Source organism: Vulpes vulpes, chromosome 9, assembly GCF_048418805.1.
Source record: "Vulpes vulpes isolate BD-2025 chromosome 9, VulVul3, whole genome shotgun sequence".
Lineage (NCBI taxonomy): Eukaryota > Metazoa > Chordata > Mammalia > Carnivora > Canidae > Vulpes > Vulpes vulpes.
Genome location: NC_132788.1, coordinates 36,388,940 through 36,461,028, shown reverse-complemented (window position 1 = coordinate 36,461,028; position 72,089 = coordinate 36,388,940). Strand labels below are relative to the sequence as shown.

At 39.9% G+C, this 72,089-nt stretch overlaps 1 long non-coding RNA gene across 1 annotated transcript; it reads right to left on the bottom strand.

Annotated features, from left to right (window-relative positions):
* Positions 1-37,261: 37,261 nt before the first annotated feature.
* LOC140594057 (uncharacterized) lies at positions 37,262-66,813 on the bottom strand. Its single transcript, XR_011994583.1, has 3 exons — positions 66,555-66,813; positions 57,072-57,123; positions 37,262-37,473 (listed from the first exon to the last, which is right to left on the bottom strand). It is a non-coding gene; the product is annotated as an uncharacterized lncRNA (long non-coding RNA).
* Positions 66,814-72,089: the final 5,276 nt, after the last annotated feature.

Genomic DNA, 72,089 nt, shown 5'->3' with positions numbered 1-72,089 from the left:
TCTACCCAACAAATAAGTATTGAGCCTTTACTAAAAGAAGTATCTTGTTAAGGAAAGAGATACCAATAGTGAACAAAGAGAGAGCCCTTCCTCTCCTTGAGCTAACAACCTAGCAAAGGCAGGCAGCCGTCAACTCACACAAGTAAATATAAAATCATAAATTGTTCTTGGTCCTAAGAGGGGAGTGACAGAGTGCCATGAAAATCCACGTGGCGGGTGCCCGGGTGGCTCACTTGGCTAAGTGTCTGCCTTCGGCTCAGGTCATGATCCCAGAGTTCCAGGATTGAGCCCCACATGGGGCTCCCAGCTCGGTGGGAGTCTGCTTCTCCCTCTGCTCCTCACCCCACTCATGTGTGCGAGCTCTCTCTCTCTCTCTCTCTCTCTCTCAAATAAATGAATAAACTCTTTTTAAAAAAGGAAAAAAGAAAATGCATATGACTAGGCACCTTTACATGGTTTGAACTGTCAGGTGAGCCCTCTGGGGAGGTGATTGGAAGCCCAGGCATCAAGGATGCGGAGACCACTAAGGGAGCACCACAGGTGAGGCAGCAGCTCTCCACCTGATTTGAATGCCTGGCCTGCCCACCTGTACCAGGTGAAATCCTGCTTCTCCTTCCAGCCCTGCTCAGACGTCACCCCTTAAGGAACCCTCCCTGGATGTTCTCTGCTGAACTTACCACTCTCCTTCTTTATCCCACCTTAGCCAGCCAATACAAAGCACCTACTATGTGCAGCATCTCATGGGCATTAAGTTGAAGTGGTGGATGAGACAAAGGCCTCTCCCAGTTTAAAAGGTAGGTTTTATTTTTTATTTTTATTTTTTACAGATTTTATTTATTTAATTCATAAGACACAGAGAAAGAAAGAGGCAGAGACACAGGCAGAGGGAGAAGCAGGCTCCACACAGGGAGCCCGATGCGGGACTCCATACCAGGACCCAGGATGAAGGCAGGTGCTTACTGCTGAGCCACCCAGGGATCCCTGAAAAGGTATGGGATTATTTTCATCCAGGTATGATGTGGCCAACAGACAGACAGACGACTGCCACTGCAAAGATAATTTCCTACTCACAAGCAGAGGGGGCATGCCATGACACGCGGAGCCTCACAGGGAAGCACCAGGGTCGGAGAGGGGGCAGGAGACATGGGGGGAAGGGTGGGTGAGAGACTTGCTGCCATCTCTGTGGAAGGAACAGGTAAGCAGGCTCAAGCTGACTAGCTTGAGTAATCTCCATGGATTCTGGGGCACAGGAGCTGTCCTGGGTCATCTGAGCTGTTGTCATTAGGGCAGGGGAACGGGGCCCAGAGGGTAACAGTTTGATAAAGGAGGTGGGGGGGTGCAGGCTCTCAGGGGGCTGGTTGGAGTATTAGATGGTCTTAGCCATCTCTGGGCATTGGCTAGTCCTGGGAGGCACAGCCCCTGTAGGAGCGGTGTCAAAGCATCAGCATAAAAAGATGAGTTTAAGACATTCCCCTCAAGGTTTAGCTGTTTAGCTGGGGAGGATAAGAAACAAAAAAATGCAGCACAGAGCTGGGCACTCAGTCAGGGCACCGCACTGGGCTTTGTTGGGCCAGGGGCTTCTCTGTGGGGGCAAGGTCAGGTCAACGGACATCACCCAACCTCCTGGAAACCCCACAGTGAGAAAATTGCCAGTGAGACTAAGGGCCCGGGACCTCCAGTTGTGGAGGGCTGGATTTGTCACAGAAGCTGCAGTGATCCAGAAGGCAAGAGGAACCCGAAAAGGTTGCTGAGGAGGCAAGTAGTGTGCCTGGGTTTGCATTCTAGATCATTCCAAAGGGAGTTGAGAACAGCGAGGAAGCGTGGAAAACACTCGGCTACTGTACCAGCGGGAGAGGGCGGGTGAATGGATCCCAGCAACGGGAGTGGAGGGCAATCCTGTTTGTGGGGCTTGCACACGGGAGTGTGAGGCACAGTGACAGGTGCAGGCTGGCCCCGGGTCCCTGCAAGATGGCCCAGCGGTTGCAGGGGTACAATAGGGCACGTCAAGGAGGCCTGGTCAGGCAGACGACACATGGAGCTGCACGTCAGAGCCTGGCATAGGAGCCTCAGCTTTGATGGGTTACATTGTTTCAGATAATTTACAAAATAATTATGAGGATCAGGTCCCTGGGATCATGTTCACTTCCGAACAGCATTACAAGGACTGAGGTAGCAGGTATGAAAATGCTTCACAAACTGGCAAAGCACTGCTCGCATGTTTTCTGGATTTATTATTTATTATTGCTCTTGTACAGTCCAGGCCTATCTGCAGGAGAATAGAGGCCACAGCCCCTGCAATTCAATGCCCCCCTGGGCACTGTGCACTTGGGGCATGGGCAAGCAGGCTAGCGGTCTCTGTGACCACTGGCGTCTGTTCTCCCCATCTTCCTTAGCAACAGAGCTCTGACATTATTCGAGACAAGCTGCAAGTTCTGACCAGTGTAATTTCACTGGAAGCAGGTGGAACTTCCAGAAGTGCTCTTTAAAGGAGAAGACCCATCCCTCATTCACATTTGATTGGAACTCAGATGAGATGGCTGGAGTTCTTGCAGCCACCTTAGACTATGAGAGGCTTTTTTTTTTTTTTTTTTTTTTTTAATCAAAGCAGAGACTTGGAAAAAGCCTAGGTTCCCTGTGGCTGCAGCAGCATCTCACAGTCCTGGACATCCTTTCTTTGGGCTGATTAACATGAGGAAATAAAATTTCCCTATCCGGTGTTACCTACGTTTTTTTCAGGCCTTTGGAACTCCCAGGCAAACCTAACCTGAAGTGATACATCAGATAACAAGCTATCAGTAGATAACAAGCTATCAGTAGTTTTATCTCTGAATATGAAGAGTAAAGTGAGTAATATTTGACACATATTCATAAAGTCATAATCATATCAAAATTTTTAAAGAGGGATGAATTGAGGAAAAAAAAATCCAAATCTAACCTTTAAAAAACTCATTGCATTTACTTTGTCAGAGTCTTTTATAAAGAAGTAAATATTTTGAAAAGTTCTTCAGATAAATACTTGTGAAACTATTCCACTTACAGTAAAAAAAAATATCAGTACTTCTTTTTTTAAAAAACCTATCTTTACTGGAAGACTAGTTGTAAAAAATTTTAATTCAGCTCCTTTTAAAAGCATTTCAGAGCAACTTGCTCAAGAGAACTCTTAGAAAAGCAGGAAAAACAATGTCTTTCCCTGAGTCTACTTGGAAAAAGAATTGGATGAATTTCACTTGCCTTGTCTCCCCACAAACTTCTTTTTGGACTAAAGATAAGGCATAGAAAATTTCCATGAAGTATTTGATATTACATTAGGTGGGAAAAAAAGTTGTAAATAAAGTACAAAGTGCCCATCAGACTTGAGGCACGAAAGCTATAATAGAACGTTAAAAAAAAGAAAAAAAGCAAGCGCTTGCCTGGAGCCTATAAAGAAAAGTTTAACAATAACAAGTAAAGCATTGCCACTTTTTAAAGAAAATCCATCTTTATCCACCTGTTATGGACTGAACTGTGTTCCCAAGATTCATATGTTGAAGTTCTAACCCCTAATATGACTTTATTCAGAGATCTTGTCTTTCAGGAGGTAATTCAGGCTAACTGAGGTCATACGGGTGGACCCTAATCCAAGGTGACAGGTGTCCTTCTAAGAAGAGGGAGCCACCAAGGACGGGCACCACAGTGGAAGGGCCATGTGAGGACACAGAAGAGGGCAGCTGCCTGTGAGCCAAGGAGAGGCTTCATGAAAACCAAACTTGCCCACATCTCGATCTTGTACCTCCAGCCTTCAGAGCTGTGAGAAATAAATTTGTCTTGTGTGATAAGCCACCCAGGCTGAGGAATTTTGTGATGGCAGCTCTAGCCAACTAATACAGTACCTTCTCCTGTTCCTGCCATAGCTATACTTGCAAAAGAATGCTTTTTTTTTTTTTAAATCAATGCAGATAAGACTCTAAAGCAGAGATAAGAAGAGTTTGCCATCTTAAGCAGATATTCTAGTCTGACATTTGTGTGGTCAGCAGCCCACTGTCCAGTCTGCACCAGGGTCTGTCCGTCCACCGCCGGCTCCTCTTCTCTGGCTATGCTTATTAGCAACAGCCACCTGACTCCTGTGTTCGAGAAAACTTGGAGCCATCGTATGGGAACTCCCACCTCTCCAGACGCCAAGCTGAGAGTTCCGTCTCCATCTACACCCTGTTCCGGTCTGCTTTTCCTCCTGTCACTCAAGGAAAGCCTTTCTCTTCCCAGCTCCGATAATCACGTGCCTGTGTCCTGGAGCCCGTCTCTGCCCACACCCTTCGGTGTCTGAACTTCCTCCCAATGATCTGCTCTTCCCCGTCTGGTTTGCTTCTTCCTCTTGATGCCTCTCTCTCTCTCTCTCTCTCTCTCTCTATCTCTCTCTCTCTCCCCCCCACCCCTGTTTCTCACTGCCCCCCTTCCTCAGCCAACCTCTTTTAAAGGTCTTTCTCTATTTGTGGCCTTCGTTTTCCAGCCTCCTCCTCCAGTGTGTGCTGTGCCCCTGCTGCTGTAATGAAACAATTCTCGCCCAGGTGCCCAGTAAGCTGGGTGTGGCTGAGCCCCCGTGAGCTGCCAGCTGGGGGGACCTGCAGTCCAGGCCTCTGCCCCGGGCAGCTCTCCATAGTCTCTGTGAGAGGAGCCCCCGCTTCCCTCCTTCCCCCTCCCCGGCCTCTCCCTTCCTGCGCCACTTCCAGGTCCATCACCTTCCACCTGGATGTTAGATGCTAAAGTTCCTAACACGTGAAGTGCTAGGCCCCCTCTACATCTTTCCCTACCCAGGGCTGGAAGTCTCCCCGCACCCAGCCCAGACGAGGGTGGGGTTACACCTGCAGCCCAGCCCTCCCTGCGGGGTCACCAGGTGACTGCAGCAGCTCCAGACTGAGCATGAACCAGGCTGACCTTGCGGTCCAGCCTCTCACCCCAGCGTCAACCGTGGGTGTCGTCTGGGGTCCCACAGGCTGCGGTGTTTAAGTCAGCCTAGCAGAAGCCCAGGGGTCAGCCTCGCAACTCCTTCTCCCTCACCCCTGCATCCAAATCATTCCTCTGCCAACTGTTCCTCCTAAAAATGCATTCATTCCATTAACTATCTTTCAATGCCACAACCTCCAGGCTTTCTCGGGCCACCACGACCTTTGTCCCAGACCCTCCCGATGTCGCTGGCACAGGCCATTATCCCAGTCTCTTCAGACCTGCTCTCTAGCCAGAAAAAAAAAAAAAACTTTGGAAATGCAACTACAAGCTTGTCACATTCCCAGCCACCCACTCGCTGAGCCTCACCGCTGCCCTAGACTGATGTCCAAACCCCAAACCCAGCCCATGAGATGCTGTACAAACAGGCCCCAGTCCATCCTTCCTATCCCACTGGGCTGGGCAATTTGGGCCCAAGACATGGGACTTGATTTCCCTCTCAGCTCTATTAATATTTTATTGATTTTAAGAGCTTATTATGGAGTCACGGCATTATCTTTCTCACACATATGTCTGCAAAGATTTCCTAGATTCAGGCTTTTAGGACTGAAATGGCCACATTTGCTGCACCCTCACAGAGGATCACAGGGGACACCCACAGATTATTCCTGATGCCTCCTCAGCAATCGTCTGCTCTACCCGGTGAGCCCTAGTGAGCCTCATGCCTCAGAGTGGAGGCTGCAGGCTGCAGGACAAATCTCAAAGCCCGTAACCTCTAAAATGGAGTTTTAGAAAGGATCAACTTTTAGGGAGAGGAAATAGCAGATATCCTTTTGATGAAGGCACCAAAATTTCAGGAAAGTGGCACTACAGGGTTTCTTTCTGAACGTCTGTGAATCTTATTCAAAGCAGACTATAGCAATATGGTTAGGATTGATTGCCTCCAATCCTAATTTTAGCTCAGATGCATTCAATGCAGCTGAATAGGCACATTTCACATTATTGTATTTCCCCATGAGCATTTTTGATCGTACAGTGACAGCCATATTATTTCCCTCTTTCATATAAAATGTGGGCTTGGCAGAACCAGCCATTGTTCTGCAGTATCACGCGCCCCCCCCCCTTATTATTCTCCTTTCTGTGTGCACAGAGTGGGCAGGTAAAGGGCCCAGAAGGGGAGCATCCACGAAGAAGAGAGAGAGTGATGTGCACACGGCTGCCCTCCTATCCCTGAGAGCGGAGTGCCACCAGGTACAGGTGCGTGGGCTGATGGGGGGTGAGCTCACTATTTTGTTATCTCAGGCTTTTCACTAAAGATGCTCAAAGAGCTGAGACCAGCTTCGCCCCTTCCTCTACAAACCCTCTACCAGCTGACAGGGGCACAGGAGGCATCCAAAAGCCTCAAACCCCAGAGGCCACTCTGGAGGATGCGGACGTCTTTTATAAAGTAAATATTCACATTCAAAGGTGCCATCTTTATGTTTGTGATCAAATATTGTAGCTCTTTCTAGCACTGTGTCTCCTCTGTTCAGCCAATACATTCATGCTCCGTTGGTCACGACAGCATTGGGGGAAACAGGTGGCTAAATTTTACTGCCCTGGGTCTCAAGTGCATGGACTGCTGTCAGGCCCAGTAATAGGTGTCTGCTCTTCTCTCTCTCAGGGAGTAAGGGCAGTTGTGTAGAGGTGGCATTTCGTTGGTTCTGCTCTTTAAGTAACATCACAACTGAGGAAGGGCAGTGGAGCCCTCAGGATGCTCCTGCAGTCAGCGGCCTTAATGCTTTCTCCTCCGGCTATAAGACACAGGTCTGCTTTAAGTTCCCATGAGACTTTCTTGTCTCATGGCCAAGCAGCAGCTTTGAAATCAGTGAGACCTGGGTTTCTTTTTTCCTTTTTTTTTTCCTTAATATTTTATTATTTATTCATGAGAGGCACACACAGAGAGAGAGAGAGAGGTAGAGACACAGGCAGAGGGAGAAGACGGGACTCGATCCCAGGACTCCGGGATTATGACCTGAGCCGAAGGCAAACACTCAACCACTGAGCCATCCTGGTGCCCCAGACCTGGGTTTCAGTGTGAACTCTGCCCCTTAGGAACCCCGCGACCTTCGTTTTGCTACTCTTCACCTCTGAATCTTCACGCCCTCTCTGTAAGATGAGGAAAATTCTCACTTTGCGAAAGAGACTTTGTATGGAGACTAAAAGAAGCATAGTGTGAAAAGCAACTTAAATATAGCCTACAAAACAATAAGTTAAGTTATATGGCAAAGAAAATTCAAGATAAAATTCTAAACTTAGATACCTTGAGGATATTATTTAGTTTACTAGAGCGAAGTCTTCTTCATTTATTCCTTCAACCAGTATCTATTGGGCACCAGCTATTGCCAAGCACTGCTCTGGCCACTTGGGGTGTGTTAAGAGGTCTGCTAGTAAACACCTAGGACCCTCGGGCAGGGTGGGGGGAAAGCCCTGATTTGTAGTGTTTGCCAGTTACCACGACATTAGTACCCCCACCATGGCCAGTTTCAAACTGCCAGCGAGCCAGAGAGGGGGGAAGAGATGCCCATAACCCGCCAGGGCTGCCCCACCAACACTGGTGTATCAACAAATAAGCCATCATCATCCCGTCCCCGCCCCCATGGCCCTTCCCTTCTGACACTGTCCTGTGCGGATAAAGTGTGGCCCAATGCCCTTCCCTCACCAAGTCTCCCTGAGGGAAATTTTCAGAGACAGCAATTTTTTAAAAAATGAAACAGACTTAATTATTTCGATTATCATTACATTGCTTCGTTTTGTTTTTCTCTGGGAAGAATCATCTAAAACACCGGCTGCTGCTCAAACTCTACTTACACATAAAGGACCAAAGCTCATTTAAAAAAAGAACAACCCAGCTCCCCTCAAAATTCACACTTCTCCAAAATTGTAAGTGCCGTGCTGTCTTTACTCTGGTTTTACTTCAAGCAAAGAGAATGCATGCTGAGTGAGGGAGAACCTGCTCTGATTTCTCTTTCCAGGGCACCACTGAAGTGTGGCTCAGGGCAGGCGGTGGCCACCAGGGCGGGGAGCTCCGCAATCCCTTTTCTTGTCCTTGAACCTCTGTACTTCACTTGCACATGCATGGCACAGTGCGTAGCTGACCTCCGCAGGGCTAATCCTCCTGGTTTCAAGGGGAGTGAGGATGACAGATTGCAGAAGGCCAAGGATGGGGAAGTTTTATAGCTCCTGGGACACAGCTCTATAGCTGTACTAAATGTTTCCTGGACTTTCTTTTTTTAATACGAAGCAGTAAAACAAGGGGAGAAAATGAACAGGACAGACTTTTTGCCAGTCTGGGAGTTCGCAGTGCTCTGTGTTTGCCACACTCCACTTTACAAAACTAGGCCTGTTCCCCCGAGGATAAAGAGTCAAGGTGCCATGTGAGGGTGCTGCCAAGCACACCCCTGGTGCCGCAGCAGGTGGGCAGGTGGCTTCTTAGGAGCCTTTCTAACTCAAGCCGACCCAAGCAAACAGAAGGGCATGTCCTGAAGCAAACCTATTTGACCTACATTTGATCCCAATTCACTTGCTACTTGAACTTGTAACAGGCAGAGATCTAGCTGTGATGACTCGATTCCACTCAACCTGCCACGAAGCTGTTTTACAGAATCTAGTGCCAAGGGCGTCTGAGTCTACAGACACATAAATCGTGCCGAGATAAAAGTGCTGTGCAATTGCAGATTTGATGAGTAAGCAAAGGGACAACAAGAAACACAATGCACTCATCTCTGCTCCAAAGGTAGCACCTCAAATGCCCTACAAACCCCCACCCATACTTCCTCATGTGACCTCAAGACCAGCGAGAACAGTGGCCTCTCTTCCAGGCTGGGACATCCATCCTCCTGACTACATTGATCATCAGGCAGGTCTGCAGGCTCAGGAGGAGCCTGGGGTCATGGAGTTGAGTGGCTGGATCTAAGTCCTGCCTCTACTTGCTCTATGACTTTCGGCCAGGTTCTTAGTTTCTCTCTGTAGAGATAGTGTTGTAGAAAGTACCTGCCGCCCAGAGCTGTTGAGGTCGGAATGAATTATCATGGAAAGCATCTAATCCAGAAGCGTGTCTGGCACATAAATACCACGTATATGTCAGCTGGTCTAGGAAAGGAATTTGAAATGGGTCTGAGAGATTGTTGGTAGCCTTCAGCTGAATGCTGGGACTCCAAGAATTGTTTGATTCTATAGGATGTGCGACTTTGTTTCCATTGACAAGGGTATTTTAGGGCTCTGAAGAGATACAAGTTAATTCATAGAAAGCAGGAGCTAGGAGAAGAATTTTGCCACAGAAGTGTGTACTGTGGGGGGGTCCCCGGGGGGGTTCAATGGTTGAGGGCCTGCCTTCAGCCCAGGGCGTGATCCTGGGGTCCCGGGATCGAGTCCCACATCGGGCTCCTGCGTGGAGCCTGTTCTCCCTCTGACTGTGTCTCCGCCTCTCTCTCTCTCTCTGTCTCTAGTGAATAGATAAATAAAATCTTATAAAAAAAAAAAAAAAAAGAAAAGAAGTGTGTACTGTGTCCCATGGAAGGACAATTGATCATCACCCCGTGGCTATGGGCCAGTTTCACCAGTTTCCATCATTGGTCCATCCACGTCAGCATTGCTGGTCTGCTTTAAATGTGTGATTCCTGAGTTCCCTTTTGAACCAGGTGTAATAATATCTTACTGCTTTCCTCATTAAATAGTACATTATGTACAATGTTGACACATGTTGATTTTGTATTTATTCTTTTATAAAGTGTCTTTTTTCACGCTGTCTTCCTACTCCTCATCTCTCACTTACCCACCCATTCATTCCATAAATACTGTGTGTACTGGGCTGTATAGAAGGTGGAATCTGGTATTTCAAAAGCACTAATTGTCTTAGAGTATTAAAGGCAGAATTGTTTTCCTAAGGGCTTGGTACTGAGCACATTGTTCAGATACAGGCATGGCCTCTTGGTGTTCTTCTAACACTCAAAGAAGACTCTTCTCTTTTTCATTTTCAAGAGGTACAAAGAGTTCAGAAATACACAATTTGTTTCATCATCATTTCACTTCTCCTACCCTAGCCATTATTTTTTTCTTTAAGCAGAGTGCCCATTTTACCAACCTACCCTCAGTATAGGTGTCTACTATGGGCGGGTCTTCTAAAAGTACCAGCTCCTTAGAAAGCATATTGAGAGCATTAAATGGCTCTTAGATAAAAGAGTCATAGCAAGGGGTCACCAGTCCACTTGATGTCTTAAAATTTCAAATATAAAAGTTGAAAGAAAATGCACACTACAGGAAATCCAGTGCCAGTGAACTCTTTTTCTTAGAGCTTCGATTCCATTCTCAATTCACATTTCACAGGTGAGCTGAAATAAGCCCAAACTTGCCTTTGCCACCCAAGTTCATCAAAATGTAAAACCAGGGGGCCTGGGGAGGGGCACCGGCTTGAGGTGAGTCCTTCCACCCCTCACGCTAATAGCTCTCCTCTAATCTTTATGCTCGAATATTCTAGTCTGTATGGTTGGCCATCATCTGGAAGAAATCAACTGGCCTATCAGCTCCCAGACTGAGGACCCTGGCAGGTAGAGGAGACCAGAGGGCCCCGGACGCAGCACCACCAACTTGAGAAAGGTCAGGTGTGACCCTGCTTTCAGACATCACCAGAAACACATCCTGACCTTCCGGGGACTGTAAACGCTCATCTTGGTGGGGTTATTTTAAATCAAAGGCTGGCATGGCACAGCTGCACCAGTGAGGCACGCCTAAGAAAATAAATACTAGTTACAGGGGGATTTCATGCTGTTAACTGCACTGGGTGGAGGCTGGAGGGCAGTAGCTTTTAACAAGTTTTATTTGAAAGACTAACTCGGTGTGGTTGTCACGACAGTTGTGTTTGTGGCTGGGCTTGTATTGCTAACAGATGGGCACCTGGCAGCCTTTTCTAATTCACACAGACGCTCCGGGAGGAGTGACCGGGCTCCGTAAGTCCAACGTCAACCTTACACAAACCGTTCCCTCCCGTGTTAATAAACAGAACATTTTAGGGCTGCTCTGGTCAAGACACTAGCAGAAATATCCAGCCGTTCCTCCCTTTTCATCTCTGTTCGCCCTCTGAGAATTCATTAAAAAAAGAAAAAAAAATTCTTCTGCAAAGAATCACTGCCTTGAAAAAAAAAATGGGACTATTTTGCAAAAAAACCATCTGCAAATACCCTCTGCAGCCACCAAGTCACCTGCATTAGGATCTTCATGAAAGGGAAATAAGGCCAGAAAACAATGGTGGTAGCAATCTGGCATTTAGGGACGCCAGTGTCAGACGAAAATTTAGCATCCTCCCATTGGTTTGGGAAGATCAGTTTTAGAGAGCTGCTTTGTACTCTAAACACAAAACAAAACAAAACCCTGTGGACAGCAGCTCAGGATTTCATCTCCAGGCACCAAGCTTGCTTTTAAGGAAGCAAAACTTCTTGAACTTTGCTGTGTTTTAAAACAGAACATTATGACACATGCAGACATACACCCAAACAGACTCAGCCAGCCAGCCATGGAAAGAGAGGAGGGGAACACCCAGGGGCGCAGTTCTGGGAACTCCTGGTACACCCGGGTGCAGATCATTTCACCGCGGCCAAGGCTGAGTCCCCCAGCAAGGGATTTCCATGACTGGGTGGCTCTCCCTTCACACCAAGGGTGCTGGGCCCACAGCCTCTCTGCCCAGACCATCGCACTTCGGGCCTCTTCCTTACTGTTCTGTTACCGCGAAAGGCAAGGCCTCAGGGCCCTGGGAGTACGTTCTCCACCACGCTCCCCGGCTGATAATCATCGTTCTTTTCTTCTTTTCCTCTTTAAAGAGTCTTGTGTAATATGTAGAATGACAATATGAACCTTTGGAACAAATAGCTTTTCAAATAGTTCCTAAGTACTCCACCTACATTTTCAAAGACCAAAGCGCTGCTCCCAAAGAATTTGGTGAATTTAACCGTTTCTCAAGATGAAACGTGTAAAGGATTTCTCCTTCAGCACAGACAGATGACGTCCTGAGCCAGCTAACCTACAAATAATGAGATTTCCTGAGAAATCTATCAGTGAGTGTTGTTTTTTACATCAATCACAAAAGAAAAATTATTCTAGCAAGGAGGGGGGTTGCAGAATCAATTACTCTAATGCCACATATGTTTTAAAGTATTTTTCAATATTCACCAGCAAAAATAAAGACTGGGTTATGGTAAGTGAATATTTTACCAATGTCATCGGAGCATGGTAATTTACCTGCTTCCATAAGCTACCTTTTGATGATGCTCCTGGTTAATGGAACACAAGACACAGGACAAAGGCCAAGTGGGAGATGAAGGACCTGGAGTCTCTGACTCTAGGACACACAGGACAATTGCTGAGGCCTAAATCAATTTACCTTTTTTTTCTTTTTTAAGTCAGCTAAATGTATAGCATCTCTGGGGGCTCAAGCTGAGGGTCAGGAGGAATGAAGTCAGGTACCTATGCTCTGGCTTCCTCGGTGGTGGCCCATTCCCATGGCTGAAGCACTCTTCTCAATATGTGCCTCACTACACACTGCCCACCCTCCTCCCTTTGTCTCTGCCATTAATATAGCCTTGCAATTTCTAGAACCATGTACTTCACAACCCTTCGTGGCCTCCCTACCCTACCCCTGCTTTGAAAATATCTCTTTATTAACTAGCCTTCAAATTAACTTAACCTGAGTGTGCCACATATCTCCTGCGGGGACCCTGACGGATTCTCAATCTGGCCCCGATGCCCCTAGCGATCCATGGGTAGAAGTCTATTTCAATATACTAGATGTCCAATGTCATCCTCTGTAACTTATTTTATGTGTTTAAAAGCATTGTTCTGTGAGAGGGTCCTTAGGCTTCACAGGATTGACAAAGAAGTCTACGATATTAAAAAAAAAAAAAGAAAGAAAGAAAAAAAAGAAAAGAAAAGAAAAAAAAGAAAAGAAAAGAAAGGAGAAAGAAAAGAAAAGAAAAGAAAAGAAAAGAAAAGAAAAGAAAAGAAAAGAAAAAAAAGAAAAGAAAAGAAAAGAAAAGAAAAGGGGGCAACGAAGTGAGGGACAAAACTTTGTCCTCTCAGTGGCTCTGTCCAGAAAGCAGTATGGACTGGAATCCATGGGAACCTATGCAGAGGGAACAGAAGATTTCTTTCCCTGCACCTGCCCTTCTTCGCAGTATGCCTCTCCATCACCCCCAATCTCTTCTCTCTCTCTCTTTCTTCTCTCTCTCTCTCTTTCTCTCGGGCATGCAGCATTTATATGAAAAAGAACAAAGTCTCAAAAAGAAGCAGAAAGCCTGGCCAGTCTTTCATATCCTTCATTTAGAGGAACCTGGGTGACTCAGTGGTTGAGCTTCTGCCTTTGGTTCAGGGTCCTGGGATCAAGTCCCGCATCAGGCTCTTCACAGGGAGCTTGCTTCTCCCTCTGCCTATGTCTCTGCCTCTCTATCTCTCTGTGTATCTCTCATGAATGGATAAATAAAATCTTTAGAAAAAAGATCTTTTTTATCCATTCACAAGATATATATATATATATCTTATATATATTATCTATATATATTTTATATCTTATATATATATATTATCTTATATATATTATCTATATATATTTTATATATATATATATATATATATATAAAAGAGAGAGAGGCAGAGACACAGGCAAGGGAGAAGCAGGCTCCATGCAGGGAGCCCGATGTGGGACTCGATCCCAGGACTCCAGGATCATGCCCTGGGCTAAAGGCAGGCGCCAAACCACTGAGCCACCCAGGGATCCCAAAATCTTTAAAAAATAATAAATATAAAAAATAAAAAAACCTTCATGTACTCATCTTTTACTTGACTCTGTTCCTCCAAGGAGCCTCGATACCTCAGGCAGTGTGGATCTCCTCCTTGGAGAGGCCCAGCCTCTCTTCCTGCTTTTTCAAAGTTCTCTTCACTAATGTGGCTGAGAAGGGTGAGGAAGACAGGCCTGGGAATTGATACCCTCCTTTCCCAAATCCCTCCCCAGCTAAGAAGGATCTTAACAAGTCTGAGCCATTTCATTTTCCCATCTGGGCCAAATGATCATGCTAGCTGATTTCCTCTGGCTTTTCTCACAGAGAAGTCTACACTGGCCTTTCTGTGCATTGGTCTGGAAGAAGGGGTGATAAGGCTGGGCCCTGGAGTGGTTGTGGACAGATAAGCACTCGTGTACTGTTCTCATTCATTCAGGGTAACTGCTTGAGATCATACTCCATGGAGTTGTACTCAACTTGGTAAGATGTACAGTGTTGTTTGGCAACAGAAGCCATTGTTAACATGAAAGATTCAAGTTCTTTGCCTTCTTCTGTGTACAGGGACCTGGTTGGTTGGGTGTCTCATCAAAGGGAGTGTTCAAAGTCTCAGGGCTTTCTTACCAGACATCACTAAAATATTAGACTCATGGTTTTCACGTTTATGAGCATCTGGTTCAGGATGGTTTCCTTCTATATGGTTAATAAATGATCATTAATTGATCAAGTAATTAATACCAAGTAAGAAGATGAGCTAAAATCTATAGCACATAAAGTAAATATAACTGGAAATTAGAGCAAGAGCTTTCACAGACAAGCTGATATTGATGTGGAAACAAAGTAATCCCTCAGGTGTCAGAACAAGATGGTGCCAAGCTGCAAAGAAGCTCAGGGATAGGGATCCCTGGGTGGCGCAGCGGTTTGGCGCCTGCCTTTGGCCCAGGGCGCGATCCTGGAGACCCGGGATCGAATCCCACATCGGGCTCCCGGTGCATGGAGCCTGCTTCTCCCTCTGCCTATGTCTCTGCCTCCCTCTCTCTCTCTCTCTGTGACTATCATAAATAAATAAAGATTAAAAAAAAAAAAAGTAAAACATTTAGAAGCTCAGGGATACTCTTTTTCTTCTAGAAACCAAAAAACAAGAGTAGGTCAGTATACAAGGTGATGAACTATCAATTATAAACCAACATACAACTGAAAATTGAATTTATGGCTACCTTAGGTTTTAAAAAATATCCAAAAGGTACAAGAGACTCAAGTGAATTATACACAAACCACAAGTAAACTGAAGACAATAGAAAGACAAAACATGGGGCACCTGGGTGGCTCAATAGGTTAGGCATCTGGCCTCAGTCCCGACTCAGGTCATGATCTCAGGGTCCTGGGATCAAGCTCCCTCCAATGGGGCTCTGAGCTCAGTTCCAAGTCTTCTGGGGGCTCTCTCTCTCTCTCTCTCTCTCTCTCCCTCTGCCTCTCTCCTTGTGTGTGTTCTTTTTCCTCAAATAAATAAATAAAATCTTTTAAAAAGAAAGAAAAAACTAAACATATCCAAGACAGGATAAGGAAAAATTTAACAGTTGAAGACCAACCAGAAGGAGGAAGAGAAGATATCTAACTGTGTCAAAATATGAAACACTCCAGAGAGCACAGCACAAATCCCACAACCTGGTATTTTCAGGCTCAGTCGGCACAAAGCAAGCAAACACATTTATTTTAATTTCTGGACACAAAATTACTCTTCTTCCTTATCTTTTGCTTACATAGTGCTGAAGTATTTGTTAAAGGTTGAGTATTTTCTAAGGGCTAACCTACTGTCAATTATGAAAACTTTTGTGGAGAAAAATTATAACTGAACAAATATTTTAATTCAGTTATTAAAAGAAACAGCTTTCTAGGCTGATAAACAAGCGCTCACATAGTTGTGCCTCAGAGAATTCTTTTTGAAATATGAATTTGTGGTTGGTTAGGAGAGAACCCTATGACAGTCTCTGTTGTCCCCTTTCTGTGATGGAAAGACCACGCAGACCTGCAGAGTTGACATTTGCTTTGCATTTCCATCACTGAATCACCCGCTAAACACCAACTAGGCCACATAATAACTATTTTAGCCTAGGTCACTAACTTAACCTCTCAATATAGTTCAAATCTATAAAAGCAAACAAAAACAAATCAAAACCAAAAACAAAAACAAACTGCCTATTACAAAGTATATAATCCTAGATAAATTTCGACTTGCCTGGTTTAGTTTGGTAGACACCTATGCTTTGGTAATGTTCTCACCTCAACTTGTTTGGGTTAGAAGCTAAAAAAAAAAAAGATATTCAAGCTTTTTGCCTGAGGTGTTCTTTGGCAATTGTTAGATCTAGGGTGATCCTCAATTCCTTTAAGACTTGATATGGGTTCCCAAGCCACCATCTCTTCCTTTGAGATACCCACCATTGCAGTGCACATGCTTCCCTGGTCCTCTCTAGGGACATGCAATATATATATTCCTTGGCAGTGCCCTCTCTCCAAAAAGCTGACTGCTGTATTGAAGAAACAGTAAAAAAAATAAATAAATAAAAAGTCAACAAATGCAGTAGTAGAGTAATGGCTCTTAACTCCTGCCTGCGTATCTGCATCTCTTGGGGCACTTTCAAAACCATGCAGTGAGCAAGCCCAACCTCAGATCTGTGAATTCAGAATCTGTAGTCATGAGATCTCCCTCAATGCTGCCAATATGCAGCCACATGGAGAATGGCCGCAAAGGCATGTATGTAATATGTGCAGAAGGCAGATAATCAGGTCAACAAAAATTTTGTGTACCTGCTGGATGCCATTCAAAATACAGAAACGAATTTTGGGAAAATGTCTGAACTATTAAGAATCCTTTGTAAATTCCATTATTTAATATCTCAAGTATTTTCTTTTGTTAATATTTGTTTGAACAAGCATCAAAGTGATCAATGCAATTCAGTAGTTAAATTTCTGTAGTTGATTTTTGTCCTTTGCAATCTGGCACTTATTGAAAATCTGATTCATTAAGAGGTCTTCTACACAGAACCATGATTTGATGTCTACAATGCCAGCTCCTCACTGGACTGCAGGAATCAGTAAATCCAACATCATTTACTGAAAAGAAGCTAAAGTCAATGTTACACAATAGTACTTAAACAGAATTCCTCATAGACCTGGTAGGTGTTGCAAATGTCTAAAACTTTTCTCTATTTGTATGGGTATATGACATACTTTCCCCAAGCAAGGATTTATTTCATGCCAATTTTATAAGGCCGTGTAATCTAACATATTTAATGAAAACAATTACATCTGCATAGAAGGCATTCAAAAAACAACAGAGTGAAGTATCCTAGCAATAAAAAGCCTGCACCGATATCTAAAATCAATCTGAAATTTAAAAAATATATATGTATTAGCATCCTAGATTTTAAGACTTGTTATACTGGCAGAAAATTTTCAAATCTAATTTAACACGGATGCATGGCCACATTGTAAATATCCCAGAGAAAGGTGAATGTGATCATACTCATGGCCTCAGGAACGCTCAGTGAAATTCATATTTGTGGAAATAGTCCTGTTTCTCTGCATATGGAAACCCTGTGTATCCACATAAAGTGACTAAACATACAAGCCACAAAGCAATACTGATCTCATGGTCTGGGTAAGAAATGTTTTTTTATGCACCTTGGTATATGTCTCCATGAGATGGAATTGAGACCTTTTATTTGATTTCTATTGTGTAAAAAGCTAAAGTCACTGAAGGTTTGAACCTACAAAAGGCTTTACATCAAGGCAATGCAAACAACTTATGTATTTGCATATTAGACCTACTTATTTCTAAAAATGCACTTAGGTTCTTTCAACTCTTATTTCATCTTTCTACAAGGCTTTCATGTCCCCTCTTTCTGTAGACTGCTCAAGAGCCTGACTAGTCTCTCCAAATGACTAAATTAGATATTTTTCTTAAAAGGCCACCTCTTTCAGACACATGGATATATGAATATATAAATGTTTTAGCATTATACATATGATTTCAGCTATGTATATGTAAAATGTTTAGATTTATATAATTCTTAAATATGTGTATAGCATACAGTTTTTAAATAAGCCATTAACAGCCTAATTCTCCTCACTAAATATAGTCAGAAAAATGCTTGTGCTCCCAGGAACTTATCCAAAACATAATTCAGACCTGGGAATTATTGGGTTTTCTTCCCAAAGATATGAATTTTTATGAGAGTTCTCAGCAAAGAAAAATTAGAAATAGAGACTCAGCCAACCCTACCATATTGTGGCTCCTGTAATGTACAGGATCTAACTTAAACCAACAAAGATTTTACTCTGATAATGGAAGTGCCTGTGGAACCTTGATCCACGGGTTCATTAATGCTCCCTGGTGGACATCAGCTTCAATTAGGTATTTAACTGAAACGGGTTAGAGAGAAATTGTGCAGGTACAGAAGACCATAGCAAGTCAGAAAAAGCTTAAGAAAAAAGAAAACTTACATTAAAACACCTTTATGGAAACTTATTTTAACCTCAGGCAATGAACAACATATTTACCTTTTATAAAAATATGTGAATAACCAACCCACTTGGTAGAGATTAGGTGAGTTCCTGGTAAAATCTATTCCTTTTGGTACCACTTACAGATCAAAGGTGATCCAAAATGGGCTCTATTTTATATGTATCATTATGTAAAGTAAATGTTTAAAGTGTATCTCTCAAACCAACAGGCAGTAACCCAATATCCACTGTTCTTGTAAGAACAGAGATATTTTGATGCTTACAGCAGCTTTTACCCATGTTTTAAGAGACTACACTGTGTCCAATAAATGTGTGCTGTATGTAATGCATTCCCTGACACATACTACATCCTATGAGGGTTAACAATGCAGCCTGTCAAGCAGCATAAAATAATTTTACATGATCTTATCCAGAGAGAAATACAAATGTATCAGATTGCTTTTTAGAAAAATGAAAGAATAAAATCAAATAAACATGACGGTATGTTATCAATATTTCAAATGCCTAAGAAGAACCTTCTTGGAAAATGCATCTCAAGCTCACAGGATGAGGGTTCAAGATTTGCTGGACCTCTTAACTCCCTTCAGATAAGTAACTAGTCTGTTTGAAAAAGTAAAACTGCAGAAAGAAGGGTCCACTCAGCCTCGCGCTTGCTAGTGAACTGCTGAAATTTCCCCATCTCAGCAGACTTCTTTCTATAAAGGTCAGTAATCAGACTGCTGGCTGTGAATGCAGACTGAGGAAGTGTCGACACTGAGGAACAAGCTAGAATTTGCAGACACATACTCACACCCAGATCACTTTACCAAATATAGCTTACCATCATCGCAGCCTCTACTTTTTCTACTCCTTTGCTTTTTGTTTGGCCTTTCAAGACAAAAAGCAACCAGCTATGTTCCTGGATTTTCTGGCACTCTTTTGGACTGAATACCTGTAAAGAAGCGAATAAGCATTTTATTCTTGTCTGAAAGGTTTTCATGAGCACTCCGCTACCCTCCCCCAAAACCCGCACATGCCCGCACACACACACACACACACACACACACACACAGATTTGCTTTTCTTCGCCTCCATGTAAGTAGCTATAGTCAATATGCAGCGCTGTTCCATCTCCTGTTTTCCTGTTCAGGCTCCGTGCTCTGGTGCGCCACCGCTCCTAGCCACTTTCCTGTCTCTTCCATTCTCTCCGACAGCTGGGCAGACATCCAAGATCTTTGCCATTTTAGTGGCTCAAGGAGTCTACCAGATAGTGTTCAGACGAGAGGGATGACCTCACAAGGAATTTATTTTTCCTTTTGGGTCTAAGTTTTGTGAGTTGGACACAGGACTGATGTATTTTCTAACTCAAGCCAATGGAAATGGAGTGACTGAACTGGAGTTGAAGTCTCTGACAGCTTTCTGTAGCTCCAGAGAACCTGTTAGGGGGAAAAAAAGGTTTAAAGTGGAATCGGTCTTCGTCTGAAAATGCGACATGAATTCTACTCTGCATACCTGCACTGAACATGCTAGCACAACAAGTAAAACCTTAAAGACACCAAAGTCAATAAATTCAAAGTTATGGCTTTCACAGCAACCATAACTCATGTGTCAGCAGCATTTTCCATCCCTGCAATAGGCGTTAAGTTTACCAGTCCAATGCAAATGCACAGTGTAGCCAAGTTAGCTACTGAGTTCCCTGACTTTTCTTGACATTGAACCAGTCAGACCCATCATTATATTCCGTTTAAACGGCACTTGTCAAGTTCCTGGCCGAAAAAGCTCCTCCGTTCGTATTACCTTGACTGAAAAGAAGTCCGAACTTACAAGGCTAACCTCTCCCTGGGTAAACCAGGGACCCAAAGGTGCTACATCCCCGTGGGAAGCTCAGAATTCCCCAACTCACATACCCACACGGCTTCAAACCCCCGAGTGTGGTTTGAGTTTTATTTCTCAGTAAACATGTGGAAAAGCTGAAGTACAAGCGGCATGTCAGGATATTTGAGGTAGTTAAGTTGACTTGTTTATAGATCTTTGAAGTTTTATGGACTTTCCAGGTATCATCTCAAGCACTGAATTGAGTTTCACCAGAAACATCAAATATCAGTATTAGGAAAGTTCACAGTTTGTAGCCTGATACTTTAACTGCTTAGTAAATATTATAGTCTTTTTTTATCAGTAGCAAGCTGGTAACTGATAATATTTTCAATGAGCTCTGAAGTTTCTTTATAAAAGTGCCCAGTCTCAAACCTACATATTGCACTCTACCTGGCTGCAGTGAAGAGATAACACTATCTCCAGTGAATATAGCTTTTGTCTCCCCCTCCCACCCCATGAAGTAGCTGCAGAGTTATAAACTGACTTTGGAATGCCTCCCTCCTAAGCTCTGGCTATATCCCAGGCCCATTCTACAGGTGGGTTGGCTAAGACAGCAAGAGTAATGATCCCAAGGTACTAATGTATGTGAGTGATCCTGGCAGGCTTGCAGCAGGCACATATGGCACCTTTGAATGGAGCCGAAAAGGCACCCCTCCAACAAACCGAGAAGAAAAAAGTGTCCCCCGTTGGACATTCCAATTTAAGATATTCCTCCCTGATGATGCTGCCTCTTGCCATGGTGCAAGCCTGCGTCAGTGCAGCCAGTAAGCCTGGAGCTGATCCCAAAAGTCAGGCACTTTTGCGCAGGGCATTGCCTGAACAGCCCAATACAGTGACACCACCTGCTCTGGCCAAGCTGCATAGGTGTTACAACATAGCTCAAAGTTTGGAATCAGTCATGTCCAGGTATAAACTTGTTCTACAGTACCTGGAGAATATCGCCTTATCTCTTTAAGCCTTGATCCCCTCAATATGTAAAACTGATGTCATGGTAACACCTCACAATTATACATTAATATATGAAAAGTCCTTAGCACACGTTGGTGTCCAATCGTCTGCAATCCTGGAGCAATTCTGGTTTAGGGTCAGGGAGCTGAGGTTCCACCTTCCACTGTAGCCCTAACAAATGTGTGACCTTAAAAATGGGTCTTATTAGAGAGGGGTACCTGGATGGCTCAGTCAGTTAAGCATCTGCCTTCAGCACAGGTCAGGATCTCTTGGGGTCCTGGGATCAAGCCTTACATCGGCTCCCTGCTTCTCCCTTTCCCTTTGCCCCTCCCCACTACTCATGCTCTCACTCTCTCTCAAATAAATAAATAAATAAATAAATAAATAAATAAATAAATAAAATCTTTAAAAATTTTGTCTTATTATACTTTAATTATCTACCTCATGGGAATATTGAAATAATTATAAGTGAGAATACTTGCAAAATAATTTTTTAGACCACTGTGTTATCTTCAAAAGTAATTACACATATCTGAAGTTTTAAGGCAAGAAAAACAATAGGTAGGATTGGAAAATGGGTTTACTAAATGATAATTATAACTTTTCAAGAAGGAATAGTCTAGTTCACTCAGACCAGGGTAGTGGTTTCTTAAAACAAAAATAACACTGCTCAGGCAATTCATTGCAATTAGCTGATGGGTTTTCATGTCTGGTCCACTACACTGGAGAGAAAGTTCTCACTAAAGTAGCTGATAAGTATTACTGATACCCCGGGTGTGTTTTGTGCTTTGTAAGGGTTTTCGTAGGATTCCTTCAGGCTGCTGTAAAGCATTCCCAATGAAAACAACAAGATCTCAAAGGATCTTTTTTTTTTTTTTAAGATTTTATTTATTTATTCATGAGAGACATACACACACACACACAGAGGGGCAGAGACACAGGTAGAGGGAGAAGCAGGCTCCATGCAGGGAGCCTGACGTGGGACTCCATCCCGGGTCTCCAGGATCAGGCCCTGGGCTGATGGCAGCGCTAAATCGCTGAGCCATCCAGGCTGCCCCAAAGGATCTTATATACAGTGAAGAATGTTCTAGAAACATGGCCATGATCCTTGGTTGGGATATACATTTTACAATGGGCATCTTTATTTGAGAGTTGAAATGGTTAAGGGTCTCTAAAATTTCTGACTCACAATAAAGGAGACTAAAAGAGTCCTCAAATCTCCCTTTCAGTTATGATTTCATAGAAACTTCAAAAAAGAGATTCCTTTTGTCCGTTCCCCCTACCCTGATTCATTCCACAGACTTGAGATGGTGCAACTTGTTTTAGACCTTTCCAATCAATAACAATTATACAAAATGCCTTCTTCTGTTTTCTCCTCCACCCTGAGATAGAAGAAGACAGATTAAAAATGGGATGAGAGAGGCTGGCCGCAGAGCCAAGTCAGGGTCACTGAAGCAACCTGAATGTCTGGTGTAATGTCAGCACGTTTACAGAACAATATACACACCTAGCTCATATCTCGGGTGGCCCAGACGAGTGATAAAGTCCCAGTGCCACCTTCTCTGCCCTTCCCAGCCCTGGGGGGGTTCAAAGGTCAGAAATCTGTAGCTGCCTTACTGATAAAGTCTGCCAGGTTATTCATTTAAAATGTCACTGAAAATAAATGGGATTCTTTTCTATATGTCACCATCAGCATTAGGTTTATACCATTAAAATATTTCAGCATTTTACTGACTGGCTTTGGAGCATGTTTTACGTCTGGAACTTAATTTTTTTTTCTTTCAATGAACTTTTGAGTATTCACATGTGTCTGGCAGAGCATAAGTATTAGGGAAGGGAAGAATAATAAGGATAATTACTGTTAAATAGCAACACTCTGAGGCTACAGGTACAAAGGGAAAGAGTTTTCAGTAAAAGCAGTTCTGTTCTCAGATGCTCACAGTATTGTTACAGAACTTAAAAAGTATAAAAACAATGTAGTATGTTAAGTACTATAATAAAGGTAGAAGCCAGGTTCTGTGTGAGTCCCAAAGTAGAAAGCAATCAACTCCCTAGGGGTTCAGGCAGGATTTTACATCAGAAGTGGCATGTGACTGTATTCATTTGTACAGACAGAAAAAGAATTATTGCAATATTATGATTTATTACAGAAGTACATATATTTGGTCTTTTAGATGATTAAAATGTATTTCTCATATGTATTCGGTCTTCATCCATGGTTCCTCAAGAACAGCTCCCCAAACACTTGGAGTTTCCTAAGTGCTGACAGTGACAAAAGTGTCTCTTGTTCTGAGGTGACTTTTGTCCCCCACCTAAGAATGGAGGTGGGTTGCCAGGAAAATGAACCATATGATTAGTGAGTGAGAACTTTCAGGCCCATCCCCCAACCTCCAGGAAGGGGCTGAATACATCACCAATGGTCAATGATTTAATCCATGAAGACTCTGTAATGAAGCTTCCATTAAAACCCAAGAGGTCAGGCTTTGGAAAACTTCCAGGTTGGTGATCATGTGGGTGTTCCAGGAGGCTGGTGTGCCCATAGAAGGCATGGAAGCTCCACACCTTTTCCCTACACCTTGCCCTATGCAGCTCTTCCATTTGGCTGTTTCTGAGTTATATATTTTTATAAAAACAGGTGGTCTAGTAAGTAAAATGTTTCTCCAAGTCCTGTCAGCTGCTTTTGCAAATTAACCAAATTTAAGGAGAAGGTCATGGGAGCTTCTGATTTACGGACAATGGGTCACAAGTGCAGGCAACAACTAGGTTTTGCGACTGGTGTCTAGAAGTCCAAGGAAGGGGATCGTGGGAACCTCCAACGTATAGCCGATTGGTCAGAAGCACAGATTGTCAACCTTAAAAAAAGGAGGTAAACTGAGGCAAAATCAAATTACCAAAAACTGACTTTATTTGAGAATAGCAATGGAATTGCAATTTTAGAAATACATGCTGCCACATGCTGCAGGCAAATCCTTTCAGCATTTAGGGTGGGCTGTATTTATGGGCAAAGAGAGCAAAGAGGGGGAAATCCAGCCTGATCCCAAGCAGTAAGCTCATCAGCTGAAGGAGAGGGAGAAATTCTTGGCAGATGCTCATTGGTCAGAAGATAAGCCTTGGTCTATAATTCAGGCATTTATGGAAAATCGGTCTCTCACTTCTTAAGTTCTATTCTTCTGAGGGTACATGCCTGACATTCTCCATTTCATATCTTCTGGTTCCCTTTTAGATTGAAATCTTTTCATAAGGTAATACCTGGGCTTGCAACTGGCATCTGAAGGAGGCATGGGGCAGTTTTATGTATGGAACCCTGTCCTCAGCCTGGGGGATCTCATACTGTCTCTAGACAGATAGCTTCAGAATTGAGTTGAACGGTAGGACACCTAGCTGGTGTCACAAAGAATTGCTTGTTGTGGGGGAAGACCTCCACATGTTTGGTGACCAGGGCATCAGAAGTGAAATGTCCTATGTGAACTCACTAGTGAGAAACACAGTAGGAAAGAGCAGGGTTTCTCCCTACTTAGAACAGAAAATGCCCAGGTATAATTGTTCCAGTTTTGGTCATTAGAACCTCTTACTGTTGGCTCTCCCGTGCCCCTTTGACATACCTCCAACACTGTGGGGTTTTTTTATTTTTCTGTTTCTGATCACTTACTTTCTCACACAATAAGATATATCAGGCTCTTTGTGATTTCATGCCCCAGTTCCAGAATCAGCCATTTCTCTAAGGAGCCCCGTTTTCTTTTAAGTAAAAGATGATAGTAGAAACCAAGATTTGGGTAGTAGTATGCTTGTTGCTATTGGGGTGGCATTTCTTTTAGGCCATCTCATCTGACGGAGCAAATACATAGATGTATTTATGATAATACGCGCAGCTTCTTTGCCCCAGTCTTATGGGTTCCATTCATTTTCAGAGTCACTTAGATCAGCACCATTTCCCATTTGCTTCCCTGAGATTATTTCCTACATCTGTAATATAGTCAGATTCTCTTGTCAATTTCAGTCTTTCCTTGAATCCCCTGACCTCCTAAATGACTTTTAGGTCTGCAGACATTCAGGTTCACTCTTTGTGTTGTAAAGTTCTACAGATTTTTGTAAATGCCTAATGTCATATGTCCACCATAGCAGTATCATAAAGAACAGTTTCACTGTCCTAAAAATATCCTGCACTTCACTTATTCCTCCCTCCGCAGTCTCCTAAGCAGTCCCTGACCTCCTTAACTTTCTACAATCTTGCCTCTTCTCAGAATGTTATAGAACTGGAATCATACAATCTTGTATGCCTACCAATTCAACCAACAAAATAAATAAATTAGTATCAGATCATAACCCAAAGAATAGAATAAATATCCCTCAGTCCATACGCATATAAGTAAATTAATGAATAAATTAATAAATGAAGAAGAGACAGATCTCCTTTGTAGAAGAATTCCAAATCAATCATGCATCTACTCCACCCTAAAAGGGGGAGGAGTATAACTTCCTGCCCTTACAGCAGGGTATGCTGTGCATAATGACTTCTTTCCAATGAGTATAGTACAGACGGGAAATAAAAGAGTAACTTTTATTTTATATATATATATATATATATATATATATATATATATATATATATATATCAGTGGAGAAAACTGACAGACACTACTTCAATCAGATGATCGAGGTCAACATTAACTTTCATAAATCATGTTGACAGTATGTACTCTTGATATGATGTGATGGCAATGGCTCTTTATCCCTGTGATCTTCCTCCTAAAAACACAGAGCCCTAGTCTAAACATGAGAAAAATATCAAACAAGTTCCAGTAGATGGATATCCTATAATATGCCTAACATTACTTCTCAAAACTGTCAAGGTCCTCAAAAACAAAGAAAGTCTGAGGAATGTGACACCCAAGCAGAGCTTAAGGAGACATCATAACTAAATGCTTTGTAGTTTTCTGGATGAGATCCTGAAACAGAAAGAGGGTATCAGTTAAAATCTAAATAAACTACGGACTTCAGTTAATAACATACATCATTATTATATTATTATACAAATATTGCTTCTTTAATCATAATAATTGTACCATACTAGTGTAAGATGTTAGTAATGGGATAAACTGCATATATATGGTGAGTATATGGGAACTCCGTCAATCTAAAACTGTTTAATTTTCTGTCAATCTAAAACTGTTATAAGAATAAAGCCTAAGATAAAAAGCAATATTATTAAGAGTCAAATTTTTAATAATCTTATATTTGTAGAAAAATATTTATATAGAAAAATATGTAATGTGTAGGAGTAAATCAAACAATGTGCAAGACTTGCTCACTGAAAACTATACAACAGTGATAAGAGAAATTAAAGCCCTAAATAAAGAAAAAAATACCATTTTCAAAGTTCATAAGTCCCAATTATTAAAACTCAATCTCCCATAAATTAACCCATAGGGGAAAGGCTTTTCAATCAAAATTTCAGCAGAATTTTGTAGAAATTGGCAAGCTGATTCAAAAACTTACGTGAAAATGTAAATAACTTATAGTAGTCAAATTGACTTTGAAAAAGAATACTGTTGGAACACTTATAGTACATGATAAGAAGATTTATTTTATATCTACTTATTATCAAGGCAACTTGGTCTTGCCACATGGGTGGGCAGATATGTAAATGACAATATACACACAGTCCAGAAGTAGACTCCCATATTTATGACCAATTAATTCTCAAAAAAGTTCTCAAAGGAAGGAAACATATTCAATAAGGAAGGAAAAATATTTTCAACAAATTCTGTTAGAAAGTGGACAGCCATATGTAAAAAACAAACAAACAAACAAAAAAAACAACTTACCACTTACCTCATAACATATACAAATGAATCCTAGACCATGTGGAAGGCTAAAACAGCAAACCTTCTAGAACATATCAGAGAAAAATCGTAGTATCTTTGGGTTTAAGATTTCCTAAATAGGACAAAAAAAATCACAACAATAAAATAAAAATCCATAAACTGGACTTCCTCCAAATTGTACACTTTTATTCTTCCAAAGACATTGTGAAGAATATGAAGAACAAAATCACAGACTGGGTGATATGTTTGCAAACATATATCTGACAAATGACTTGTATAAAGAATAATTCTAAAACTCTTATACTTAATAAGAAGACAACTCAACAAAAAAATGACAAAAAATATTTGGCCACCTATCCAAAAAGATATATGAATAGCAAAAAAAAAAAAAAAAAAAACATATGAAGAGATGCTCAATATTATCTGGGACCAAGGGAATGCTAATTTAAACCAAGAGATGCCATTGTACAGCAATTAGAACTGATGAAATTAAAGATTATCCATACCAAGAGTCAGTGAAGATGTACAGCAACTGGAACTCACATACACTGTTGGTGAGAAAGTGAAATGGTCCAACCCACTCAGACTTTGAAAGTCAATTCAGTAGTTTCTTAATTAGTGAAGTGTGCGCCTACCATATGACTCAGCAATTCAACTCCTTGGTATTTATCCAAGAGAAAGGAAAGCATATGTCCACACAAAGACTTGTATATAGATATTTATAGCAACTCTATAATAATCAAAATGATCAGTTGTTTGGAATACTACCCAACAATAAAAAAGAATTAACTATTGACACTTTCAACAATACAAGTAATCTTTACAATAATTATGCTGTGGGATCCCTGGGTGTTTCAATGGTTGAGCGTCTGCCTTTGGCTCAAGGCATGATCCTGGAGTCCCAGGATCAAGTCCCACATGGGCTCCCTGCATGGAGCCTGCTTCTCCCTCTGCCTGTGACTCTGCCTCTCTCTCTCTGTCTCTCATGAATAAATAAATAAAATCTTTAAGAAAATAATCATAATTATGCTGAGTCAAAGAAACCAAACAGCAATAACAAAAGAATATTTGTGGGTACCTGAGTGGCTCGGTCGATTGAGTGACCGACTCCTGATTTTGGCTCAGATCATGATCTCAGGGTTGTGAGATCAAGCTCCTAGTGAGTGGTGCACTCAGTGGAGAGCCTGCTTGAGAATTCTCTCTCTCCCACTCCCTCTTCCCCTCGCCCAACTCTCTCTGTTTCTCTAAAATAAATATTTTTTTAAAAAGAATACACATTATATGATTCCATTTATGCAAAATTCTAGAACATATAAACTAACCTGTAGTGCCAGAAGCAGTCCAAGGGTTGTTTAGGAATGGGGTGGGCAGAGTGGAGTAGGAAAGAGTAAGGGATTGCAAAAAGGCATCCAGAAACTTTTGAGGATAATATGTTCATTACCTTGATTGTGGTGATCGTTACAAGGTCAAAAGTCATCCAATTTCACATTTTAATATTTGCATTTTATAGTATATCAATTATATCTCAATAAAGTTAAAAACTGAGTGATCAATCCATCCAACATATTCATTTGACTGTAGTTTCATCTGCCTGCCTCCACTTCACTTCAGCAGCTGCATCAGTGGCTATACCCTAAAGTTGGCCATTACCCAGAACTCATCCTGTTCTGAAATTTCATACTTAATACCTTGCTTTACTCACACAACCTGTCATTCCAATTCATTCACTTCCTTATTCTCAAGATTTCTAATCTTCAACCAGTTCAAAGCCTATATTCCTTGACCCAGACATTTTGCAATGTTTCTTCACCACACTTAAAACCTCCCCCCTCCCCACAACCTCATGTGGAGACACAGATACTCTATGAAAATGCCCATCATAGACCCCTGTGTATCTGGTGACACTACTATCATCTTTGAGATTTAATTTATTTTTCTTTGAAAATTAGAATCCACGGTCTATTGCTTCCATTGCTTGTATTACTTCCGTATTTCTTGAGTCTTATTTTACTCTAGAATCTCTTAGCCTTAGTCTTTCCTTCAAGCTCATTTGTAAATCCCTAATATTTGATCTGTCAAACTCTCCCATTCTACTCTCCTATCTATAAGGCATGCTGAATGCTGAGGAACAAAACTTACACAATTGGGAATATTGTCACATCTGATCCTCCCCTAAACCTACACCTGTTCTTCCACATTTCAGTTACATCAACTCCGTTTATAATTATGCAAGCCAAAAACTCTCAAGATTTATCTTTGTGTATCTCTCCTTTACTGCACTCTACCTACAGTACATCAGGAAATTCTGTTGGATTTTCTCTTAAATTTATCCATAGTCCAACCACTTCTCGCTATTTCTAATACCACTAATTCGTTCCCAGCTACTATCTCCAATCACCTTCATGACAGCCACGGTCTCCTTTCTGGTCTCCCTGCTTCTTCATTCACCCTGCTTCTATCTATTCACAACACATCAACAGAGTTATTTTTTAATGCCTGAGAATGTTCATATGTCACTTCTCTGCTCAAAACCTACAATGCTCCAATTTTATTCAGAGTAAAAACCAAAGCTCCTGCATGATCTGCCTTCCCCGTAGCATCTTCTTTGACCTCTCCTCCTACTCCTCCCCAGCTCCACCTTGCTAAGAAATACTTGCCATACTATCCTCCTTGTTTCTCGAGTATGTCAACTGCAGTCATGCCTTGGGCATTGAAATGTTCTCTCCACTATCTACATGGCTAACCCCTTCTCCAGTCCAAGTCTTTGTTCAAATGTTATCATCTCAAGTGGGTTCTTCCCCTACCTGTATTCACAACATACCTCTCCAGCCCCTTGCCCTGTTATATGCTTTCCTTTTTTTCTACTCATCATCTACTATAAGCTATAGCTTTTCTGTTTTATTTCTTGCCAGTCTCTCATCATTAATATGAACGTAAGCATCTTGACTACTTTGTTTATCAATGTATCTTATATGACTCAAACAAATCTGGGCACATAGAAATTATTTGGTTAATATTTGCTGAGTGAATAAATGAAATATTAGTATTCTCTATATATACTAGTATGTAAAACGATGGTCTGCGGAGTTAAAATGTTGAGTTCAAGCTCTTCTCTATCAAGATAATTGTCAAAGCATTTAAAAAAAAATCTGTGTCTCAGTTTCTCCATCTCTAAAATAAAGATAATTATTGTATCTGCCATAGAGGTGATAATAAAAAACTGAATATATTTACAACAATTAAAGTTATAACTAGAATACAGTAAACATCCAACAAAATTAGGCATTTCCCAATTCCATCCCTCCCAAAAGCTATTTACAGCGCTATACCTAACTTCAAGCCTACCTCCTCTGTATTCTCAATGGATGAACTCACCCCTGATTAACAGAAACAAATATAGTGTATCAAGCAAGGACTCTTTCCTTCCACTGTTAAAATGAATTTATATGTGCACTGGTCTTTCCTCGTTTTCTCTCGTTCTAAGTGGAGAAATTAATCCTTCTTTCCAGAACCTGTGCCATCCATCTCTCATGCTCTGCAACCCATCCTTTCCCATTGCTTCAAGGGTAGTGCTCTAGTACTCATCCATTCTCTGTCTTCTATCTTTCTGTTTCTATTGGCTTTCTTCTCAACACACACACACACACACACACACACACACACACACACACGTACACAGTGTTCTACATTTGCTCCAAAAATAAATAAAACCCTGCTTTCTTCAAACTCAAATCTCTTTCTAAACTCCATTATCTCCTCTTTTCCTTTTTTCATGATAAAGCTTCTTAACTCAGTAGAATATATTGAAGATCTACCCTTTCTCACTTCCTTCCTTTCAACTCACCATTCTTTTCAACTGAATTGTATTAAGACATTCCTTTCACAACTCCCATGAAATTGCTCTCCCCAAGTTCATTAACGACCTCCACATTTCCCAATCCAGAGTTTAGTTTCCTCTTCCCTAACTTGATGTGTTTGTGTCTGTGACCATATGAATCACTCCCTCATCCACCCTATCGATGCTAATGTTTCCTGATTCTCTCTTCTGAGCTCCATGACTTGACCATCTAACTACATCACTGATTTGCCATCTTCCTTCCTAAATGTCCTTTTTTCTGCTTGGTCTTTGCCTTTGGCTCTTTTCACTTGACATCTGATTCTTCACCTGAACACACTGAACAACTTATCATCCCTTGGAATTTGGCTCCTTACGTCTGGAAGAAAATCCCAGACTTCCATTAGCATCAATTCTTAAATTAATCTAATCAAAAAAATCATTAGGTCTCAAACTGGATCCAATATCAAAATGTTTTCCTCTTTCAAGCTTCCATCATCTTATTGAATGATGCTACCATCCATCCACTTGCCCACAGCAGAACTTTGGCAGGCATCCCAGATCTTTTTTTTCTAATTTAGGCTTCACATTGAACTACCAAGTCCTACAGATTCTACCTCCTTAATATTGACTCATCTCCATGCCATTCTCTCTATCCCCAAAGCCATTACCTTAATCCAGGCCCTCATCACTTCTTGCCTGGATTACCACAACTGCCTTCTAACTAGTCTCCTTGCCTCAAGCCTGGCACGGTTCCAATCCCTACTTCACACAGTTGCCAATGTGTTCCCTCTGAAATACAAATCCAATCATGTCATTTTCCTGTTGAAATTCTTTCAATTCCTCCATAGCTTTCAGGATAAAGTTGAGATTCTTTAGCTTAACACACAAGACACTTCATCATATGATGCCTGCACACATTCTACCTTCATCTCTCTTCATTAATCCCCACAAATTCCTTGCTCTTGGTACACACTGCTTAAGATTCAACAAATGTCACATGCTATTTCACTCTCGATGCTTTCACAAATGGGGGAATGGAAAACCACTCCCCTCTCCCACCCTGCTTGTCAGCTTTGAGGGATGATCTCAACCCCTCTACCACTATGAAGTCATCCCTGATCCACTAAGGAATTGTTAGCTGTCCCTATACTTTTTTTTAACATCTCTTTCCTAACCACTAATATTTACTGATCGCAGCTACATACCATGCATTGTTTATGTACCTTTCAAACATTATCACATTTAATTCTTGCAATGGCACTTCAAGATGGTAACATTATTATCCCCTTTTTACAATGAATAAATTGAGATTGAGATCCTGAGAAGTTCTATAATTCACCTAAGTTCATACAGTTTTAAAAGTGGAAAAAAAAAAACATTTAAAAAGTGACAAAACCCAGCCTTTCCCTCTCCAAAGCCCATACTCCTAAAAATGATCCTAAAGCTGCTTTATCATTGAGTATGTTATTGGTTGGCTTGGCTATTGATTTCTAGCACAGGATCTGGCATGTGGCAGCTTGTTAATAAGCACATCAGTGAATATGTTTGATTTGGGAAATATTGGTTCAGGGGTACATACAAGGCTTCCATGTTAGCATATTTTTCATCAAGCCTTGGAGCTCTAGCAGAAAATCTAAGCTAAAGGTGGGGAACTGAGACCCTTTGGCAGCAGCTGAGGCTATAGAAGCAAGGACATCACCATGGAGCACAGGACTGATGGGGGAGCAGCAAGAGCCAGGAAGTGAGGGAACGAGGTCAGCGAAGAATGACATCAAGGGAATTCTACTGAAGTCAAGCTGAAACAGAGACAGATGTGAGGATGGAGTGGGAAAGTCCAAAGACATAACCCTAAAAATGTCTCTATGGTCAAGAGTGTGAAATCATTACAGGAAGGCTGAAGGGGGAACAGGCTTGTTTCCACTCTGCCCTTGGCTCTTGACCACTGACCCTGGTTATCTCATGGAGACTGAATGGCCTCAGTCCCCATCAGACTAATCCAGTTTCCTCCCCACAGAGAACCCCTCACCACTCCTCCGTGAGAGGGTGCCTTCGAAACCCTCTGTGGTAGATGGAGGACAGAATTGTAGCCTTAGCTTCTTAATTGTCACAGAGCCCCCTGAGGTGGAGAGATAAATCATAAAATTGTTTACACATAAATATGGAGAAAATAAAATGTAAAACATTCAGGTAATAGAACTACATGAAAAATCAGGATTCCAGTTTTCTGTCCACATATATTTTTTAAGCCTTATTTCTTGAAAGGGGAAGGGCCCATTTGGCTTAACATAATAAAAATCCACATAAATACTTTTGCTTCAGGTAGGATGACCACGGAAGACCACATTCTGAAAAATCTGTGGATTTCTTCAGTCCTCTCAATAGTCTTCTCTGTATCGTTCTCACCCTTTCCGACATGTGAGTTGTTTATGCCCAAATGTCCAGGCCTCACGTGTGCTCTCTGGCAGGAAGCTGTACTTTTGTGGAAAATTCGCCCCCTTCTTGCACGTCCTTTCTTTGACACACTAAATGTTGTTCCCTCTGAAGTGCTTGGGAGTGGTATTTCTGAGGGTGTGAGTCACCCTCCAGGGGAACATCTTACAAGGTTTGGAAGTCCAACTTGCCCAAGAGGAGAGTGACTTTCTTCTTATATGTTAACAGTTTTCTCACACGCTGTTCTTATTTTAATTAGGTAATGGAAGGCCAATAGCAAAAGAATCTTTCCAGCCTTTAAAAAAAACCTTAAAAAGTGCATGAGTTTTCGAAAAGAAGAATAGGAGATTAGAAAGCCTTTTCCAGGACCATGTGGCTCTCTGCCAGTGCTCCATCAGTTGTCCTTGAGGGCTGCATAAGGCTCTGTGTGGACAGATCCTACCCAGCAACGGACTCAGCCAGCCGCAGGATTACAAGATTTCTTGCTAAATTTAGTGCCAGGTTTCCCCGCACTGCTTCAATTTGTCCTGAATCACCTCCTTCTGTCTTTGCCAGACCCAGCAATGCAGCAGAGCCACGGACACCCAAGGCTTTCAGAGAGGCAGGCATTGCGGAGGATGCAGGCTTGTTCCAAATTTGAATTCATGTGACTTTTGCTTTTTTTGCAGAGGGAGAGAGAGAGAGAGAGAGGTCCAGCAGTGTGGCCTATTTTCTTTCTCAGCTCTGGCTACCGCATATTGGTTTGATGTGAGTGTTTTGTTTCTTTTTTCCTTTTCAAATCTAAGACTCATCAAATGTGACAGCCTGACAGTCCCGGAGACAAGGATTCTGTATTCACGTGCGGCTGCAGGCTTCTGCAGGAATGCACACACGGACACGCAGCAGTTTGGAAAGAGCCACCCTAGGGATTAGAGCGACCACGCGCAGTGCCCCCGGCAAGCTGAGGTCACACCAGGGAAGGGCCTGCCAGCCAAGACTGATTCAGGGTTATTTCTTATTCTTTCAAGGACAATTATTTTAACCATCTTCTCACTGGTCAGTTTTTATCTATTCTTCTTGTCTGACTTTACTGCACTGTTCTTCCAACCATAAGATCCAAATTGTTTTAGCAAAGCTCCTGCTTAGACTGTGATGGTCCATCTGAGCTTCTATGCAACATCTACCTTGGTCACATTATGGTCGATTCCCGGCCAACCAACTCCTTCCCACCAGGACTTCATTGGGAAGCTCCCCTCCAATATTCCAGTTGCTACTTTATGATAAAAAACAACCACAGGACTTCGTTGTTCTATTATGTGACCTAGACTCACACACCTGTTGGTTCCAGTGACCTGAGCATTTTGCTAATGGGAATAAGGTCACACATCCAATCACTGTGTCCCCAGAAAATGCAACGAGGTCCACAGGCCCAGAAGAGCTTTGGTGTAAGATTCTTACTCATTGTAGTATTCCTCTAAATTTCTCAGGAAATACTTGTTGACTTGAACAAAACCAGCTGAGAGCAAGGATGACTCATCATAGACACATCTTCAGTTCTGGAAAAAATAACTCAAACCCCACTCCCTATTGAAAATGGATCAAGTCACCATTTAGGCATCAGACACAGTGGCTCAGATGCTTTTCTCTTCTTTCCATTGTCACTACTAAAGCAACAATTTAGGGCTGATATTCCTAGGACCATGGCAATTGCTGCAAAAGGGCTCATAACCCTTATTACCATCTCTTCTCTGGATAAAACAACTCTAAGGGCCTCTGTAGGCAGTTAACTCTAACAGTGTCATACATGAATCTGTTAAATTGCCTACCAAAGAAGGGCTTATGTTTCTATCAGGATAGTTCATAGCATAAGATTGGGTTATTTTCTGGTAGCAAAAGCAAATGGGATGGATGGGCAGGAGGAGACAAATGGCTTCATGTAATCCCATCAGTTTGAATGAATAGCATCTCTTTTCAATCTGATCTCAAAACCACCAAACAAGTTCAGGGAAACAGCTCATAATGAACTATAGATGGTAACCATGAATCCAGGCTCCACCATGAAAACCGACCAGTGCGCTTCCCTGCCAACTGATGTGAAAAGCTGTCAACAGACTAAATGCCTGTGAGACAGAAAACTAACTTTCCTTAGGCAAAAGCAGCAGGGATGGTGAGAACAGGTTTGTAGAAAACAAAAATGGTAAATAGTACTGTATTACAATAAAGTACTCTCAATTTCTCTCCTGGATGTCACAGCTCAGCATTGTCCTGTGTGTTCGGCTCTGAGGTCTTTAGAGCTTGTGGTGAGGTGGGAGAGGAGAAGGCGTTTTAATTGTAAATTCTTGGGTGCCTGGGTGGCTCAGTGGTTTGGCTTAGGTAGTGATTCCAGGGTCCTGGGATGGAGTCCCGAATCAGGCTCCCTGCAGGGAGCCTGCTTCTCCCTCTGCCTCTCTCAGTGTGTCTCATGAATAAGTAAATACAAACTTTAAAAAAAAATCATAAATTCTCACATCACTGACAAGCAAACCAGGTATAAATATAGGCAAAGCCACGTCTGGCCTTTCCTCTTTATCATCTTTCCTCACTTTTAGCACTTCTTCCCCTTTTAGGCTCACTCTGCCCCCAAATCAGGCAAATATGACCATGGTTTTTTGTTCCCTTTAGGTGGACCATTGGAGTGATATGTGGGGAGAGCTTCTCCAAGAACTCTTAAAAGTATTGCCACAAGAAAGAAGTTTTGCAACACTGTGAAGATATACAGCTCTTAAAAATATTCAAAAGCTTTCCAATTCCTAAATTGTCACAGCTCCCTCATAGATACACACAGTGATGATTTCTGGAAACTTTAAAAGTAAATCTGATATCAATATGCCCGAGCACTTTTAAATCCACAAGGATAACAATCATTTAGTGAATATTTTTGGAAAATGTGCTCAGAACTGTGCCAAGATACTGATGATAAAGCCATGAAACAGGGACATGTCCCCGCCCCAAGTCCTGTAGGAAAGGCAGACAGTAAACAAATAGTTCTTAAATAGAGGGAGAACCATTGCAAAAGGGGAGTGCATAGTGCTATGCAGGCTTTTAACAGGGGAGATGAACCTGGTGGGCAAAGGCTTCCCTGGAAGAAGGAGACATTTACATGGAGATATACAGAATTAACTGAGGAAGGGTGAAGGGAGGGGATTCTAGGCTGAAAGACAAGCATGTGTGATGACTCTGAGCTAAAAAGAAAAGTCTAGAAGCAGCAGAAAGGCAGCCCATCGGAGAATGAGGAGGAGAGTTTGACTGGAGAAGGGTAGAGACTGTTAGAGGTTGCTTCTCCGGTGTCCTTGTAGGCCATGTTCAAGTCTGGACATCAGAACATCTTTAAGTGTGCTATTGTGACTGTGGTAAACAGCTGACTCTATGTCAATGGAATTTTCATATCCAAGAATCAAAGAATCTTTAGAGTTGGAAGGTACCTTTAAAGCTACCTAATCCACGTGTCCGTGAATTAATTAGGGCAGAAATTCTTTCCGTGAACACACTCTGCGGTGTTTTAGAACTCATCCCTTGTTTGTATAACTCAAACTGTTCAAAATTTCTTTTCAGCCCCAACCTGCTTCCTTGAAACGTCCACCATATTTATGCCCTCTGGAGTTTCACAGAACCAGTCTAATCCTTTCCCATCTGACAGCTTCTCAAATGTTTAAAGACAACTATCTTGTCCTCATTATGTCTTCTCTTCCCCAGGCTAAAAATGCCTAATTCTTCCAACTGCTCTTCATATTATGTGATCCTAGACCAGCTCATCATGCTACTGATACTTCTCAGGACAGGCCTCAGTCTGTCAAGAGAAAATAAATCTGAATGCAGAAACAGAGTTATTAACCTATTTTGCTTATATCTAGTTTCTTTGCCCTAGAACACTAAATCTGGCGTGCTGGCTCTCAGGAACCACAAATTCTCTTTGTCGTTATACAAGGAATCTTGTATTTGGCAGTGCCCTACCAAATAAGCATTTGATAAGTATTATTAGTTAACTGAATGGTTTTTATATATTTATTCCTGAGCAAATGATATGGTTTATCAGAGTTTATAAAATCTGGAAAAATGTGTGCAATGACACACAAATTTCAAGAAAACGAGTGTGAATATACCTACTGATTTCTGAGACCAGCAGAAGTCAGCCGAGTCTTCCACAATAGGGTAAACCACAACATTAAGCAGAATATATTCTTGCAGAAATAATCAGTGTGGTCCATTCACCTCCATCACAAAATTTTATTCTTACTATTAAATCTTGCCAGCTTCATGTTCCAGGAACCACGAAGTGCTGAGATTTTTCCGGCCATCTGTGTAACCCCGTGATCACAGTGCTCTGTTAAGAGGTGGGAATTGGGAGAGGCTTTTGAGATTGTTTTGTTTTGTCTTATCGTTATATTACACACTAACCTTAAAATTTGACTTAAAATTGCTGCCAGGCAACATATTTATCATGATAAAGAGATAATGCGCGATTAATTTTTCACAGTCTTAAGGAAAAGACATGTACTGTAAGTATGATAACTGTGACATACCACATTGATGCGCACCCATGCAAGGTGACACAGGCCGAAAAGTGAGTCCAAAATCCTTTCATGTCCCTGTGATGAACAATACTGACCACAAGCAAAAATGGCAAAGTTACTTGGTCCAGGAAAATAAGACAGGAACCAACAAAAATGGCTCATCCATCATGACGACTAGCTTGCTCGTGATTTGCTTCAAGCCTCTCACCTCACTTGTGCATCCTTCCCAAGGCTCGTAGATCAACAGTTCCCAATTCCTCACCTGTGTGATCCCCTGCAAAATTGCCCATCCAGACCCACACCCGCCTCTTCTGAAACACTCTCAGAGCTGCAGGTCAGTGACTATTCTGACTCCAGGGCAGAGGAGATAAGGTCATGAAAGTTCCCCAACACCTATTCCTCCTTAGCTCTAGATCCTGGCTCTGGGCTTACTTTGCCTTTGTGAAACCACTTCATAAATCCTATTGTTCCACAATTCGTAACAATTGCCAGATTCTCTGATGAAATAGAAAACATTGTTCTTTTTTAAAGCACAATTTCAGCATCTTTCTCTTGGTCACATTCAACTTATATTAGAATTTAGGGTTGATCTCTAAAAGTAATGAATACATACATGTAACACAAATGCTTTGGGAAAGGGGTCAGTGGACCCGTAGATGGGAGAAACAGGCTACACTCCAAAATGTGAGAGGAGAAAAGATAGCGAAAGAAAAGAAAGGAAAAGAAAAGAAAATGTAAAAAAGAAACAAAAGGGAGCTAAGACAAAGGAGAAAAGGAAACAGCTGGAGAGAAGATTTTCCTCCAGTACCCATTCCTCCACCACTTGTCATGAGTCCCCATTCCTGTTTGACTCTTTATTGAAACTCACTTATCACTTCATAAAAGTTCTAAGAAGAGACCTCAAGAGCTCCTTTAGGATCTTCAATTTTCCAGCAAAATTGCTCCAGAGTGAACCCACGAAGCTCGGAGAAACATGCATTCCACAAACTACCTCAGTAATCTCTGGCACCTCATGGTGCGCATAAATCGAAAATGCATCCTTATGCCACGTTAGAGCAAAGGAAAAAGTCACAGTATGGTGTGCTTAGAAACAAACTATTTGACGATAAGGAACAAAGTTCCCCTGGTTTTAATTGGATTAAATAATCTAGTCTCACTTGTTTTCCTTCCCCCTATAAATTTTCATTAAAGCGATCTTAGTTTCTGACTGGAATATTTTGTGTGTTCATTGTATCACAAACTGAGCAACTGCAAAATCCTCTCCATATAGCTGCCCAGGTGCCCACAGCTGTGCACATTCCTGAGCACAGATCCCACTGAGGCTGCTGGGGCCAGCCTCTGGCTTCTGTCTTGAACATCAACATGCAAAAAAGAGGAAATTCACAAAGACTTTTTAAGAAATTACAAAACAAACAAAGAGAAAAAGGTTTCCAAGATGATGCAAACCCAAATAAAAAAGTTGACACCTCCTAGAGTAGGGTTAGGACTCCTATTCCTCTCTCAAAAGAAAAAGATAGAAGCTCTCAGAGAATGAACTGCAGTGCACTCTACAAATCTGTTATTGCTGAGTCTGCCTATTACCCAGAATATTTAAAGTGACAACGAAATACATTTGCAATAGCTAGAAAGTTAGTATTGAAGCTGAGAATTATAGTCTCCAGTGAAATGATTCCCCTTCTCAGTTAACACCATCAGAACTATTCAGCATGTAGCAGATGTTCATGGCACACTGGCCAGCAAAATCTTTAAAGAGATATCAAAAGCCATGGTTTGCTCTAAGTAAAGTTTCTATTTCCCTCATACTGTGAAAAGGAAATGTAAAGTATAAACATATGTGTTTGTATACACAGACATACACATCCTGTACATTTATACATGTGTGTTTGCATCTGTATAATTATCTCTCCACAAATTTTCTTAAATATTTTATTTATTTATTCATGAGAGACACAGAGAGAGAGAGAGGCAGAGACATAGGCAGAGGGAGAAACAGGCTCCTCCCAGGAGCCCAGTGCGGAACTTGATCCCAGGACCCCAGGATCACACCCTGAGCCAAAGGCAGATGCTCAACCACTGAGCCACCAAAGTTCCCCTCTTCATAACATTTTGTAAACATTCCAAATGGCACAGAACTTAGTAGACAACTATCTATACATACCTGAAATGAGTTTTTATATTTTAATATTTTTGACTATAGTGAATATAATTTTTGTCAAGTTGCATAAAATGTTTCACACCACAGGATTCATTGAGACATACATGTGAAATGCATAACTGCCTCAGAAACATTCCTCCTTACATGAAACATTTGCTTCTCAAAAGAGTTAATGAATACAGAAGCTAAAGGCTATACAATGTGGCTTTTATCAAAATGTCTTTCCTCTAAAATGCTGACTAGGTTATGAAATTTTAACAAAATTATCAGGTTGTTTGTACACAGTGAGACTCTATATTATGTCAAATATTCAAAAATCACCTCTCATCTGCCAGCAAAACCTAAGTTTGACATTATTCTTTTACTTTTTCTATGCTTATTACTGTTACTATTTTCAGATTATAATCATCACATTTATTGTGGATCTAAGCAAGTTTTTAAGATCTAAATATATATCCAAATTGGTCAGGAAGAAAAAAAAACTAAATTTAGGAGTAAATTACAATTTATAGAAATTTTATAGAAGACACTCATGATTTTGATATATTAAAATATACAATAAACTTTATAATTAAAATCAGAATGGCCTAGGAAGCAAATTGTTCTTACTTAACAAAACACAAAATTGGATTCTTGCTCAATTAGCATTTTTAGGTCTCATTATAAAACCAAAGAGTTTGACTCAGTGATCTATAAATTCCCCTCTCTGATGAGACTTTTAAAATTCATTTTCTATTAGGCCTAGATCAGGAGCTGCTAATAAAATTTAAAAATAAAGCAGTTTACCTTGTGGAGAGCTATTAGCATTACATAGTAGAAATATATGTTTTGTTAATATTTCCCTTACTAAAAATTTAGGAAAAACTGAATATCCATTTTTGGTAGTCATTTCCAAAGAATTGGAAGTTCCAAGAAGTAGGTGTGTTTTACTAAAGACAATTATAATTTCATTTGTATGATATTACCTCCTCCTCTCAAGAAGCTTGCTGAGTTGGACATGTGCCCCAGGAAAGAAAAGCATTGCTTTGGAGAAGAAAAGCCTCAAACTAAGTCATTACTTGTACTTTCCCAAGCTTCTAAGATACCTTGGTTGAACTGTTCTAAGAGATATTTCATAATGGCATACAGCTCATACTATAAATTTATCCCAAACTGATTACTCATGGATATGAGGTTGTTTCCCACAATAATAATAATTTAAAATTTTCCTTTCTTTTCACAATGTGTAATGTTCTTAAATAATGATCTTTTCTTCTGGAATTAATATAACTAATTATAAAAACAAACACACTGCTCACAATAGCCTTCAAAAACACCATATTTCTCTACTATCCCCAGGAGGTTCCAGAATGCAGAGGAATGGCTTATCCACATTGGCTGTTTTAAAATTCTGATATATTTTCCAGATGCCCACTTATTATTCTATGGTTCATAGCGACAAAGTAGGAAAATTAGCGAATGAGTCATTTCTACCAAGACTTTACACAGTGATTTTGGCTAAGTTGTCTAAATATTGCTTTGAATTCTTCTTTATCAAGAGAAGAACAGAAGCAGCAAAGGAGCAGTTACATCACAAAAAAAAAAAAAAAAAAAAGCAAGCTTCCTGAATAAGAAGCTACAGGAATTGGTCTTTCCATCAAAAAACTTTTGAGCTAGCAAGAACAATCTGGAACAACTGTGGAATGCTGTAGTCTAGACAAACACTTGTAATATCCAGGGGAGTGTTTGAGGTAGAAATGAAAAATTTCATTGTTTTGTGTGTGTGTGTGTGTGTGTGTGTGTGTCTGGGGGCTGTATGTTTGTGTTTCACTTGGTGACAACATCCCCCATCCTCAAGCCCTATGGGAGGCAGGAATGCTACCCATGATCCTTGTGTGGTTAGCCAGTGCCAGTTTGGGCAATAAGGACTTTGTATTCCAAAAATAGAGATTAGCCATTCTGACCTTTGCTTTTGATGGCTTGATATATCAAGCCATGCAGACTGAAGTGTCTTCTCCAATCATATTGGTCAGAGAAAATTTAAAAACAGCATTTTTAAGATTTTCATTCTTATTGGACCTAGACACTTAAGGAAATCTCTGTGAGGTCATTGACTAACTGCGGTGATAACACAACAGACACTCAAGTGACCACATATGACAAAGAATATAGTTTTTGTAATAACAGATTGGAAAAGTCACTAAAAAAAGAGACATCTCCAGCTTTCATCAAATAACGACAGCAACGCCTACAGAGGAGATAAATCTGATTTCTAGAGTAACCACATCATAATATTCAGACTTCTGCATCTTAACAAAACAATTACAAAGCATACAGAGAAGCAGAAAAGTATGGCCCATTCATAGGAAAAAAGAGAAATTTACAAAATCATCACAAACATTAGACTTTCTAGACAATGGCTTGAAATCAACTGTCTTAGATATGCTCAAAGAACTGAAAGAAACTGAACAAAGAATAAATTAAGTCAGGATAACAATATATAAATGAGTCAGTAAAAGACAAGAGATTTGTACAATCTGAAGACAAACATGAATGAATGAATCAGTAATATCAATACAAAGATAAGAATTATAAAAAAGAACAAAGTAAAAATTCTGTAGCTGAAAATAACAGCTAAACTTTTTTTTAATTTACTAGAAGTGTTCAACAGCAGATTCAGACAGGCAGAAGAAAGAATGGGTGAACTTAAAGACAATGTGATTGAAAATGAAATTTCCCAATCTAAAGAGCAGAAATAAAAAAAAAAGACAACACTAGAAGGTTCCATGGCCTACTCTCAAACACATGCATGATGGAGGTCCCAGAAGGAAAAGAGAGGCAGAAAGGCAAAATATTTGGAGAAATAATTTTAGAATATATAGTATAGAAAAATACTTTCTAAATTCATTTCAGAAATGCAAAAGTGGATCATCTCAGCAGATACAAAAAAAAGCATGTGACAACATTCAATACATTCTCATGACAGAAACACTCAGCACACTAGACATAGAAAAGGACTCCTTCACATGATATTAGGACATTGAGGAAAAAGAATCAGCTAGCATCATACTGAATGGCAATAGACCTAAAATTTCTGCCCTAAGACAAGGATATCTGCTTTCACCATTGGTATTCATGATGGTACCAAAAGCCCTGGCCAGAGAAATGAGGCAAGAAAAAAAATGAAAGACATCTAAATTGGAAAATATAAATTAAAACTAATCCTATTCACAGATGACACAATCTTGTATACAGAAAATTCCAGAGTCCACACACACACACACACAAAAAGGCTAAAGAAAAGAAATGAAGTTAGCAAAATTGCAGGATATAAGATAAACACACAAACAGATTTATGGCCCTATACACCAGAAATAAACAATCCAGAAAGCAAATTAATAAAACAATTCCATTAACAATAGAATAAATTTAACCTAAGAATAAATTTAACCAAGCAGATGAAAGACTTGTTCACTGAAAATCAGAACATAGTGCTGACAGAAGCTAAAGAAAACCTAAACACACTGAAAGACTTATGTTTATGGACTAGAAGATCTAATATTGTTAATATGGCAATAGTTATTGCTAAAATAGTTATAGTGTCCAAGGCAATCAATAGATTCAATGCAATCCCTATTAAAATTCCAATGGCCTTCTTTGCAGGAATGGAAAATCTGATTCTCAAATCCATATAGAATCACAAATGGCCACAAATAGCCCAAACAATTTTGAAAAGGAAAATAAAGTAATATAACTCATACTTTCCAATTTCAAAACTTACTATAAAGCTATAGTAATCAGAATAATGTGGTACTGTTATTAGAACAGACATATGGAGAATAAATAGACCTAAGAGTTCAGTAAAATGTGCAAATACCCATAGCCACTGATTTTCAACAATGGTGCCAAGATCACTTAATGGATAAAGCACCCTTCAACAGATGGTGCTAGGACAATTGAATAACTATAAGCAGACTGTGAAGTGAGACCTCTGTCATATAGAAAATACCAGATACAAAAATTAACTCAAACCATTTTGACTTAAATATAAGAGCTAAAACTATAAAACTCTTAGAAGAAAATGTAGGAGAATATCTTCATGACTTCACATTTGGCAACTAATTCTTAGTATGACTCCACAAGCATGAACAATAGAAAATAGAGAAACTGGACTTCATTAAATTAAGAATTCTGTGCTACAAATTATGTTATTAATAAAAATGAAAAGGAAATCTACAGAAAGGGGAAATATTGACGAGCAAGATATCTGATGCAGGGCTAGTATACAAAATACATAAAGAACACATACAGCACAGCAACAAATAACATAATTTAAAATGGAGCAAAAGGAAGTTGTCTGGATTTCTTGGTTGGTTACTTGTCTGCCTTGGGATCAAGCCCTGCATCAGGATCTTTGCTCAATGGGGAGCCGGATTTTCCCTCTCCTTCTTTCTGTGCTGCTCCCCCTGTTGTGCTCTCTTCTATGTCAAATACATAAATAAAATATTTTTAATGGAGCAAAGGAATTGAATAAACATATCTAAAACTGAATCTTTAAAAATAACCAACAATCACACAAAAAGATATTCAGCATCATTTATTGTTAAGGAAACACAAATCAAAACCGCAATGAGATACCACTTTACATCCACTTGGTTGGTTTTATTTTTATTTTTAAAGATTTTATTTATGCATGTGAGAAAGAAAGAGTGCTAGAGAAAGCATGAGCAGGGGAGAGAGGCAGAGGGAAAGGGAGAAGCAGCCTCTTCGCTGAGCAGGGAGCTTGATGCAGGGCTCAATCCCAGTACCTCAGGATCATGACCTGAGCTGAAGGCAGATCTATATCTGCCCTAAGACAAGGATATCTGGCAGATGCTTAACCAACTGAGCCACAGTCAACCCCCCCACTAGGTTGACTTTAACGAAGAAAATGGAAAATCACAATTTTGGCAAAGATGTGGAGAAATAAGAACCCTCACACATTGCAGCTGACAATGTAAAATTGTGCAGCTACTGTGGAAAACATGTTAGTGATTATTTAAACATTTAAACATAAAGTTAACATATGACCCAACAATTCCACTTTTAGGTATATACCCAAGGGAAATTAAAACCTATGCCCATACATAAAATTGTACACAAAAATAGCAGCATTATTTATAGTAGCCAAAAGTTTGAAACAACCCCAATATTCTTCAATGGATGAATGGATGAATAAATTGTGGTGAATACATACAATGGGATAATATTCAGCTATGAAAAGGAACAGACTACTGATACATATTACCCTTAGATGAACTTCAAACACATTATGCTAAGTAAAAAAAGTTAGACATTGGGACGCCTGCGTGGCTCAGTGGTGGAGTGTCTGCCTTTGGCTCAGGGTGTGATCCCGGAGTACTGGGATCAAGTCCCACTTCCGGCTTCCTGCATGGAGCCCGCTTCTCCTCCCTCTGCCTATGTCTCTGCCTCTCTCTCTCTCTCTCTCTCTCTCTCTCTCTCTCTGTCTCTCATAAATACATAAATAAAATCTTTAAAAAAATAAAAATAAAAAAGCCAGATACAAAAGGCCTCACATTATATGATTCCCATTATATGTTATATTAATCAGGGTTCCCGAGAGAAACAGTTTCAATAGGAGATATACACAGAAAACGAGATCTATTATGAAAAAAAAATGACTCATGAGATTTTGGAGGCTGGCAAGATTTGCAGATGAATCAGGAAGCTGGACACTCAGGAGAGCCAAGTTTAATTTCAATCCAAAGTCTGTTAGGCTCCAGTCCAAGAAGAGCTAATGTTTCAGTTCAAGTCCAAAAGGAGGAAAAATGTCAAGGTCCCAGTTCGAAGACCATCAGACAGGAAGAAGTCAGTTTTTGGTCTCTTTAGGCCTTCAACAAATCAGATGAGGCCAACCCACATTAGGAAGAGCAATTTGCTTTATACATTCTACTAATTTAAATGTTAACCTCATCCACTACCCTCACAGAAACACCCAAGATAATGCTTAAGTAAATAACTGGGTTCCTTGTGGCCCAGTGAAATTGACATATAAAATTATCTATCACACATGATATATCCAGACTAGGCAAATCCATAAGAACATAAACCAAAGGGTTGGGGGAAAGGAAGAGTTAAGTTATTGTTTAGTGCGCCCAGGGTGTATTAGAGAGAGCTGGTGGCTGCACATTGTAAATACACTAAGTGCCATTGAATTGTGCATTAAAATAATAATGAACCATACATTTTAAAATGATTAATTGAATTTTATCTCAAAAGTAAGAAATAATTTTAAATAATAGAGTTGTGAATCTGACAGCAAGAACTTAGTGACCATCCTTAAGAGCTGCTAGAAATCCAACTAGGAATTGGAAATATCTAATATAAAATCTAATTACTTAATCTAATTATAAATATCTAATATAATATCTAATATAAAAATATCTAATATAAAAATTTCTCAAAAAAAATCTCTCTTGAAGTAAATTTGCCCCTTCTTGAAATACTTGGGAGAAAAGCTATATCCTTATCCTCAAAACACATATGCAGAAAGCATAAGTTAGAGAAGCTTTAAAGATCAGAAACTTAGCAACACGTAATTTATCTAATTGAACTACCTCATTAATGAAGGCCAGATGAAAGTAGTGAACAGTGACTCCTTAGCCACATGGAAAAATAATGTAACAATTGTGTGTGTGTGTGTGTGTGTGTGTGTGTGTGTTTAAAATAAAGATTGTATATTCACTGTAATGTCAAAATAAGAATTGGAGAAATAGGTTAGTCCAAACTCTTGCCAATGCAAGCTTATTGCCTAGGCTGGGACTCTGAGTGTTTTGTCTAGGGCAGTTTCGAATGACTCAGATGAGAAGGGCCCCACGTCATTCTGTGGAAATTGAGGCTACTGCCCAGAACAGTAAGGAAACATGTCCTTACACCTTCAACTTTCACTTTATTTGGCTTGGATTTCTCCCAGCTATGCTATGCTATATAAAAAGGCTCTTTAGCGCGCGCACACACACACACACACACACACTCCTCAATCATCATTCTGGAGACTATTTCACCTGCCCTTAAGATGACCAAGATCTATTTATACATAAAATGCTAAAAGCTAACAGATTAGAGATCAATAGATGGAATGAGATTAAATAAAATCAGCCTTTATTCCCCACCTTCCCCTGCAGAGCACTGTATCAGGGGGGGACTGCGGTCTAGAATCTTCAGGTGCCATCCATTTGCCAAAGTATCTTCATCAACTCATTTTACAGACAGTCCTTCATTTGTAATGGTTCAACTTACATTTTTTTTTTACTGTACAATGATGTGAAAGCAATATGCATTCAGTAGAAACCATACCTGGAATTTCAAATTTGGATCTTTTCCAAGGCTAGCAATAGCCAGTACGATGCTCTCTCATAAAACTGGGTGGTGGCAGCAGCTCCTAATCAGCCATGCGACCATAAGGGTCAACAGCTGACACACTGACAACCATTCTGTCCCCAGATAGCCATTCTGTTTTTTGCTTTCAGTACAGTTTCCATACATTACATGAATTGTTCAACATTTTATTATACAACAGGCTTTGTATTCAATGATTTTTCCTAACAATAGACTAATGTAACCTGAGCAACCTTAAGGTTGACTCGGCTAATCTATGATGTTTGGTACGTTAGGTGTATTATATGCACTTTTTGACTTACAATGTCTTCATCTTATGATGAGTTTATTGGGACAACACCCCACTGTAAATGGAGGAAGATCTGTATTTGAATCTTAGATCTCATGTATACAACAAGGAAAAGTACACCCTCTATGCTTCCAGTATTTTTAAAAAGATCAAATAAGATGGTGAATGTCATAATACTATGGATAAAAAATTTATTACTGTATGTATATCTATGTTTTTTAAAAAACTTTTTAATTTTTTTTTTGTTTCATTTTCTCATGTAATGACAACTTTGTGGAGTATTTCATAAAAGAGGTGTAAAAGCATGGAAAATACTGGAATCAAGACTTTTCAACTCTTTTCCTAAATTCTATTTCCAATTACACAAAGTCATTCTTGTTTCTCATAGAAACATCTTCAAAGTGCTTCTTTGAACTGTGCTAAGATGCACATTTATCTAGTTTCAAGTTATGTTGTTACCATTGTTTAAAATCGGAGAAATCCATGTATGTAATCCTTCATCATACTGCTAAACATTTTACAGCTGTCTATTTTGATTGATACTAGTCTTCTCTCCCAATACAGCAATATTTCCAAATGTAAACACACAATAAAAGGAAATTATTAAAATGTGGGTTATGAATGACATTAATCACATTCCATCATGGATTTCCCAGGTTATATTCAACACCTTGAATGTGAAGCACACCAATAACTATTATACCAAATGTCATAACTATAAACAAATAAATTGGCTCCCCCATTTTTCAAGTTTAAAGATACTTTAAAATTTAGCATTTGTCAATAAATTATCATATATAAGATGAAAAAAGAAGTCTTTAAGAAGGATGCTCATCAGTAGCAGAATTCCTCTATCTCCTATTTTAAATGCCCTCCCTCAGTCTAGCATCTACTAACTCTTAGGCCAGGAAATACACTTCATTTTGGTTCCCTCTTTTTAGTTCATCTATTCAAACTGAGAATGTATAACAAATGGTCTGTCAAAGTGTGTCCAGTTTTTGCTTTTGACCTTTCATTTTTCATGAATCAAGATCCTTTGGAAGTTGCATTTTATTGATCTTTCAGGAAAAAAAATTCTGAGTTAAATTATCCCATCTGGAACTTTTTGTTGTGCATTTTTAAAAAGATTTTATTTACTTATTTGAGAGAGAGAGAGAGAGCATGAGTGGGAAGCAGGGGCAGAGTGAGAAGGAGGAGCAGACCCCCTAGCTGACTGTGGAGCCCAGTTCGGGGCTCGATCCCAGGACCCAGGCTTCACGACCTGAGCCAAAGGCAGACATTTAACCAACTGAGCTGCTCAGGTGCCCCTTGCTGTGCATTTTTTATTCCATTAAATTCAGCTTTGATTTTTGATCATTCTCTCTTTCTAGTTTCTTTGTTTTTTTTTCCCTTACGTCCTTTATTGTTAGTATTTATTCATTCCTTAATAACAAAATAATCTAAGCTATAAGATGTTTTGAGGTCAGCTGCACCTGCCCTATCACATTTGGTATAAAGTTTTATTCTTATTGCTTCCTAGATTTCCCTTTTTATTCTATTGAGCCAAAGATTTTATGGGAATGTTTTCTGAAATTCAAGGAGTGAGGTGTTTTTGGTAATTTCTCAAAAGACTTGTGGTCTGAAAATATCTATTAAGTTTTTCTTCGTGGCTAAATCATGAGCACTTTTCTGTGTGAAAGTCATACCAAGAAACTGCAGCTTCTATTTGGAATATGTAAGATTGTGTTCACATCTATTTTTTCTTTATTGATTATATTATTCAATGACTCCAAGCCTTGCTTATTGTTTGTCTGCTGGATCTGCCCATCGTTGAAAAACATATATCAAAATTTCCTTTATATATATATATATAATCCTTCATGGTTTTGGTTTTGTATATTTAGATGTTATGTTTTTGATCATAGAGGTATGAAATTATTATGGTTTCCTTTTATGATTACTTAATATTCCTCTGTTCTCATCAATACTTAATCTGACGCAAAATCATTATTTGAAAATATAATACTATTAATTATATATTCATATATTGCCTTTCCCATTTTCTACTTTTCAGGGTGTTTTGGTAGGTGTTTTGTTAGTTTTATTTTGATTTCTTTTTTTAAAGATTTATTTATCTATTCATGAGAGACACAGAGATAGAGAGGCAGAGACACAGGCAGAGGGAGAAGCAGGCTCCGTGCAGGGAGCCTGATGTGGGACTTGATCCCGGGACTCTGGGATCATGCCCTGAGCCAAAGGTAAACACTCAACCACTGAGCCACCCAGGCATCCCTTTATTTTGTTTTCTATTGCCTTTTTAAATTATTCTATTCTCACCCTTATTTTCAAGTTTTCTGTATTCATTTAAGTGTGATTATTATAAAGAGTGGTAAGTGTGTATATATTATAACACAACAAACAGTCATCTTTAATGAGAGCATACAGTTTATTTGCATATACAATACTGGCTAATATACTTGTATATGTATATATGTACATATATATACACATATACACACACCCATAAATGTAATTGTTTCCAATTATGGTTACAGTTTTTAGAAGAAAATTTCCTTGGTTTTGTTAGTTTGATCATTGCGAATTCTTCTTTTTCCTTTAATTAATTTGTAAATCTTACCATAACTTTTTTATTCTGTTAATAGTTATCTGTCATAATTTTCTGTTTTTTTGATAACAAGCTACCCAATATTTCCCACACAAAGATGTAGGTTTTATTCTTAAAGGTGGACAGTTTTCCCCACAAAAATTCTTTTTTTCCTCATTATTTCTGTCTCTTTATAATTATGTTCTGTTTTGAGATATTTTGTCCACTTGACCAGATTCTAGCTCTTAGAGTCTCAAGTGTAACCACCTCATCTGTAATTCCTCAGTTGTTTAGTTAGGAAATCATGTCTTCAGGTATAGTTAGTTAAGCAGTCTTTTTAATTTAATATTTTATCTTAAATATCTCTTCCATCACTTTTTTCCCCCTCTAGGCTTGGAATGCACTACTTCTGCCCAATCTTGCCCTCCCTGATATTCAGAGGGACTTCTGTGTGGACAGAAATGTGCTTCAGTGGAGGACAGAGGGCGGAGCATAGGCCGTATCCTCACAGGGGATGAAAGGTAAAGGCCCCCTTTGAGTCACATATGTAAAAGCAAAAAATCTGCCCATCTTTGCTGAGGTCCCTCATCTGACTCCGGACAGTGAGGACCCATTCCCACCTGTGCAGCTCTCTCTTGGTCTCATGGAGAACAAGGGGACTCCATACAATCCAAGGAGCTGTGGTTGACACAAAGATCCTTGCAGTTCTCTGAGCCAAGCTCTTTCCAGGATCTGCTGCTTTCTGGCCCTCGCCCCAGGCTCCTTGTTAGTTTTCTAGACATTTTCCCAGTGCAGAGAAGGGAAGACTTGCATTCATTTTCTCTACTGAGGCCAGGGTTTCCACTGTGTTCAGGTACTCATGGGCCTTGATACCCATTAGGAGAGGCACTAAATTAGGTTGTTAGTGCAGGTGATAGCTCTGCACTCAAAACAACCATCATTTTCTTGCTCTATTCGTTACCTTTATACTAAGTCAGGCTTTTGAATATCAGTTTTAAATAATCTAGTGCCTTTAAACTAATTTCCCCGATTATAACCTCTGTCCTCTAATCCCACAATAGCCAACCTGGCTGCACATTGTAATCCTCTGGCGATTCCTCACACATATGGATTTCTGGGACCCACTCTAAGCTAGCAAATAAAAGCCTCCAGGAACTAGACAGTACTACTTGTTCAAGGCTGCTTCATACAGAGCTGGCTTAGCTCCTGAATTAAAATGTGAAGCTCCCTGGGCTGTAAAACAATACTCTAGAACGTTTCAGAGAGTCCGTATAACACCTTAGAGAGCCTAGCACAATGACAAAAACAAAACATGAACTTTGGTAGGTAGCAGAGGTAGGAATATAAATAAATACTTAACTTCTGGGTAGCATGAGTAGTAGAAGTAGAAATAAATAATTGTAATAATACAGTTCAAAAACTAAGTCATTAGAGGCAGGGTGAAGTTGGACCTGTGGGAGGGAGTGGTTGGCTCTACCTGGTACAGGTATATCAGGAAAGGCTTCCAAAGAAGATGACAGGGCAGGGCTAGGAGAAGGAAGGCAGCATTTTCTAAACAGACAGGACTTATATTTCTGCACCAGCACAAAGCATCGCCATGAGTGTTTAGATGTTAGAGGGGGGCTTTTTGTTTACAGAGACCATGATTTATAGTCACTATATTTTTTTAAAACTAATATGCAAATTTGTAAAATTATAAATGCAAAACCTCAATATTCTATAAGCTTTAAGTTCCATTTACAAACCTTTTTTCAGGTTTATTTATTTATTTTTTATTTCTTTAACAATTTCTACACCCAATGTGGGGCTCAAACTCAAAAGCAAGAGTCGCATACTTTTCCAACTGAGCCAGCCCAGTGTCCTTCAACTTAGAAATCCTATAAGAAATTTATAACCACTGCTTTAGAACTTAGTTCTATTCTTTCATGCATTTCAATATCAAGTCTAGAATCCATTGTTAAACCACACTCTTAAAATTTTCAACATAAGATACATTGGTCAAATGCTCTGAATATCAAATTCTCTTAAGTATTACATACACTTGGACACCAGAAACATAGATTCTCTCAATGGTGGCAAATCGTCCTTACACTCAAGATAAATATATGAATTTCTAAAGGTAGATTTACTTATTCAATTCTTAATTTACTTATTCAATTCCTTTTAGGAATTGGAAATCTACTCACCTATCAGGAGAAAAGTTTTGCATCTCCTACAGATGAGGTGTAAAACGGAGAACCTGGAGCCCCATATGCACCCAAAATGATTTTCCCAGGACCATAGACCTGCATGCTGAGCCCTCTTATAATGAAAACAGTAGATTGTTTCTAGACCTTTGCAAACAAATTTTTTGATTTCAGTCTCCAGCTCTATCCTGGTCACCGCCAACTTCCTTCAACTAATCTCTTTTACTGCCTGAAGGAAGTTATATTCTTTTTATATGTTTACTGTCTGGCAAGACCACACCTTGACTGAGGTCGCAGTACTAAATCATGCTGATGACAAAAAAGACAAACACAGCTTCTGTTTCAGAGAGCTGGGCCAGGTAGGGGAATCGTATGCTAGACTTCAGGACTCTAAGCCCCAGTCTCCCTGGGAGGAAAGATGCTTAAAACAACTAACTTAGAATAATGAGGCATATCTCAGGGTAATCGGTCTTATTATTCCATACCTACCAAAGTGGTGAAGTTAATGCCATACCCACTAATCCAACGTACATGAAAAATTGTATTATTGCAATATTTTGAATAATACTAAATATAGAACTCATATAAGAGAATATGTAGTCCCAAGGGATGCCTAAAATAGGAAAATTATTTTTAAAATCTCTATAAGATTAGTTCTCAGGGTGCCTGGGTGGCTCAGTCAGTTAAGCTCAGGTCATGATTCCCAGGGTCCTGCGATTGAGCCCTACATTGGGATTTCTGCTTGGCGGGGAGCCTGCTTGTCCCTCTCCCTCTGCCTGCTTGTGCCCTCTGTCTGTCTCTCTCCCTCTTTCTCTCTCTCATTCTCCGTAAAATAAATAAATAAATCTTAATTTAAAAAAGATTAGTTTTCCCACTTATATATGCAATCAAAAGAATATACTTCCTTCCTTGAAATCTGATATTTAATGGGCTTTCGCAATGTCAATGATGAGATGTTAGCTTTGCCCATGAAAGATCTATTTTTCCAGGAGATCTAAATGAACTCAACATTCACTTCTCAAAAAAGGAATTGATGCAGCTGCAGGGTTGTGGATAAAGAAAGTAGTCAAATTTCTCTTTTTTAAAAGGTTCATGGAAAATACTAATTAGAAATATCTTCAGATCCTAGATTAGTCATTACATAAGACTGCACAGATTTTCAAATTATTATTGTCATGCCACAAGTTAATAAGTACTAGAGAAATGAGGATGATGATGATATGTGTGTGCTTACAAAATAATTACTCAAGGGCTGAATGGTGGAGTAGCTAAATATGATTAGGAACTTTTCCACTGAAGGAAACTTCTCCAACCTCATAGATAGGTAGGGTATTAACCACACCCGGCAATGCAATTGGATTTTAACAACTATAACTTAACTTTATGCTACATTGAAATACCAACACAAGACATTGGAGGGTTCTTCCATGGTTATGGACTTGTTGAGTTTTTTTTTTTTATTTTTTTTCTTTTGTTCTATCTTATTTCCCCTACAGTCACTAAAGACTCCAGGTGGAGTTCTCCTTCTGAGTCAACTGACCTAATATCTTATTTGGGATTGAAACCCAAAGTCACGAGTTTTAACAATGAGGGGCCCTGTTGTAATAGTCAAAGTATCTGGAAAGGAATATCTTTAAAGTTGTAATAACAATTATGATATTGATAATTTGAAAAATAATTCCACTTGCCAGAGTTAAGGAATTCCTTGGTTACTGACTACCACCTAGGGAGGAAAAACTTGGAAACTAGAAATAAGTAGCAAGTGGAAAAAGCCAGAAAATAAATAGAACCTCCAATGATCTGAGGGAAGTAATGGGAATGTACCTTTCCAATCCACCCGAAAAAGATTTTAATTCACCCAGTTTCCTGCTATCATACACTAGATAAAAGTGGTGCCAACCAGAACCTGGGCTCTCTAACTATTTTCATTGTGCACATTCTTATCCTTTCAAATAGGATAGCCTCCCCCGATTTCCTCACCTCACATAACCTGAAGCCAATATATTTCCTTTCTTATCTACTGGAAAAGAAACTGTATTTATTTAAAAAGAAAGAAGAGTTTTGTGACCTAGTGAAATTACCTCTTGGGGCCATTTTAAATTTAGCAAAGAGAAAAGTTATAGTGACATGTACCTTGCTGTATAAAACTGTGTCATAACATGCATTCCAACTCATCCCTTTTTCTGAGTGCTTCATTGCAAATGCAGTAAAATTATTTCAGTTGACTCTATGTTGAGTGCCACAAAACAGAGATTGGAAAGTCATAATGTTCTGGGAGCATTTATTGAGGTACTGTTAGATCCATCACACTATATAATAAGTGCTAAGATGTTGTTTATAGTTTGAGATAGGGATTGTCTCTACATACAGAGTCCCAGTAATCCAGAGTGAGGCAAGATGGATGGATAAATATTAGCACTAACAAAGGCAGTCTATCTATATAAGTCCATTTCCATTTCTTGCCAAATCCTCATTTTTATACATATGTACATATAAACACACATTAGTAGGAGAAACACATTTGCCACATGAGAGATAAGAATATTGGGACCAAAAGTGCTTAGTCAGGGAACGTTTCCAGGATATAAAGTGAGTTCTGGATGGCATGCCACAGGACAAAAATGTTTGGCAGGATGGAAGATGTTCATGGCACCAGAGATGGTTTCTATCCGGCCAGCTGCTGCTATCTAGCAGATTATTTACTGTTGAAAGTTCAAATTCTTTTTACATCATTAGCCCCAAAGAGTTCGTAGTACATAGCAAGTGCCCTGGACAAATGATGTGAGGGCTGACAGGTGGACAATTGGAAAGTAGTGTAATGAAATTATTTCAATCCTCTGAGTCTGTCAACATCTTTTAGAAACTGGTTGCTTATCAAAAATGTGCAAACATTAAAAATACGGGTTAAGACTAATGGTAGTGGCAAAGCTACATGAAAAGGTATCATGGCCACTGTTCATGACATGGACACAAAAAGATTGTACGGTCTCTGTAAATGTCCCTGACCTCAGAGAGTCATTTGTCACCAACCCAGCCTCCATGGCTTTCATCCCTTCTTGGGCTTATTCACATTTTCATCTTGTATCACTTTTGGTATAATGCCTTTTAGAAGATGACTAGTCATCCTGTAAAATATCAGTTTCCCTAAATGTCCAGAAGCTTCTTCTTTCAAGTCTCTAGAGAATCTCTCATTTAGGGGACTTATGGCACACACTTATAGCCATGATGAGAGGCACACTGATTATGAGCACTGGCTTTGGATTTCAATGGGTTCAAATCTCACTCCTGTGCTAACAACTTGGGAACCTCTAAAAGCCTCAATAATCCATCTCACAGGACTGTAAAAGAAATGATGTGCCCAGTGCTTGTTAGGGTGCTTAGCACATGTAGGTTCCGAGAAATGGTACCATCTGTTGTCATGGCTTATTATACAAACCTATTCTATCCTAAATTGGGAGACCACACATCCTGGTTTACCCTCAACAGTCCTATTGTCCCAACATACTATTAGTAGTGCCCCCAACCTTACTCTCAAAAATATCCAGGTTTGTTTGGGTTTTTTTAAAGATTTTATTTATTTATGAGAGATACACACAGAGAGAGGCAGAGACACAGGCAGAGAAAGAAGCAAGCCACATGCAGGGAGCCTAATGTGGGACTCGATCCTGGGACTCCAGGATCACACCTTGGGCCAAAGGCAGACACTCAGCCTCTAAGCCAACCAGACTTCCCCTCTGGGTTTGAACAATATATTCACTCTAAACTTCCTAGGCTTAGGAGATTTTCTTCCACCGCGTTGTCCCTGTCTGTGTACAAGGTAAGTGTCCTAAGAGCAGAGTTTTGTTTTTTTGTTGTTGTTCTTGTTCTCTACTGGATGGATGCCCAATGCCTTGTACATGCTGTTACACTACCATTGTCATTTCATAGCTTTAAAAAGTTTAAACTAGGGATCCCTGGGTGGCGCAGCAGTTTGGCGCCTGCCTTTGGCCCAGGGCGCGATTCTGAAGACCCGGGATCGAATCCCACGTCGGGCTCCCGGTGCATGGAGCCTGCTTCTCCCTCTGCCTGTGTCTCTGCCTCTCTCTCTCTCTGTGACTATCATAAATAAATAAAAATTTTAAAAAAATTATAAAAAAAATAAAAAGTTTAAAATTCAGCAATCTTATATGGGCTCATGCAATAAATGAATGAAAAGTATCCCTTGGTTGGGAACACACAGGACAATGAGCGGTGGGAATAGATGATCACATGTGCAGAGTAAGAACAATGTTTTATTAAACATAAAAAGTTAAAAAAAAAAAAATAAATAAATAAATAAAAAGTTATTTTCTACTTGAACAGGTTAAATTTCCAACATCTGTCTTGATCTTGTCCATTTGCTTTCTTGATCACTGAGCTTTCAGGATCAAGAAAGAAAAAAAAAAATAGTTCCCAGATTTTCTTCCTATCATGATCATAACTAATTATCCAAAGGCATCATCATCTTAGGAGTCTAGCGTGATTAATTTTCAGTGACTCTCACCCTAGCTCCTAGCTTGCACCTTACTACCTGCCACAGAGATTTTCAATTGTGAAATTTAGAAAAATTGTAGAAAACATAAGGAAAGCCAGACTGGGGATGGGTAACAGTTGCAATGTTCAAAAAGAGAGATAAAGTCGGTAATACAAACTATAGAAGCTGATAAATTTGATATTCACCTTAGGAAAACTTTGAACAAATTAGTAAATAAATAATGCTCAATAATTTTAAAATAAAGAGATATTCATTGGGAGTCAGGAAGCATTCAAAATAACCATGTCCTAGAAATTCTCCTCACCTTTTTTCCTCTCCTTTTCTTGTTCCTCCTTCTCCTTTATTTTGAAAATTGCCTGGAACACACAAAAACAGACACATAGATCAATGGAACAGAATAGAGAACCCAGAAGTGGACCCTGAACTTTGGTCAACTAATATTCGATAAAAGAGCAAAGACTATCCATTGAAAGAAAAACAGTCTCTTCAATAAATGGTGCTGGGAAAATTGGACATCCACATGCAGAAGAATGAAACTAGACCACTCTCTTGCACCATACACAAAGATAAACTCAAAATGGATGAAAGATCTAAATGTGAGACAAGATTCCATCAAAATCCTAGAGGAGAACACAGGCAACACCCTTTTTGAACTTGGCCACAGTAACTTCTTGCAAGATACATCCACGAAGGCAAAAGAAACAAAAGCAAAAATGAATTATTGGGACTTCATCAAGATAAGAAGCTTTTGCACAGCAAAGGATACAGTCAACAAAACTAAAAGACAACCTACAGAATGGGAGAAGATATTTGCAAATGACATATCAGATAAAGGGCTAGTTTCCAAAATCTATAAAGAACTTATTAAACTCAACACCAAAGAAACAAACAATCCAATCATGAAATGGGCAAAAGACATGAACAGAAATCTCACAGAGGAAGACACAGACATGGCCAACATGCACATGAGAAAATGTTCTGCATCACTTGCTATCAAGGAAATACAAATCAAAACCACAATGAGATACCACCTCACACCAGTGAGAATGGGGACAATTAACAAGGCAGGAAACCACAAATGTTGGAGAGGATGCGGAGAAAAGGGAACCCTCTTACACTGTTGGTGGGAATGTGAACTGGTGCAGCCACTCTGGAAAACTGTGTGGAGGTTCCTCAAAGAGTTAAAAATAGACCTGCCCTACTACCCAGCAATTGCACTGTTGGGGATTTACCCCAAAGATTCAGATGCAATGAAACGCCGGGACACCTGCACCCCGATGTTTCTAGCAACAATGTCCACAATAGCCAAACTGTGGAAGGAGCCTCAGTGTCCATCGAAAGATGAATGGATAAAGAAGATGTGGTTTATGTATACAATGGAATATTACTCAGCCATTAGAAACGACAAATACCCACCATTTGCTTCAACGTGGATGGAACTGGAGGGTATTATGCTGAGTGAAGTAAGTCAATCGGAGAAGGACAAACAGTGTATGTCCTCATTCATTTGGGGAATATAAATAATAGTGAAAGGGAATATAAAGGAAGGGAGAAGAAATGTGTGGGAAATATCAGGAAGGGAGACAGAACATAAAGACTCCTAACTCTGGGAAACGAACTAGGGGTGGTGGAAGGGGAGGAGGGCAGGGGGCGGGGATGAATGGGTGACGGGCACCGAGGGGGACACTTGACAGGATGAGCACTGGGTGTTATTCTGTATGTTGGTAAATTGAACACCAATAAAAAATTAATTTATTTAAAAAAAAAAAGAAAAGAAAATTGCCTGGAACATAAAAGAAAATGCTATAGATAGCACAAATCTGTATTTAAGGATCACTTGACAGAATGATACCAATGATGCCTTACTATGTCATAAGAAGAATTATTGCTTGAGTTTTTTTTAAGATTTTATTTATTTATTCATGAGAGACATAGAGAGAGAGAGGCAGAGACATAGGCAGAGGGAGAGGCAGGCTCCCTGTAGGGAGCCCAATGTGGGACTCGATCCCAGAAGCCAGGATCACAACCTGGGCCAAAGGCAGATGCTCAACTCCTGAGCCACCTAGGTACCCCTATTGCCTGAGTTTTAATGTTTTTGTGTCATGATGGAATACCTGCTCCAGGATTATCAATTAATAAATTGATTTAACAGAGGGAAGTCTTTGAAGTCTTATGACCCTGGTCTTGGTTCAGTCCCCTTCAACATTGTCACCCATGACTTGAATGAAAACATGAGTGTAGGCTGATTGAATGTGTTTTTATTATTCCTTATTTTCTGGGAAAAATGTATTTAAAGCTATAAATCTCCTTCTAAGAACTGCACTGCCTGTGTCACAGCTGTGCTATTTGTTCTATCCTGAAATTTCCCTTACAATTTCTTCCTCAAGTATTCAGATTTTCTTAAGTTGCCAACATATGAGATTTCTCAGCTATTTTTGTTATTGATTCCTTATTCTCCTACTTATGCAATCAGAGTTTATATTATGTATGAACATGTTTCTCTAAAAATTGTTGAGGTTTGAGAAGGTATGTTCTCTATTTGATGAAACTAATTTATATCGATTATGCATTCAACTCCACCACCTGTTTATTTTTTCCAATTGATATATCCATTCCTAATTGTTGATTCATCTATTTCTCCCCATAGTTCTTTCAGTTGTTTATTTCCCCAAGGTAATTTTTTAATGCACACATATACATATTTATTATACTTTCTTAAAAATGTTTGCTTTTTTATTAATATATAATATATTTCCTTTACTTTGTACTGATCTCATCATCTTTTTCTATCCCTCTAACCTTACTGTTTTTTGTATAAGTATTAAATTTTGTTTTTTATCCAATCTGTACATTTTTACCTTTTGATTCTTAGCCATCTTCGTTCTTATTTCATTATTTGTCATATTTTGTTCATTTTCTCCTATCAGTTTCTTAGGCTTCTCCATAACTAAAGCTCCACCTTCCACCCCATTCCTTGATGAAGTGGTAACATAATAGCTCCAGTCCCCACTTGACTCTTCCACTCCTTCTACTCACCCAGCCATGTTGATATTGTTTCAAAAATCATTATAACTTTGCATTTTTTAAAAGATTTTATTTATTTATTCATGAGAGACACAGGCAGAGTGAGAAACTGGCTCCCTGTAGGGAGCCCAATGTGGGAGTCGATCCCGGGACTCCAGGATCACCACCTGATCCCAAGACAGATGCTCAACCATGAGTCACCCAGGTTCCCCCCCCCCCCGCCCCGCCCTTTTTTAAGATTGCGTTGGTTTTTGTTTTTGTTTTAATTTTTTTTTTGAATTTTTATTTATTTATGATAGTCACACACAGAGAGAGAGAGAGAGAGGCAGAGACACAGGCAGAGGGAGAAGCAGGCTCCATGCACCGGGAGCCTGACGTGGGATTCGATCCCGGGTCTCCAGGATCGCGCCCTGGGCTAAAGGCAGGCGCCAAACCGCTGCGCCACCCAGGGATCCCAGTTTTTGTTTTAATTTTAACAGTAATCTTAACTTTACTTCCCATCTAATAGTGCCCTCAGGGACTTACTTTTTTTTTTTTTTTTAAGTGTTTCCTCAAGGAAGATTCTCAAAAAGGGGAGTTGGTAAAATTTCTGAAGCCTTGCTTATCTAAGACTGTGCATTTAAATTGATAGTTTATTTAATATAGAACTCTAATTAGATGTTAAAGTTTTTTAACATTTTAAACACTTTAACATTGCCTTTCTCACAGAACTTTGATATCAATCTGATCCTTGTTTCCTTTCTACTACAAGTGTTGCTTTTTATCTCTGGAAGTTTTTAAAAACTACTTATTGTCTTTGATAGTCTCACACTTCATTACAATGTATCTAAGTGTGGGTTTTTTTCTTAGTTTACGGCGTTCTAACAGTATTTACAACTTGAGGTCTTCCAGACTTCTGTTACAGTAGGAAATAATCTGTTCCTATAATTTCATTTTTTTCTCACTTTCATGACCTCTATTATATTATGGCATTTTTATGTCTATTCTTCATTTTTTTTTAGCAATCCTTTTATGTTTTGCCTTTCTCTGTCCCGTCGTGATGCCTACTGAAAGGATTCCTTGACAAAATATCCCAGCCAATTAATTCATTTTTATGCCTTATTCACATTCTTCCATTTGATTCATCTACCATGTGCTTTATTTCAACCATTATATGTTTATACTCAGTGACTCTAAATGACTCATTTTCTAATTCTTTTTTTATTCTTGCTTCATGTTCCTCATATAATCTCTTATCTCTTTTAAGGTACTCATTATCCTTAGTTTCTGTTCTTGTTCTTTCTGATTTCTTAATTCTGCTTAATAACTAAGTTTGTTCTATTTGTTGTCTTTTTTTACAGAGATTTTAATCCTAAACTATTTCATTATTATCTCCTGTGAGCATGTATTTCCTGAGGGTGTTAGGCATCTCTTAAGGTAATGTGTACCTGGAGGAAGGAGATAAATTCAGGCTCCAGCCGATGCACTTCTGATGACTTTGAGAAGGAAGGAATTCTCCAGGAAGGAGAGCCTCCTGTGTTTCGACCTAAATGTTCATGCTGACTCCACTCTATTTCAGCACCATCTCTTTAGCATCCATAGTTGCCCAGCCCACAGGGAGTAGAGGGGTGAGGGTGGAGGAAATTGCATAGAATTATGAATTAGCCCGAGCCTGATAGCACTCCTGTACGCTCTGACACCGGTCTTCTCCCCAGCTGTCCTTTCCATTTTATGGTGCTGATGGGTAGGCAGCAGTCTACCCAGAGAAATTGAAAATGTGCCTGCTGAAACTATTTTGCCTCAGTGAAAACTACTTTGGGCTGATTTTTATCCCTCTCATACCAGGGCTTCGTTATTGTCAAGTTTCTATTGTTACTTGGCAGAACCATTGGGTTCCCTCTCACCTGTACCTACTGCATGCTGGGCTAGACTCAAAGAAGTGAGTCAGCAGCCTGTGATAGTTCGCTCTTCTGTAAGAAACACATAATCAAACTTGCAAATTACAGATAAGAATAACAAATGGAAAAGATATCAGAAACAGAATCCCAAATTATCTTAGCAGTATGGAGAAAGGAGTTAAATTGAACCAGATGGAATATAATAGAGATAAATACTGACCAGCACTCAGCTTCAGCAAAAAAGAAATAGAAAAAAGGAAGGAGGGAAGGAGGGAGGGAGGGAGGAAAGAAGGAAAGAAGAAAGGAAGGATGTAGATGAGAATAAAACAAATTTTACACATACAGGAGCATGGAGACAAGATTAATCATAAAAAAAAACTTAAGGGATTGAAATTACCAATAAATTTGACAAGAGTCAATATTTTCTAGTGGTCAAACAATCCTCAAGGTCTTAAGCAACATATTTTACAGTGACATCCATAGGTTGCTCTGACCTTATCAGTGGAGGTCATTCTGGAGAATTGTATTCAGCTCTGAAAAAATAGGCTTTAAAAGGTATGCCAACAAGATGGAAAGTGAATAGTGGCCATTTTTTTTAAGGTTTCAAAACCAGATGACCTGTGAAGAAAGAAAGTTTTGAAAGAATAAGAATGATCAGCCTGAAGAAAAATTTTAGGGAACATATCATGGCTAAATCTGAAAGAGGCATTAGAAATTGAATGTGCCTTCGGTGGATTGAAAAAAGAAGGATAAATGAAGCTATTGAATATAGATTTTGCTATTGAATATAGATTTTGCTCAATCTAAGAAAGCATTTTGTAGCCATTAAGTCACCTGGAAACTATAACTTTACTGTGTGTAATGGTAAGTTTTCTACTGCTAAAGAGCAAAGGGGTTTTTGTTTGTTTGTGTGTGTGTGTGTTTGTGTTTTATAGAAACCTCAAAATGAGGTCAGAAAAAAAAATAGGTAAAAGCACAGGTAGAGAGCTGAAGCAAAAGGTATTTAAGATTGCTTCTAACTCAAAGAGTCTGTTATGCTTGTGCCCCACCATTAATCCACAATGGCTTGGTATTTCAGCACCTGAAGTAGATTGATTTTCCATGTTTAGAATCTCATTATTATAAAGCTTATTCCTAGCCACTTTGTGAAAAAGGAAATTTAGAGATAATATGTGGCCAATCTAAGGTATGACAGAGGCTCTGCTTCCTTATCAGATTTTGTGATGACTTTGTGCTGACCCTGTGTTTGCTGAGAACTCCTACTTTTTTTTTTTTAATTAATTTATTTATTTATGATAGTCACACAGAGAGAGAGAGAGAGAGGCAGAGGCACAGGCAGAGGGAGAAGCAGGCTCCATGCACCGGGAGCCCGACGTGGGATTCGATCCCCGGTCTCCAGGATCGCGCCCTGGGCCAAAGGCAGGCGCCAAACCGCTGCGCCACCCAGGGATCCCAACTCCTACTTTTCATATGCTCCTAAGCCACATTCTCTACTCTAAATATGAACAACTTTTTCATCTAATTTCATCTAGTCAGTAATTCCAGGTAATTGAGAACTTTGAGATTCTGACTCTGACCCCAGTGTATAACCCATTCTGTCTATCTCCACATCATCTTGAAATCAAAGCCTATAAGGGCAAAAATGTCTAGATTGGTATATTCAGAAATGGAGAGGAAATTATTGAATTTTAATTGGCTTCCATGATGTATTGCTATCACTTTATAGATGTAAGTTTGCAACTCTCATTTCCCAACACACATTCAGAGAATGTTAAGCTCAATGCACCTGAATTCTGTTGAACTAAAGACTGCATTTCTTTATCAACACAGGCTAATCTTTTGGGTTTCTATTTCATCAATCTTTGGGCTAATCTTTGACTTGACAACTTCTTGAGATATTTAGGAAAATTCACTTCCTAGTCACTTAATCAGATGAAAACAATTTTTCATTTGTAATATTTAAATTTGCTTTACAAGTGTCAAAGTGTTTTCCACAGACTTTATGTAAATAAACATGTGAGCTCTGGCATCAGACAAATCGTGGCTGAAATCTCTAAACCATCAGTTAAGTTTGAGTTTTTTCATGTATAGTAATACCTACATGGTGATGTTCAAGGAAGGATTAAATGGTGCAACAATCGTCAATAATAGCTAATTTTGTTGAGTACTCTGTGTTGGGAACTACTTTCAAGACCTTACACTTATTAACTCATTTGATCTTTGTGATAGCCTGATTAGGCATGGTCTATTATTATTCCCTTTTACAGATGAGGAAACTATGATGAAGAAGGGTTCAGAGACTCACTCATGTTTGTGTGGCTGCTATAGGTTGCAGCCACATGTCTACCCAGGCAACCTGCGCCCTCCAGCTTCATAAGTACCTCATACTTTGTCTTGGTAATGTGCATTATGTATTGACTGCTCACGGTAGGCCCTCAATTAACTTTAATTCTCTTTATAACCCTCAACTCCATCCCTTCCTTGGGATAATTGTCAATTAATTCTTTTAAAGATTTTATTTATTTATGAGAGAGAGAGAGAGAGAGAGCACAAGCAGGGAGAGTGGGAGAGGGGAAAGCAGGCTCTCTGCTGAGCAGGGAGCCCAAGGCTGGGCTGATTCCAGGACCCTTGGATCATGACCTGAGCCAAAGGCAAACACTTAACTGACTGAGCCATTCAGGCGCCCAGTCAATTAATTTTTAAAAGTATATTTCAATGTAAACAAAATGGAGCTGTAATGCTTTCTTAATGTCATATTACCACACATTTCCCTGGAGCTCCCTCAAAGTGCTTTGTGCTTTGCAGTATCCACTTGACTAGCTTAGGGCTTTGTCAGAATCCTTCTCAGCGCTTTGCCTTTTCTGAGCCTCTGCTTGCCAAGCATCTCAGAATGAAAATTTCAAGGTGTTTGGGTAATATAATAGTCAAATTTCTTAATATTCACTTAATCCAATTCTGGAGAAATGAAATGTTTCTATTCCGTTTCCCTAGCATCAGCTCCCATGGCCTACTTGAAAATATGGCATTCCCTTAACTTTCTCCTTTCTCAATTAATGAGATGCAGTACATAATGAGACTGACATTGTGTCTAGGCACAAAGACACACATCTCAACCAAACTGGTCATCCTGTTTATTACAATTCAGTGGCTTCCTCTGCAGTAAGAAAGCCATGCAATTCAGATTTCAGATTGACACAACTCAAGCCTGGTTCTCTTATAATTTTTGAATAGCCTTTTCTAAGCATTAATAAGATTCTATTTAAATAATACTTAATATTATTAGATTCTTCTAGAGCATGCAAAAGAGATGCTGACAGGAAATCACTGATGAGATGAGGATGCGTTAGTTTAAGATTTCAATTAACAAAAAGGCTGATGATTTTAGAAGAAAAAAAAATTACCCAAGTGTAAACAGTGAAACCCACACAGGCTAAAATGCCAAATTCAAACTAGAAATTAGGTATGCCAAAGATTAATTCAAGGAGCACCTTACAAGGGACTCTGAAGCCAATAATAAAAGGTTCTTAAAGTAACAAAGGCAGAAGTCCAACAAGAGAATCATTGCAACTACTTTTGATCCTAAGTGCAAAGGATTTGCTCAAGGATTAAAAGGAAAGGACAGAGGTAATTAATTCTCAATTTTGGTTTATTTTGAGGAAGGTATTAACACATCTCCATATCTAAAAGGAGGAAGTATTGTTTTGAGGGAAGAGCAAGGATTTGGGATTCAGACCACCTGAGTTCCAATCTTTGCTTACTCACTGTGATTTTAGGCATTTTATTTAACCTCTATACTGTTTTCATTTGTACAGTGGATAGAATAATGGCTTTGTCATTGCTAAAGTTTGTTATATAAGTTGTTATAATTTGTAGGATACGCTGTAGGTGCTAAATGTCTGGTATGCTGTAGGACTGAGTAAATATTTCTGGAACTAAGATTTAAAAAAATTTGTTGAGTTCTGGAACATTTTTTTTATTTTGAATAATGTTAATTTTTCTATTCATGGTTGGGAGTGTGGGGGGGGGGTGCAGGGAAAATTTACATGATGGTATAAAAAGATCAAAGGCCCAAAAGCAAGAATGAGAGAGCATATTTAGACAGAAGAAGGTTATCAGCCTGCTCCATGTATATTGGAGAAAAATGAACCTACTTTTGATATTTAAGATTGGTCTATACCATAGAGAACTTTGAAAGAAATTGAAATACATAGAATTCTGAGGCTGAAGCAGCATCTGTAACATGAGGAGTACAACACTGTTGTACACCTTAAAGTAATGTAACATTCTGTTTTACTACACTCAAATAAAAATAACTAATTAATTTTAAAAAGAACAGCAGTCACTGGGATGTTAGAAAACTAAACCGTGCTAAAAAAGAAAGGTATCACATATCATTACAAAAATCTCACAACCAGAAGATGGTCAGAGTAATTTCTGCCTGTGAAAGGTGTCCTGAAGACTCAGAGACTTATACATACAGAAATCAAAATCTGAACATGGATGGTTGGCATGAGAAGTAGATAACATGCCTATGAAACATTTAAAGAAGCATTTCTACTAGGTGATAGCAGCATTATCTCCATGAAAATTCATATGATGCCATATTAATCAAGTATCCTTTGAAGAGATAACTATCTTTGAAGGTAGGGAGGGTTTGTGTACTTAATTTACTTCAGCTTTCAAGATACCCTCAATAAGCTTCTCATCAAGAAGTTTGGGGGTTTTTTCCTTGTTGTTGTTAATATTATCACACATAGGTGTCACTGACGTGGCTAATTGATTGAACCAAGGTATTCATTATCTAGTGCTAAGTAGCACTTCAGCTTAGGAGGTAGCCACTTAAAATGGTAAACAGCTTTTGTATGCAGGCATCAAATGTGGCTGACCTGAGTGTCTGGCTCACATCTTTTCAGGAGAAGGCAGTCAAGCTGTCGGCCAGCACTGCAGTCATCCTGGGGCTCCACTGGGGTTGGAAGGTCCTGTCTTGGCCCCTCACATGTTCTAGGTCCATGCTCATGCTCACTCCTGTGGGCCTTGTCCAAGCTTCCCTCACCATGTGGCAACTGGACACTCCAAGTCAAGCAATCCAAATGGAGAGCAAGAGAACGCAAGAGAAGCAAGACAGAAGTCAGCTCCATGAAACCTAATCTTGGAAGTGACATGTCTTTCCTCGTGCTATAGTCTTCCCATTAGATGTGAGGCTCTAGGTATAACACACCCTAAAAGAAAAGACCTGCACATAGGTATGAGCAGAAGGAGGTGGGATCATGGGGGCCTTAGGGAGACATCCGTCACACCCAACTTCCATTCACAGCTCCCTTCCTTCAAAGCCACATCCTAACTGCGATGGGTTCTGGGTTAAAATTCTGGCTGTTGAGACATTAGCAGTAGCCTCCCTGTGTCCCTGAGAAGCTTTTGCTTTGCTGATTAAATCCCTTGCTCTTTCCCTTACTCTAGCTCCTCTTTCTGCTGACATGGTGGCTGAATATGCAGCAGCGACCTGGCAACCGTGAGAAAAAAAGACCAGAAAAATGAAATCATCATTGGCCTTGATGTCACTAAGCTGCTGAACAAACGCCAACAGCCACTTACCTCTGGTCTGCTTGTTTGGTGAGAAAAGCTTCTATTTATTGAAGTCACTCTAATTCGATTTTCTGTTATTGAAGCAGAAAAGCCCTGCTGATTTATATGCTAGGAAACTGTCTTATGTTAGAAAACAACACTTAGGTATACAAGGGACTTTGCAGAGAAGTGAAGCACATGGGTTATAACTTTTATACAACCAGGAAATTTAAGTTCTAATTCTTTATTGCAATAAATGTTTATATGGGCATTCTCTGCCCTTTTCTTTATTGCTGGGCTCATAGGGTTATAATGCTCCCTTCACCTCTGAATGAATCTTCAGTCCACCCCTCTGTCTGACAAATGGATCCCACCCAACCTCTCAGAGCTGATGAACAGAAAAGAAAAGAAATATGGAATAAAACTGACTTAGCTGTCATGCTGGGCAGATGGTTCCAATTCTTTGCTGCTTCCCATCCACAGGTGGAATCTTTGACCCAGCCCCTTGAATCCAGGCTAGTCTCGTGCCTTCTCCTGACCAAAGGGATGGGTGGAGGGCACAGTGCACCAACCTAAGGCAAACATAGCAATCGTACAGACCTGGTTGGATGCTGTACAAACCACAGGCTTAAGGTAGTTCACAGTTTCGGCATTAAACAATACCACATGTCTTTCAATAATGTCACAGCTCTGTAGAGCTGGATTTCTACTGTTGGTGTGATGAAAAAACAAGCACAGTATGAAAATCAATGTATAGAATGGCAGAGTCCAATATGAGTCTGAGGTCTGAATGGTTGTGGCAGTGCCCAGCAGGCAAGCCACATTAGCAACTGGCCATGGCTATTTAAGAGTGAAGTAAAAATGTTATTATTTCTTTTGATTTATGGGCAGCATTTTGGCAAATGGCTACTTTCAGGACATAAATATTTATTACGTTATTTGGACTGAACTACTTGACAAACAAAACTGTTGGGTATTTCTTTTGGTTCAGGAATGTGTTCTGAAAAAAAAACCTACTAAGACACTAAGAGTGCTGCAAATCAAGAAAGTTTATAAACCTCTACATTAATGAATGAGGACATAAAGATGGCAGCCTTTTATTCGTGAGATCAAGTCATACCTATGGCAAAAAGGAATCTCAAAGAAATGTTTTTAAAATCATCTAATCAACTTCCTCTTCTATCAATACCCAAACAAAATCTTGTACAGCCCAGGTGCTTGATAAGTGTTTCTTAAGGAAATGCTTTAGTTGAACAGATCATTAGAAATCTACAATTATCAAAGACAGTCAAATACTCAAATACTCATTTTTCTGACAACACAGTGTTTGAGTATTGAAGTGCTTAGGGCTATGTTCTCCCTTACTCCTTCTCTGCAAAACCCACATCGACTCAGCTTGCTTGAATTCAATTCCTAGTGTCAAATCTCAGCCAAAGATGTTGAAAGCTGTGAATCGTGGCGTAAAGCTCTTGGGAAGACATCTTCGCATATTGTTTCTGAAATGCCCAAGGTTTACGAGTCGTATGTAAAATGCCCTGACCCTCAAGCCCTTCTGTCTTCTGGTTCTGTTGTTCAATATTACCCATCAGGGGCACCTGGGTGGCTCAGTCAGCATTTGCCTTCTGGCCGGGTCATGATCTCAGGGTCCTGGGATCAAGCCACACATCCACACATTGGGCTCTCTGCTCATCAGGGAGCCTGCTTCTTCCTCTCCCTCTGCCTACCACTCTGCCTACTTGTGTTTTCTCAGTCTCTCTCTCTCCTCTCTCTCTCTCTCTGTCAAATAAATAAATAAAATCTTTAAAATAAAAAGGTATCCATCAAATCTTATCAGAATTTCAAACCCAAATGATTTTGTTCCGTAGGTAAAAGGAAACACATACTTAGGTGAAACTGATTCCACTCTATATCTAAAAATTTTACCTAAATTGATTACCCAGGAGTTCATTCTATCACACATGTCTCTATTTACTATCATTATGATATTGCACGTATTACACAACTGCTGTCCATTTTCCATCTTGATTGTTCCTTGTGACACGGAGAAAGTGAAAGAACTCTGACCTAACAATCAGTAAGGGCAGCAGGGCACATATTTTTTGGATGAGTCAAAAAAGTACATACAGTTTCTGAATCTGACACTTAATCCTGTTCACAGGCTTTCCTCACTCATCCATCGAAACCTGTCCCAAGGAATAGAAAACACCCTCAAGGAAACAGGTAAGCCCAATGCTGTTTACTCCCACAGTTAAGCTCCTATCGAGGACTTGAGATGTCTAATTTTTCAGGGATGCTCCTAACCCATCACCCATCACATAGGCACACCTTCTCTGTGACATTTTGTGGGACTTTCTATGGCATCTATCTGGTGGCTTTGACATCGATTTCAGAACCCAACACTAGGTTATCCCAACAAACTTCAGTTCTCCCATTTCATTCATCTAGCCAGTCCAGTTCTATCTGGTCATCATTCATGGAGAAACTAAATGCTACATCTTTACTTCCTTACTTCTATCATGCAAGCTCCTGAAAGCCCATTTCCTTTAGCTTTCTACCCAGTCTGTTTGAAAGATGTCAATTATTTTAACTCTACCACATTTACTCGTGAAGCATTTAACCCACTCTGAAAGTGTTCTGAATTTGGCCTCGGCCTGCGCACACATTAAATATGTAATTCATGTAGTCTCAGTAATCTGGTGTTTATTATCCAATTGTATCTTCTACCACTTAACCTATCAAGTTTTGATTCCCTTTTCCACAGAAAAGGGAGGTGACAAACTGATTTTTTTATTGGCTTAATGAATACTTTTCAGAAAATAAATAAATAAATAAATAAATAAATAAATAAATACTTTTCAGTACTGTTAACCACAATGACAAGACAGTATAAATTCTGATTGAGCTCTCTACATTAAAAAAGGGGGAGAGGGATGGCAATTGGGGAAACTATCCAGATAATTGAGGATGATAATTCTGCACCATGGAGTGCACAAATTTGCCATCCAAACACATTTTAACAAAACACTTTGATCCAACTATCTGACTATTCACAGATGGTGCTGGCATCCATAAACTACCAGTAAAATAATTTAAATATTTTACTTTTGACCCTTTCTCTTGGCATTCTGACTTTTCTTCCCATTTGAAAGGAGTGGATTTTTGTGGCCCCTTCTGCTTTCCGTTCCTCATTCCTCCTCCCCCTCTTTCCCATAATGAGATGGAGAGTGAGCTGGGAGTTCTACACACTTCTCCAAATGGCTCAGTCTTAACTCCAGCAGGTCTTGGACTTCACCTGTGTGGCTTTGATCTTGACCTGATTTCTCTGAAGTAGAGGAAAAAACTTTTGTTTCTGACAATGGAGATTTGAACTGCATGAAAATAATATGTCTCAGAAGTTCTTGCTCAAAAAAGTGCTATAAAGATGCTTTTGTTACATAAGTGGAGGTCTTACCCTATGTATTTTGTATGTATTTTTCACATATCTCCTATGCTGCCCTAATCTGTCTTCATACTCATCAAATTCTCTACCTCCTTGTTTTTGAAATCTAGCAGCCCTTGACAAAATTCTTTCTACTCAGATTATAAGGTTCCTTGAAAAAATATCAGCATCTATCCTAACCTTCTTGGCACCTGGGTGTCGGCTTAGGGAGGGTGGGGGCAGGTGGACATTTCCTTTGCTTCTCTCTCCTCTCCAGGCCCAGCCCCCAGGCCAGTTGTCCCTCTGAGAGTTGTACTTCCCAGTGGCCATGCATGCTGGAACAGCCATCCCGAAATACAAAGAGAAAAACCCATGTCTCTGGGCAGAGGAAACAGGAAAAGAGATCCCTATGGTTTGAAGAACTTGGGGAAAATGCTCATTACTTTTTTTTTTTCCTTTTTCCTTTCTATCTTCACTGTGCTGAGGGCAGCCTGAGACAACTAAATCTGAGGAAGGACAAGGCAAAAGATTTGAAGGGAACTGGAATTTCTGGACATAAACTGACAAAACACCTTGAAAGTCCAAGAGTGTGGAGAAACCCCTGGGAGGGAAGGGCTATTAAAAGTGTCCCCAAAGAGAACCTGGGTGGCTCACTCTTGAGCATCTGCCTTTGGCTCAGGTCATGATGCCAGGGTCCTGGGATCGAGTTCCCCATCAGGCTCCCCAGGGGGAGCCTGCTTCTCCCTATGCTGTGTCTCTGCCTTTCTCTTTCTGTATCTCTCATGAATAAATAAATAAAATCTTTTAAAAATAATAAAAATAATAAAATAAATAAAAGCATCTCCAAATCCTGTGCATGATCCAACATCTACCCCAGGCTCCTCCAAGCTTCATGCACACAGAGCAGACTCCTCAATGCATAGCAAATGCTTTAAAAGCCAAGTACAATACAAGCCACCACCCAGATCCCAGACTAACCCCTGAGGGGAGCCGGCATGGGGTAAACCCAAATACCACAGAAAAGGTTTTGCAGACTGAACCAATGTTTGAACCAAAGCCCAAGGAAGGTGAGACAAAACTTGTGGTCTCAACTGAAAGGGGCTGATTGCCTGCTAAAATAAATAATCAACAATCTCCAAAAGATATAAGTAACCAGAGTCTCACAGCACAATATTCAAATGCCCAGGAAGTGCTCCAAAATCATTCAGCATCCAAAAAACCAGAAAAAGCTGACAAATTCCTAGCAGGGAAAAAAAAATCAGTGAAAACAAAAAACAATCAACAGATGCCCAGATATTGGAATTATCAGACAAAGGTGTTAAAGCGGCTGTTATAATCATCTCCATGAGGTAAAAATGCATAGTCTTGAAATGAGGAAAAAAATAGAAAACCTCAGAAGGAAGTAGAAATTATATTTTTTAAAAAAAGGAAAATTCCAAAC